Consider the following 72,089-nt stretch of genomic DNA (forward strand, 5'->3'; position numbering starts at 1 on the left):
GTTTAAAAAAAAAAGAACATTTAACTTTTTTCACAAAAAAGTTTATTCAGCTCCAATTTGTTTTATTTTACCAAGGGTAACAGGAGAAAATGGACCCCAAAAATTGTTGTACAATTTGTCCTGAGTATGCCGATACCCCATTTGTGGGGGTAAACCACTGTTTAGGTGCATGGCAGAGCTTAGAAGGGAAGGAGCGCCATTTGACTTTTCAATGCAAAATTGACTGAAATTAAGATGGGACGCCATATTGCGTTTGGAGAGCCCCTGCTGTGCCTAAACATTGAAACCCCCACAATTGACACCACATTAGAAAGTAGACCCCCTAAGGAGCTTATCTAGATGTGTGGTGAGCACTTTGACCCAACAAGTCACTGTGGGGCAGCACGGTGGTGCAGTGGTTAGCACAGCAGCCTTGCAGCGCTGCTGTGCTGGGTTCAAACCCCACCAAGGACAACATCTGCAAAGAGTTTGTATGTTCTCTCCATGTTTGCGTGGGTTTCCACTGGGTACTCCAGTTTCCTCCCACATTCCAAAGACATACTGTTAGGGAATTTAGATTGTGAGCCCCATCAGGGACAGTGATGTTAATGTGTGCAAACTGTAAAGCGCTGCGGAATATGTTAGCGCTATATAAAAATAAAGATTATTATTATTAAAGATTATAACAAGCGCTTCACAAAGGTCTATAATGTAGAGCCGTAAAAATAAAAAATATTTTTTTACAAAAATGAAATTTTCGCCCCCAATTTTTTATTTTCCCAAGGGTACCAGAAGAAATTATACCCCAAAAGTTGTTGTGCAATTTGTCCTGAGTACGCTGATACCCCATATGTGGGGGTAAACCACTATTTGGGCGCATGGTAGAGCTCTGAAGGGACACTACACTACAGTTTATAACGCAGAGCCGTGAAAATAAAAATTCTTTTTTTTCCACAAAAATTATTTTTTAGCCCCCAGTTTTGTATTTTCCCAAGGGTAACAGGAGAAATTGGACCCCAAAAGTTGTTGTCCAATTTGTCCTGAGTATGCTGATACCCTATATGTGGGGGCAACCACCGTTTGGGTGCATGGCAGAGCTCGAAAGGGAAGGAGCGCCATTTGGAATGCAGACTTAGATGGATTGGTCTGCAGGCGTCACATTGCATTTGCAGAGCCACTGATGTACCTAAACAGTAGAAACCCCCACAATTGACCCCATAATGGAAACTAGACCCCCCAAGGAACCTATCTACATGTGTTGTGAGAACTTTGAACCCCCAAGTGTTTCACTACAGTTTAAAACGCAGAGCCGTGAAAATAAAAAAAAAATTTTTTCACAAAAATTATATTTAGCCCCCAGCTTTGTATTTTTCCAAGGGTAACAGGAGAAATTGGACCCCAAAAGTTGTTGTCCAATTTGTCCTGAGTGCACCAATACTCCATATGTGGGGGGAACAACCGTTTGGGCACATGGCAGAGCTCGAAAGGGAAGAAGTGCCATTTGGAATGCAGACTTTGATGGATTGGTCTGCAGGCGTCAGGTTGCATTTGCAGAGCCCCTGATGTACGTAAACAGTAGAAACCCCCACAAGTGACCCCGTATTGGAAACTAGATCCCCAAGGAACTTATCTAGATGTTTTGTGAGAACTTTGAACCCCCAAGTCTTTCACTACAGTTTATAATGCAGAGCTGTGGAAATAAAAAATAATTTTTTCCCACAAAATTTTTTTTTTAGCCCCCCAAATTTTTATTTTCCCAAGGGTAACAAGAGAAATTGGACCCCCAAGTTGTTGTCCAAATTGTCCTGAGTACGCTAATACCCGATATGTTGGGGTAAACCCCTGTTTGGGCGCACGAGAGAGCTCGGAAGGGAAGGAGCACTGTTTTACTTTTTCAGCATAGAATGGGTTGGAATTGAGATCGGACGCCATGTTGCATTTGGAGAGCCTTGATTTGCCTAAACAGTGGAAACCCCCAATTGTAACTGAAACCCTAACCCAAACACACCCCTAACCCTAATCCCAAGCACACCCCTAACACCAACCACACCCCGAACCCTAATCCCAACCCTAACCACATCCCTAACTCCAACACACCCCTAACCCTAATCCCAAACATAACCCTAACTACACCCCTAACCTTGACACACCCCTAACCCTAATCCCAACTGTAAATGTAATCCAAACCTTAACCCTAACTTTAGCCCCAACCGTAACTGTAGCCCTAACCCTAACTTTAGCCCCAACCCTATTTTTAGCCCCAACCCTAACCCTAACTTTAGCCCCAACCCTAACCCTAACTTTAGCCCCAACCCTAACCCTAGCTTTAGCCCCAGCCCTAACTGTAGCCCTAACCCTAACTTTAGCCCCAATCCTAACCCTAACTTTAGCCCCAACCCTAACCCTAACTTTAGCCCCAGCCCTAACCCTAACTTTAGCCCCAACTCTAACTGTAGCCCTAACCCTAGCCCTAACCCTAACCCTAGCCCCAACCCTAACCCAAACCTAACCCTAGCCCTAACCCTTGCCCTAACCCTAACCCTAGCCCTAACCTTTGCCCTAATCCTAGCCCTAACCCTAACCCTAGCCCTAACCTTAACCCTAACCCTAGCCCTACCCCTAATGGGAAAATGGAAATAAATACATTTTTTTATTTTATTATTTTTCCCTAACTAAGGAGGTCATGAAGGGGGGTTTGATTTACTTTTATAGCATTTTGTTTATCGGATTTTTATGATTGGCAGCCATCACACACTAAAAGATGCTTTTTATTGCAAAAAATAGTTTTTGCATCTCCACATTTTGAGAGCAATAATTTTTCCATATTTTGGTCCACAAAGTCATGTGTGGTCTTGTTTCTTGCGTGACAAGTTGACGTTTTTATTGGTAACATTATCGGGCATGTGACATTGTTTGATCGCTTTTCATTCCGATTTTTGTGAGGCAGAATGACCAAAAACCAACTATTCATGAATTTCTTTTGTGGGGGCGGTTATACTGTTCCATGCTTGGTAAAATTAATAAAGCAGTTTTATTCTTCAGGTCAGTACGATTACAGCAATACCTAATTTATATCATTATTTTATGTTTTGGCGCTTTTATATGATAAAAACTATTTTATAGAAAAAATAATTATTTTTGCATCGCTTTATTCTGAGGACTATAACTTTTTTTATTTTTTTGCTGATTATGCTGTATGGTGCCTCCTTTTTTTTGCGGGACAAGATGATGTTTTCAGCGGTACCATGGTTATTTATATCCATCTTTTTAATCATGTGTTATTTCACTTTTTGTTTGGCGGTATAATAATAAAGCGTTGTTTTTTTGCCTCTTTTTTAAATTTAAATTTTTTTAACGGTGTTCACTGAAGGGGTTAACTAGTGGGACAGTTTTATAGGTCGGGTCGTTACGGATGCGGCAATACTAAACATGTGTACTTTTATTGTTTTTTTTTTTATTTAGATAAAGAAATGTATTTATGGGAACAATATATATTTTTTCTTTATTTAGAAATTATTATTATTATTTTTTTTTTACACATCTAAATATTTTTTTTTTACATTATCACATTGTCCCGGGGGAGGGACATAGTTGTACAGTGTCAGATCGTTGATCTGACACTTTTCAGAGCACTGTGTCAGATCAGTGATCTGACACTGTACAACCATGTCCTTTCCCCGGGACAATGTGATAATGGCCCCAGGCCATTTTGGATCCGGGGCGTGCAGGGAGGAGACGCTTGGTACAAGGTGAGCACATCGCCTTGTACCGAGGGTCTCAGGGAAGACGGCAGGGAGCCCCCTACCTGCACGATGCTTCCCTATGCCCCCGTAACGCTGAGATCATGTTTGATCACAGTGCTCCAGGGGTTAATGTGCAAAGAGCGGTCCATGACCGCTCCTGGCACATAGTGCCGGATATCAGCTGCGATAGTCAGCTGACACCCGGCCGCGCTCCCCCATGAGCATGGCTGATTGCATATGATGTACTATCCTGTCACTGGGAATTAAGTCCCAGGTCACCTCGACGGGATAGTACGTCATATGGGATTAAGGGGCTAAGGTCAGTGTTCATGACTCCACCATAAGAAAGAGACTGGGTAAAAATGGCCTGCATGACCGGGTTACAAGGTGAAAACCACTGATGTGAAATAAGAACATAAAGGCTTGTTTCAGTTTTTGCCAGAAAACATCTTGATGATCCTTAAGACTCCGTGGACTGACCAGAAAAAAGTTGAACTTTTTGGAAGGTGCATGTCCCATTGCATCTGGCGTAAAAGTAACACACCATTTCAGAAAAGGAATACAATACCTACAGTAAAATATGGTGGTGGCAGAGTGATGGTCTGGGGCTGTTTAGCTGCTTCAGGATCTGGAACACTTGCTGTGGCTAATGAAACCATGAATTCTGATGTATACCAAAATGTCCTGCAGGAGAATATCCAGCCATCTGTTTTTATCCTCAAGCTGAAGCACACCTGGGTTAGGCAGCTGAACAATGATCCAAAACATATCAGCAAGTCTACCTCTGAATGGCTTAAGAAAAATAAAATTAAGATTTTGGAGTGGCGTAGTCATTGTCCTAACCTTAATTCGGTTGAGATGCTGTGGCATAACCTTAAAAAGGCTGGTTCATGCTCAGAAAACCTCCAATGTGGCTGAATTACAATAATTCTGCAAAGATGAGTGGGCTAAAATTCCTCCAGAGCTTTGTAAAAGACTATGTGCCAGGTATCGCAAACACTTAATTGCAGTTGTTGCTGCTAAGGGTGGACCAACCAGTTTTAGATTCAGGGGCTATCAATTTTTTTAATTTTAGGCTGCACCCTGGAGGTGTTAAAAAGTGGTTGTTAACTTCTTTAACATAGCCACACACATTGAATGTAGGGTGACCATCTGATATTTGCAACATGCACACTGAACCATTCCAAGTGAGCATGTGACAGTACGGGGGAGAGTTACTCCTTCAATAAGATCTTGGCAGTCCAACACCTTAAGTCCTTATAGAATTTTTATGAAATTCAGTCAAACATACCGATTTTGTCAAGACCAGCCACAAATCTGTCATTTATTGGCTTACTAACCAAGTTATCGCATTTCCAATTCACAAAGCAGCTTTATGCATGGTCTTGATTGCTGTACAAATTGTGCAAACAAGTCAGTGTGGTTTCTGTACACAACTTTCTTATGGATTTTATGGATATTTAATGGCTGATTGAGGAGGATTTTAATCTGGAGCACTAAATACTTCTTTGTCATTATTCATTTTTGGATTAGTGGCAGCTCTGGTCCTGATATAACTTAAATGTTGTTTTTTCCTTCTGGCCCAGCAAGGGTTAATGTCAGCATCCTTGCTGGCAGTTGCTTGTTGACTTGTCAGCTGATGTGGGTGATGACCACTCCCACCATTCTTTAAATTGTTACATGATGCATCAGCTGAAAGCTGGTAATAGAGTACTTCTTTGCAGACAAGCCTGGAGTTAGGAACTCTCTGGTGTCAGTGGTGTAACGGCTGCTGCTGTGGAGTTTTGGATTCTTGGTGTCGTATCCTCTGCTGCCTGGAGCTTGGCAGCAGAGCAACTCACTGAGCATTATCTCCCTTTTCTTTGTCTGTCTCGTGTTTGTCACTTCCCCTGTGTTGTTACCATTTGGAGTGATGAGACTAGAGTCCTTGCTGGCCAGTACACTAGACAGAGTATATTGAGGTGATAGTCAGGGACCAGGCACTTGACAGTGGACAGTGGAGGGGGAAGGACCCGCATAGGGCTTTAGGGAAGACTAGGGACAGGCACAGGTTGGAGTCAGGAGGTGCCCCATCCCTCGTGCCCTACTATTAGGGCCTTCCTCTCCCTATTCCATCCCATTGTTATGCTGTCTGCCGGACTTACTTCCACCTGAGCATGACATTCTCCTTTCAGTTGAACAATAGCTTACCCAGTCAGACAACCACATCAACAGCAGAGAGTCCTTGTGGAAGAATAGTACATGGGCAACTTAAATTATAACTACTAATTTATAGGGGTTGTCCAGCCTTAGAGCATAATCTGCAGTCGCTCTATGTGACTGCAGACTTGTGGATCTTCACATGGCCTGCAGTGTGCACTGAGAGGATTCACCGGTGTAGGCGGCGTTCACGTGACCAAAGTATGCAATTTGCATGCATGCAGTCACATGCCAACTAGACGTGCACAGCCTCGCTCAATGCATGTGAACTGAGTGAGGCCGACACGTTTAGTTGGAATGTGTTGCTGGAATTATACATATCGCATACTTGAGGTTACATGATCGGCCCACTCCTGGCACTGGCACTGGCAAATCCTCACAGCCCGCAGTGTGCATGCTGTGAGGATTCACAAGTCTGCAATCACATAGAGTGAATGCAGAATTGTACCCCAGGGTCGGGTAACCCCTTTAATATCAGTGGGGTGCAAGCCATAAACTACTTAATTTGCTGTTCTCCAGATTAGCTAATATTTGGGGAGATTTGGATCTTCTTATACAGATTCTTTACATGTCTAATAGACAGTAGAAAACACTAATTTTTATGTTTGCAAGGGGCTCTCTAACCTGCCTATTCAATGTACAACTGCGGAGGTTACACAAATGACGTGTCTACCATTGGAGAACCCAGTATAAGATATTGTAAAAGAAGCTATATACCATCACTTTCAGGGTGGCAAAATCCTTTTAACACAAATGTACTTATAATCAATATATGACATTTTTTGAAGGTATCATACTGTTATTTTAGTATGAAAGAAACCTAATGTTACGTTTCACTAATAATGAGTGACATACAGTACATCATTATATATTACTATCTTTTTTTGAACTCGGTCAGTTTTTCAATTTGTTTTTTTCTACAGTGACTGATAATTATTTAATTTTATGCATTCTTCCTATTCTTTGATGTTTGCTTCTCTCAACTTGTCAAGCACTTAACATTTTTTGGTTTTGGAGAAACAGTAAGAAAGTTATTTAGGAGTCCATGCTTTCAGGTTTCATCAAGTTTGTTAGGCATGTCTAAGCGTATGTAACAATGAGGATAATTTATGAATGAGAAACATATGTGACAACATTTGATTGTCTTCTCACATCTTTCATATATTTCTGTTATTGGTTTAAGAGATCCAAATAGGAGGAAGGCCCTAAACCAAGGGTAGAACATTTAGTACTCCTGCACATAAACACAGCTATATTCTATGCCAGAGGCGTACAGGTCATAGTGACAGACCACACGGCCGTCGAGTGGCACCATTCCCTCCATCTCTCCCTGTCTATTATCACAATTTCAACAGTATCAACATCCATGGGATGCAGATACCATTGACTAGAATGGTGCAGGAGGGAGCAGTCAGCTCACTGCAGGACCACTTTGGCTCTGTGTCTAAGTGACATAGCACAGCACACACGATTACATTACATAGCGCCTTTTGTGAGCATAGATCCTTAGATGGCACAGTGCGCTGACAGGAGCAAACATTGGAGAAACAGCAGTAGGTAAGCAGTCTTTTTTTATTTTAAGCACACGTGAGGAACATGATTCCTTATGGGTGTGTGTGGATGTGTTTTTTTGGGTGGAGGTGCTATCAAACAGTTTGTTGGGGTCCCAATACTGTGTTAGGTGATGTAGGGGCCCCTATACTGAATGGAGTGCTGCGGGGGCAATCCTATTGTGTGCTAGGGCCCTTAAACTATATTGGGGTCCTCAAACTGTATGTTGGCACTGTAGGGGACATAATATTGTGCGTTGGTTGGTGGTGGTCATCGTATGTGGGGAGGCTATAGGTGACATCATAGTGTGTGTGGGAGCCCACCCACTGCCCATGGGATCTGTGTTTAGGGACATTTATGCTATAGATAGGGTTGTGGGGCTGTCATTCAGCATTTTGGGGCTGTAGGGAGACATATTGTGTGTGTGGACCTTCATACTTTGGGTGACATTATAGCAACAATGAGATCTGGGGACATCGTATTGTGTTTGGGGCCTTCATACTGTGTGTGGGGCTATGGACCCATGGTACTGTGTATAGGGGGCGATTATGACTTGCCATGGTGCCTCGTGATTTCTTTGTATGTCACTTTCTATGTAGCTGGTGTTTAATATGAGATTGAACAATGAGTGCAGGCACTGAGTGTTAAAGTCATTAGGAACAATGACATCTCCTGACTTCTTCATCTTGTAACTTCTATGGTAAGGCAAATCACCAGTGATGATCATACACTAAAATGGTCAAGTGCTCAGTACTCGAATCGAGCAGGTCGTACACTCGGACGGGCTCGACTCAAGTACTAAGTATAATGAAAGTCATCGGGAAGCTCAAGCTTTTTTCTGGAAGACCTTAATAGGAGGGATAGGGAGGCAGGAACATCTCTGAAATGGGTGGAAACTACGCTCTTATGGAATAGCAACATCATGGAGAAGACACCTGGATGCATCTCTGACTCCCAGATCGCTGCTGGGAACAAGGTTGTCAGAGTATTACTCCACTTTTACTGACTGACAATAACGCATTTAAAACTGAACATGAAATGGATTTACAGGAAAAATGTTAGGAATCATTCTTTCTTGAATAATGATTTGCAGATGAGGCAAAATTAAAAAGAGAAAAAAATGCCTCTTCCACTTGTTAAGCCGGGCCATCTCTCACCATATTTCCCCATTGCCTATGAATACAGTTGATAACAAGAACCAAACAAACAACGCAAATTCATTTAAGCTGTTGCTGAGCCCCCGGTCAGATTAGCCCCTGATAAACTCAACTCTGATTAATACACCGCCTGGTCTGTGACATCATGCAACCACAAGCTTATGCTATCATTTGGATGTGTGTATGGCAACAAATGGAGCCCACATCAAACTGCGCTGAATTGGTATGAAACTGGGAGAGTTTTTCTTTTATTTGGAGCAGATTTCACATTTCTATCGTTTTTTGTTGCTTTCCAGTGACTGGTAAAAAGTGCACCATGACTTTACGAACACACTTTATAATATATGCCTGAAAACTTTTTAGCATTAATAGGGAAAGTTGCAGCAGCAGTATACCTATATAAGGACTGTAAGGAAATAACCCTGTCTATATGCCTCTAATCCAAAACTATCCCTCCTCCACCAGCTATCCCTACACTCAATGCATGTAACAGCAATTTTACTTGAGAAAGGACTGTATTTAGCCCTGAAAAGAATTTTGCTCTAATGGTACAGCAGCGATATACAAGTACTGCAATAGAAAATAAACACTGTCTATATGTCTGCTCTAATTTAAGCTCTCCCTCCAAGATCAACTCTCCCTGAACTGTTTCCAGAGGAGAGTGCCGAGCATCACGTCACTTTGTTTGATATAAGACCCAATGATGCGATATAGCTGGCCAATAACAGTAATGCCAGTAGCCAATATGGCTATGGCATTAATGTGTATGGCAGGCAATCCCTGGATGCTCATTGGCTCTCTAACAGCTGGGCGGGGACTCGAGAATGTCGCTCGAGCTCCCGCGATGCATGATCGAGTAACAAGTAAGGGAAAATTTTGTTTTAGAGCAGAAAAAAATTCTATACTGTATAGTCAAAAACAATTTTTGTTTTTGAATTTCCTTTCTTATTGAATAATTAAAGAAGTTATCTGGGACTTTATTCTTTTTCTTTTACCTATGGGCCTAAAATCTTTCCGGTAGGTAGTTTCTAACTACTTGACTGTTCTGATCTGTGATGATCTCTCTTGGCTCAGGTGACAATTCTCCTCCTTCCTTTTACCACAAGTCAACAGAGCAGTTCTTTCTCTTCCGGTCTGCTCTGTGGACAGGGCATCACTGTTGAGGTCATATTGATTGACAGTAGGCTCCCTGAAGTTAGGCAGTGACGTTTGGAAGACAGAGCCTAGTGAAGAGAACAAGCTACTCTGTTGATGTGACTTCACAGGAAGAACTAAGTTCTTATCTCCATAGGAAAGAAATTCCCAATAATACCATTATTTCTCTGCTCTGTATAGAAACAGGAGGTCTCTTTTCTCTGCATTTATCATCCCCCCTTCAATGCCTGAGCCAGCTGTTCCCTTCTCCTCTCACCAGGCACTTTTGCAGTGACACATGACTCTTACAGGGAAAATGTAATTCCTGTTTCCACGTAGCGATTAGAAGGATTCAGCTAGTCAGTTTTCAATCATGTGAATCATAGACTTAATGGAAAAGAGAAGAATTAGCTGGGTAGAAAGGCAAAATGAGCAATTGCAAGTACACAGTGCTATAATATGATGATTGCAATATATTAAGAGGATAAACATTTTGGTGGGACCGCTTCTTTAAGCAATTTTTTAATTAGCTTTGAAATTACTTGTGAAGTATATTTAATAGCAGGTTGTCCTGCTTCTGATATAGATCCTGGCTGACATATAGTAGATCTGACGTAAGGAAAGATAATGGTATGGGAAGGAATAATTATTAATGATGTTATACAGTGAGGAAAATAAGTATATGATACACTGCCGATTAGGGTTGAGCGACCTTTACTTTTATAGGATCGGGTCGGGTTTCACGAAACCCGACTTTTTCAAAAGTCGGGTCGAGTGAAATCGGCCGATCCTATAAAAAAGTCGGGGTCGGGGTCGGCCGAAACTCGAAACCCAATGCAGTGCATTGGGTTTCCAATGGTTCCCAGGGTCTGAAGGAGCGGAAACTCTCCTTCAGGCCTTGGGATCCATAATTAAGTGTAAAATAAAGAATTAAAATAAAAAATATCGCCATACTTACCCTCTGACGTGCCCTGGTACTAACCGGGAACCTTCCTTCCTTAGAATCAGCCTTCCAGGACCTTGCGGTGACGTCGCGGTGACGTCGCGGCTTGTGATTGGTCGCGCGGCCACCCATGTGACCGCTCGCGCGACCAATCACAAGCCGCGACGTCACCGCCACGTCACCGAAGGTCCGGGAAGGGCTGATTCTTAGGAAGGAAGGCTGCCGGAAAGAAGCAGGGCGCGTCCGAGGGTGAGTATATTCCTATTAGGTATATACTCACCCTCGGACGCGCCCTGCTTCTTTCCGGCAGCCTTCCTTCCTAAGAATCAGCCCTTCCCGGACCTTCGGTGACGTCGCGGTGACGTCGTGGCTTGTGATTGGTCGCGCGAGTGGTCACATGGGCGGCCGCGCGACCAATCACAAGCTGCGACGTCACCGCAAGGTCTTGGAAGGCTGATTCTAAGGAAGGAAGTTTCCCGGTTAGTACCAGGGCGCGTCAGAGGGTAAGTATGGCGATATTTTTTATTTTAATTCTTTATTTTACACTTAAATCTGAATTCCGATACCAATTCCCGATATCTTAAACATATCGGGAATCGGTATCGGAATTCCGATTCCAGATTCAGAAGATCGCAGACTTCATGGCCGACCCCACACAGGGGTCGGGTCGGGTTTCATGAAACCCGACTTTGCCAAAAGTTGGCGACTTCTGAAAATTTTCGACCCGTTTCGCTCAACCCTACTGCCGATTTTGCAAGTTTTCCCACCTACAAAAGAATGGAGAGGTGTGTAATTTTTATCGTAGGTACACTTCAACTGTGAGAGACTGAATCTAAAAATAAAAAACAGAAAACAACATTGTATGATTTTTACATAATTAAATTGCATTTCATTGCATAAAATAAGTATTTGATCACCTACCAGCCAGCAAAAATTCTGGCTCTCACAGAACTGTTGTTTTTTCCTACTCTGCACTCATTATCTGTATTAATTGCACCTGCTTGAACTCATTACCTGTATAAAGGACACCTGTCCACACACTTAATCAATCACACTCAAACCTTTCCACCATGGCCAAGACCTAAGAACAGTCTAAAGACACAATGGATAAAATTCTAGATCTGCACAAGTGTCACCTAACGCCCTATACAGGTCCTTCCCTTCGCCGCCGTCTTGTGTCTAGCTGTCACCTCACTAAACCCTGGCTAATGCACTGGCTGGCAAGGATGCAAGCCTCATGGTGTAAACACAGGGGGTAGTGATAAGCACGAGACAGTCAAAGAAAGAGAAGAACGAAAACTTAGCTTGCAAAGCTCCACAGCAGAGGACACAGAGCCAGGACCTCCAACTCCACTTAAGCAGCTAATACCCTGCTGGCACCATAGAGCTCCCAACTCCTAAGCTGGCATTCAGAGACAAATTCTATAACCAACAGTCAGCTGATGCGTTATGTGACTATTTAAGGGATGTTGGGAGTGGTCATCACCCACATCAGCTGACCTAGAAACACAGCAGCTTTCAGCAAGAAAACTGACATTAACCTTTGCTGGCACGAAAGCAAAAATGACTTTTAAATTAAAGCAGAGCCAGAGCTGTCACAAATCTAAAAATGAATCATGACAACAATGCTGGGATGGTCTACAGGACAATAGGTAGGCAGCATGATGAGAAGGCAACAACTGTTTGCACAGTTATTAGAAAATGGAAGAAACACACGAAGCCTGTCAATCTTTCTCAGTCTGGTGCTGCATTCAAGGTTCTGCCTCATGGGTTAAGGATGAATCTGAGGAAGGTCAGGAATCAGTCCAGAACAAAATGGGAGGACTGTTGTGAATTCTGTTGTCGGGCACCCTCCTGTGGTCATGAATGGTACTTCGGCTGGTTCTGTCCATGGACTTCCTCTGGTGGGTGTTTCTGAGTTTCCTTCCACAGGTGACGAGGTTAATTCGTTAGCTGGCTGCTCTATTTAACTCCACTTAGATCTTTGCTCCATGCCACCTGTCAATGTTCCAGTATTGGTCTAGTTCACTCCTGGATCGTTCTTGTGACCTGTCTTCCCATCAGAAGCTAAGTTCCAGCTTGTATTTCTTTGGTTTTCTATTTTTCTGTCCAGCTTGCTATTTAATTTGTTGTCTTGCTTGCTGGAAGCTCTGGGACGCAGAGGGAGCGCCTCCGCACCGTGAGTCGGTGCGGAGGGTCTTTTTGCGCCCTCTGCGTGGTCTTTTTGTAGGTTTTTGTGCTGACTGCAAAGTAACCTTTCCTATCCTCGGTCTGTTCAGTAAGTCGGGCCTCACTTTGCTAAATCTATTTCATCTCTGTGTTTGTATTTTCATCTTTACTCACAGTCATTATATGTGGGGGGCTGCCTTTTCCCTTTGGGGAATTTCTCTGAGGCAAGGTAGGCTTTATTTTTCTATCTTCAGGGCTAGCTAGTTTCTTAGGCTGTGCCGAGTTGCATAGGGAGCGTTTGGCACAATCCACGGCTATTTCTAGTGTGTTTGACAGGCTTAGGGATTGCGGTCAGCAGAGTTCCCACGTCCCAGAGCTCGTCCTTATTATCAGTAACTATCAGGTCATTCCATGTGCTCTTAACCACCAGGTCCATTATTGTCCTGACCACCAGGTCATAACAATACAGGTGGCCCAAAGTACTAATGCATCTCAATAGAGAGATAAGAGAAGTTCTGAGACCATTTTTTTTTCTTTGCAGTGTGTTTTGTCTCTATTTTCCCCTTTACCTCTGGGTGGTTCAGGACACTGGTGTAAACATGGACATTCAAGGTCTGTCCTCTTGGATGGATAATCTCACTACAAGGATACAAAACATTCAAGATTTTGTGGTTCAGAATCTGATATCAGAGCCTAGGATTCCAATTCCTGATTTGTTTTTTGGTGATAGATCTAAGTTCTTGAATTTCAAAAACAATTGTAAATTGTTTCTTGCCTTGAAACCTCGCTCCTCAGGTGACCCTGTTCAACAAGTAAAGATCATTATTTCTTTGTTACGTGGTGACCCTCAAGACTGGGCATTTTCCCTTGCGCCAGGAGATCCAGCATTGCGTGATGTTGATGCGTTTTTCCTGGCGCTTGGATTGCTTTATGACGAACCTAATTCAGTGGATCAGGCAGAGAAAATCTTGCTTGCTCTGTGTCAGGGTCAGGATGAAGCGGAGATATATTGTCAGAAGTTTAGAAAGTGGTCTGTGCTCACTCAGTGGAATGAATGTGCCCTGGCAGCAATCTTCAGAAAGGGTCTCTCTGAAGCCCTTAAGGATGTCATGGTGGGGTTTCCCATGCCTGCTGGTCTGAATGAGTCTATGTCCTTGGCCATTCAGATCGATCGACGCTTGCGTGAGCGTAAAGCTGTGCACCATTTGGCGGTACTATCTGAGCATGGGCCTGAGCCTATGCAATGTGATAGGACTTTGACCAGAGCTGAACGGCAAGAACACAGACGTCGGAATGGGCTATGTTTTTACTGTGGTGATTCCACTCATGCTATCTCCGATTGTCCTAAGCGCACTAAGCGGTTCGCTAGGTCTGCCACCATTGGTACGGTACAGTCTAAATTTCTATTGTCTGTTACTCTGATTTGCTCTTTGTCATCCTATTCTGTTATGGCATTTGTGGATTCAGGCGCTGCCCTGAATTTGATGGACTTGGAGTATGCTAGGCGCTGTGGTTTTCCCTTGGAGCCCTTGCAGTATCCTATTCCATTGAGAGGAATTGATGCTACGCCTTTGGCCAAGAATAAGCCTCAGTATTGGACCCAATTGACCATGTGCATGGCTCCTGCACATCAGGAGGATATCCGCTTTCTGGTGTTGCATAATCTGCATGATGTGGTCGTTTTGGGGTTGCCATGGCTACAGGTTCATAATCCAGTATTGGACTGGAAATCTATGTCTGTGTCTAGCTGGGGTTGCCAGGGGGTACATGGTGATGTTCCATTTTTGTCTATTTCGTCTTCCACTCCTTCAGAAGTTCCAGAGTTTTTGTCGGATTATCGGGATGTATTTGATGAGCCCAAAGCCAGTGCCCTACCTCCTCATAGGGATTGCGATTGTGCAATTAATTTGATTCCTGGTAGTAAGTTTCCTAAGGGCCGATTGTTCAATTTATCTGTGCCAGAACACGCCGCTATGCGGAGTTATATAAAGGAATCCTTGGAGAAAGGCCATATTCGCCCGTCGTCATCACCGTTAGGAGAAGGGTTCTTTTTTGTGGCCAAGAAGGATGGTTCTTTGAGACCTTGTATTGATTACCGCCTTCTTAATAAAATTACAGTCAAATTTCAGTATCCTTTGCCGCTGCTGTCTGATTTGTTTGCTCGGATTAAGGGGGCTAGTTGGTTCACCAAGATAGATCTTCGAGAGGCGTATAATCTTGTGCGTATTAAACAAGGCGATGAATGGAAAACTGCATTTAATACGCCCGAGGGCCATTTTGAGTACCTGGTTATGCCATTCGGGCTTTCCAATGCTCCATCAGTATTTCAGTCCTTTATGCATGACATCTTCCGAGAGTACCTGGATAAATTCCTGATTGTGTATTTGGATGATATTTTGGTCTTTTCGGATGATTGGGAGTCTCATGTGAAGCAGGTCAGAATGGTGTTCCAGGTCCTTCGTGCGAATTCCTTGTTTGTGAAGGGGTCAAAGTGTCTCTTTGGAGTTCAGAAGGTTTCATTTTTGGGGTTCATTTTTTCCCCTTCTACTATCGAGATGGACCCTGTTAAAGTCCAGGCCATTTACGATTGGACTCAGCCGACATCTGTGAAGAGCCTGCAAAAGTTCCTGGGCTTTGCTAATTTTTATCGGCGCTTCATCTCTAATTTTTCTACTGTTGCTAAACCGTTGACTGATTTGACCAAGAAGGGTGCTGATGTGGTCAATTGGTCTTCTGCGGCTGTAGAGGCTTTTCAGGAGTTGAGGCGTCGTTTTTCTTCTGCCCCTGTGTTGTGCCAGCCAGATGTTTCGCTTCCGTTTCAGGTTGAGGTTGATGCTTCTGAGATTGGAGCAGGGGCTGTTTTGTTGCAAAGAAGTTCTGATGGCTCGGTGATGAAGCCATGTGCTTTCTTTTCTAGAAAGTTTTCGCCTGCTGAGCGTAACTATGATGTTGGTAATCGTGAATTGTTGGCCATGAAGTGGGCATTCGAGGAGTGGCGTCATTGGCTGGAAGGAGCCAAGCATCGCGTGGTGGTCTTGACAGATCACAAGAATTTTATTTATCTTGAGTCTGCCAAACGGTTGAATCCGAGACAGGCTCGATGGTTGTTATTTTTCTCCCGTTTTGATTTTGTGGTTTCGTACCTTCCGGGCTCTAAGAATGTGAAGGCTGATGCCCTGTCAAGGAGTTTTGTGCCTGACTCTCCGGGTGTTCCTGAGCCGGCGGGTATTCTCAAAGAGGGGGTAATTTTGTCTGCCATCTCCCCTGATTTGCGGCGGGTGCTGCAAAAATTTCAGGCTGATAGACCTGACCGTTGCCCAGCGGAGAAACTGTTTGTCCCTGATAGATTGACTAGTAGAGTTATCTCTGAGATTCATTGTTCAGTGTTGGCTGGTCATCCTGGAATCTTTGGTACCAGAGATTTGGTGGCTAGATCCTTCTGGTGGCCGTCTTTGTCGCGGGATGTGCGTTGTTTTGTGCAGTCCTGTGGGACTTGTGCTCGGGCTAATCCCTGCTGTTCTCGTGCCAGTGGGTTGCTTTTGCCCTTGCTGGTCCCGAAGAGGCCCTGGACGCATATTTCTATGGATTTTATTTCGGATCTCCCCGTCTCTCAAAAGATGTCGGTCATTTGGGTGGTTTGTGATCGCTTTTCTAAGATGGTTCATTTGGTACCTTTGTCTAAATTGCCTTCCTCCTCTGATTTGGTGCCATTATTTTTCCAGCATGTGGTTCGTTTACATGGTATCCCGGAGAACATCGTTTCTCACAGAGGTTCCCAGTTTGTTTCAAGGTTTTGGCGATCCTTTTGTGCTAAGATGGGCATTGATTTGTCTTTTTCCTCGGCTTTCCATCCTCAGACAAATGGCCAAACCGAACGAACTAATCAAACTTTGGAAACATATCTGAGATGCTTTGTTTCTGCTGATCAGGATGATTGGGTGTCCTTTTTGCCGTTGGCTGAGTTCGCCCTTAATAATCGGGCCAGCTCGGCTACTTTGGTTTCGCCGTTTTTCTGCAATTCTGGTTTCGATCCTCGTTTCTCTTCAGGGCAGGTTGAGTCTTCAGACTGTCCTGGTGTAGATACTGTGGTGGATAGGTTGCAGCAGATTTGGACTCATGTGGTGAACAATTTGACATTGTCCCAGGAGAAGGCTCAACGTTTCGCTAACCGCCGGCGCTGTGTGGGTCCCCGACTTCGTGTTGGGGATTTGGTTTGGTTGTCGTCTCGTTATGTTCCTATGAAGGTTTCCTCTCCTAAGTTTAAGCTTCGTTTCTTTGGTCCGTATAAGATTTCTGAGGTTATCAATCCTGTGTCATTTCGTTTGGCCCTTCCTGCTTCTTTTGCCATCCATAATGTGTTCCATAGGTCGTTATTGCGGAGATACGTAGCGCCTGTGGTTCCATCCGTTGATCCTCCTGCCCCGGTGTTAGTTGAAGGGGAGTTGGAGTATGTGGTGGAGAAGATTTTGGATTCTCGTGTTTCGAGACGGAAACTCCAGCACCTGGTCAAGTGGAAGGGTTATGGTCAGGAAGATAATTCCTGGGTTTTTGCCTCTGATGTTCATGCTGCCGATCTGGTTCGTGCCTTTCATTTGGCTCATCCTGGTCGGCCTGGGGGCTCTGGTGAGGGTTCGGTGACCCCTTCTCAAGGGGGGGTACTGTTGTGAATTCTGTTGTCGGGCTCCCTCCTGTGGTCATGAATGGTACTTCGGCTGGTTCTGTCCATGGACTTCCTCTGGTGGGTGTTTCTGAGTTTCCCAGGTGACTAGGTTATTCGTTAGCTGCTGCTCTATTTAACTCCACTTAGATCTTTGCTCTATGCCACCTGTCAATGTTCCAGTATTGGTCTAGTTCACTCCTGGATCGTTCTTGTGACCTGTCTTCCCATCAGAAGCTAAGTTCCAGCTTGTATTTCTTTGGTTTTCTATTTTTCTGTCCAGCTTGCTATTTAATTTGTTGTCTTGCTTGCTGGAAGCTCTGGGACGCAGAGGGAGCGCCTCCGCACCGTGAGTCGGTGCGGAGGGTCATTTTGCGCCCTCTGCGTGGTCTTTTTGTAGGTTTTTGTGCTGACCGCAAAGTAACCTTTCCTATCCTCGGTCTGTTCAGTAAGTCGGGCCTCACTTTGCTACATCTATGTCATCTCTGTGTTTGTATTTTCATCTTTACTCACAGTCATTATATGTGGGGGGCTGCCTTTTCCTTTGGGGAATTTCTCTGAGGCAAGGTAGGCTTTATTTTTCTATCTTCAGGGCTAGCTAGTTTCTTAGGCTGTGCCGAGTTGCATAGGGAGCGTTAGGCGCAATCCACGGCTATTTCTAGTGTGCTTGATAGGTTTAGGGATTGCGGTCAGCAGAGTTCCCACGTCCCAGAGCTCGTCCTTATGATCAGTAACTATCAGGCCATTCCGTGTGCTCTTAACCACCAGGTCCATTATTGTCCTGACCACCAGGTCATAACAGAGGACCTGGTCAATGACCTGAAGAGAGCTGGGACCACAGTCTCAAACATTACCATAAGTAACACAGTACGCCTTCATGGATTTAAATCCTGCAGGGCACCCAAGGTTCCCTTGCTCTTGGTAGCACATGTCAAGGCCCTTTTGAAGTTCACCACTGACAATCTGGATGATCCAGAGGAAACATTGGAGATGGTCCTGTGGTTAGAAAAGACTAAAATAAAACTTTTTGGTATCAACTCCACTTACAGTGTTTGGACGAAGAAGGAGTGCAACCACAAGAACACTATCCCAAACATGTGGGAGAAACATCATACTTTAGAGGTGCTTTTCTGCAAAGAGGACAGGACGACTGCACTATATTAAAGGGAGGATGGATGGGGTAATATAATACAAGATTTTGTCCAACAACCTTTTTCCCTCAGTAAGATCAATAAATACAGGTCATCATGGATGGGTCTTCCAGCATGACAATGACCCAAAAACACAGCCAGGGCTACTAAGGAGAAGCACTGCAAGGTCTCTGGAGTGGTAGCCAGTCTCTAGGCCTAAACCCAATGGAAATCTTTTGAGGGAGCTAAAATTCAATGTTGCCCAGCAACAGCCCCAAAACCTGAGAGATCTGGAGAAAATCAGTATGGAGGAGTGGGCCAAAATGCCTGCTGCAGTGTGTGCAAACTTGGTCAAGAATTAAAAGAAACATCTAACTTCTGTAATTGCAAAAAACAAAGGTTCCTATATCAAATATTTAGTTCTGTTTTTCTATTGTATCAAATACTTATTTCATGCAAAAAAATGCAAATTAATTATATAAACATCATATAATATTATTTTCTGCTTTTTGTTTTTAGATTCTATGTCTCACAGTTGAAGTGTACCTATGATAAAAAATTCCAGACCCCTCCATTCATTGTAAGTGGGAAAACTTGCCTAATCGGCAGTGTATCAAATACTTATCTTCCCCACTGTTTATATACAGTTGTGGCCAAAAGTATTGACACCCCTGCAATTCTGTCAGATAATACTCAGTTTCTTCCTAAAAATGATTGCAAACACAAATTATTTGTTATTATTATCTTCATTTAACCCCTTCACCCCAAAGCCTGTTTTCACCTAAGTGACAGGGCCAATTTTTACAATTCTGACCACTGTCACTTTATGAGGTCATAACTCTGAAACGCTGCAACGGATCCTGGTGATTCTGACATTGTTTTCTCATGACATATTGTACTTCATGATAGTGGTAAAACTTCTTCGATATGACTTGCATTTATTTGTGAAAAAAACAAAAATTTGTCGGAAATTATGAAAATTTAGCAATTTTCAAACTTTTAGTTTTTATGCCCTTAAATTAGAGATTTATATCACATAATATAGTTAATAAACAACATTTCCCACATGTCTGCTTTAAATAAGCACAATTTTGGAAACATAATTTTTTTTTTGTTATGGAGTTATAAGGGTTAAAAGTTGACCAGCGATTTCTCATTTTTGCAAAACCATTTTTTTTACGGACCACCTCACACTTGAAGTGACTTTGAGGGGTCAATATGACAGAAAATGCCCAAAAGTGACACCATTCTAAAAACTGCACCCCTCAAGGTACTCAAAACCACATTCAAAAAGTTTATTAACCCTTCAGGTGCTTCACAGGAATTTTTTGAATGTTTAAAAAAAATTGAACATTTAACTTTTTTTTCACAAAATGTTTACTTCAGGTCCAATTTGTTTCATTTTACCAAGGGTTACAGGAGAAATTGGACCACAAAAGTTGTTGTACAATTTGTCCTGAGTATGCTGATACCCCATATGTGGGGGTAAACCACTGTTTGGGCACATGGTAGAGCTCGGAAGGGAAGGAGCACCATTTGACTTTTCAATGCAAGATTTGCTGGAATTGAGATCGGAGCCCATGTCACGATTGGAGAGCCCCTGATGTGCCTAAACAGTGGAAACCCCCACAAGTGACACCATTTTGGAAAGTAGACCCTCTAAGGAACTAATCTAGATGTGTGGTGAGCACTTTGAACCTCCAAGTGCTTCACAGAAGTTTATAATGTAGAGCCGTAAAAAAATTTCATATTAATTTTCACAAAAAATGATCTTTTTGCCCCCAATTTTTCCCAAGGGTAACAGGATAAATTTGACCCCAAAAGTTGTTGTGCAATTTGTCCTGAGTATGCTCATACTTCATATATGGGGATAAACCACTGTTTAAGCGCATGGCAGAGCTCGGAAGGGAAGGAGCGCCATTTGACTTTTCAATGCAAAATTGGCAGGAATTGAGATCGGAACCCATGTCGCATTTGGAGAGCCCCTGACGTGCGTTAACAGTGGAAACCCCCCACAAGTGACCCCATTTTGGAAAGAAGACCCCATAAGGAACTTATCTAGATGTGTGGTGAGCACTTTTAACCCCCAATTGTTTCACTAAAGTTTAGAATGTAGCGGTGTGAAAATTAAAAAATCATTTTTTCTTTCCACAAAATGATGTTTTAGCCCGCAATTTTTTTCCCCCAAGGGTAACAGGAGAAATTGGACCACAAAAGTTATTGTCCAATTTGTCCTGAGTACGCTGATACCCCATATGTGGGGGGAACCACCGTTTGAGTGCATGGCAGAGTTCGGAAGGGAAGGAGCGCCGTTTGAAATGCAGACTTAGATGGATTGGTCTGCAGGTGTCATGTTGCATTTGCAGAGCCCCTGATGTACCTAAACAGTAGAAACCCCTCACAAGTGACCCCATATTGGAAACTAGACCCCCCAAGGAACTTATCTAGATGTGTTGTGAGAGCTTTGAACCAACAAGTGTTTCACTACAGTTTATAACGCAGAGCCGTGAAAATAAAAAATATTTTTTTTCGACGAAAATGATATTTTGGCCCCCACTTTTTTATTTTCCCAAGGGTAACCGGACAAATTGGACCCCAAAAGTTGTTGTCCAACTTGTCCTGAGAACGCTGATACCCCATATGTTGGGGGGAACAACTGTTTGGGCGCACAGGAGAACTCGGAAGTAGGGTTGAGCGAAACGGGTCGAAATTTTTCAAAAGTCGCCGACTTCTGGCAAAGTCGGGTTTCATGAAACCCGACCCGACCCCAGTGTGGGGTCGGCCATGAAGTCGGCGATCTTTTGAATCTGGAATCAGAATTCCGATACCGATTCCCGATATGTTTAAGATATCGGGAATTGGTATCGGAATTCAGATTTTAGTGTAAAATAAAGAATTAAAATAAAAAATATTGCAATACTTACCCTCTGACGCGCCCTGGTACTAACCGGCAGCCTTTCTTCCTTAGAATCAGCCTTCCAAGACCTTCGGTGACGTCGCGGTGACGTCGCGGCTTGTGATTGGTCGCGCGGCGGTCACATGGTCACCGAAGGTTTTGGAAGGCTGATTCTAAGGAAGAAAGGCTGCCGGTTAGTACCAGGGCGCGTCAGAGGGTAAGTATTGCGATATTTTTTATTTTAATTCTTTATTTTACACTAAAATATGGATCGCAGGGCCTGAAGGAGAGTTTCCGCTCCTTCAGACCCTGGGAACCATGGAAACCCAATGCACTGCATTGGGTTTCGCGTTTCGGCCGACCCCGACCCCGACTTTTTTATAGGATCGGCCGATTTCACTCGACCCGACTTTTGAAAAAGTCGGGTTTCGTGAAACCCGACCCGATCCTATAAAAGCAAAGGTCGCTCAACCCTACTCGGAAGGGAAGGAGCACTGTTTTAGTTTTTCAAAGCAGAATTGGCTGGAATTGAGATCGGACGCCATGTCGCATTTGGAGAGCCCCTGATGTGCCGAAACAGTGTAAGCTCCCCAATTCTAACTGAAACCCTAATCCAAACACACCCCTAACCCTAATTCCAAGGGTAACCCTAACCCCAACCCTAACCCTAGCCCCAACCCCAACCCTAACCCTAGCCCTAACCCTAGTCCTAACCCTAGCCCTAACCCTAATGGGAAAATGGAAATAAATACTTTTTTTACATTTTATTATTTTTCCCTAACTAAGGGGGTTTGATCTACTTTTATAGCTTTTTTGGAGGATTTTTAGGGTTGGCAACTGTCACACACTAAAAGACGCTTTTTATTGCAAAAAATAGTTTTTGCATCACCACATTTTGAGAGCTATAATTTATCCATATTTTGGCCCACAGAGTCATGTGAGATCTTGTTTTTTGCAGGACGAGTTGACGTTTTTATTGGTACCATTTTTGGGCAGATTACATTTTTTGATCGCTTTTTATTCCGATTTTTGTGAGGCGGAATGAACAAAAACCAGCAATTCCGGAAATTCTTTTAGGGGGGGCGTTTATACCGTTCCACGTGTGGTAAAATTGATAAAGCAGCTTTATTCTTCAGGTCAGTACGATTACAGCGATACCTCATTTATGTAATTTTTTTAATGTTTTGGCACTTTTACACAATAAAAACTATTTTATATAAAAAAAATAATTGTTTTTGCATCGCTTTATTCTGAGAGCTATAACTTTTTTATTTTTCTGCTGATGATGCTGTATGGTGGATTTTTTTTTGCGAGACAAGATGACGTTTTCAGCGGTACCATGGTTATTTATATCCGTCGTTTTGATCGCGTGTTATTCCACTTTTTGTTCGCCTGTATGATAACAAAGCAATGTTTTTTGCCTTGTTTTTTTTTTTTTGCGGTGTTCACTGAAGGGGTTAACTAGTGGGATAGTTTTATAGAGCGGGTCATTACGGATGCGGCAATACCAAATATGTGTACTTTTATTGTTTTTTTTAATTTACATAAATAAATGGATTTACTGGGAAATGTTTTTTTTTTCTTTATTTCGGGATTTTTTTTATTTTTTTTTATATATTCCATTTTTTTTTTAACTTTCTACCATTGTCCCAGGGTGGGACATCACTGTATTAGATCAGATCGTTGATCTGACAGTGTGCATAGCACACTGTCAGATCAACGATCTGACAGACAAGTTCAGGAGGCTTTCCGGCGCCTGATCTCAGCAACTCTCAGCAGGCGCCGGCTAGCCAAGTCATTTCATGACCCGGAAGGAGTCCCGCGGCCATCTTGGATCCGGGGACTCCTTCCGGGTCACCGGAGCAACGCGATCTCATCGCGTTTCTCCGGTGGGAGAGCGCAGGGAGCCCCCGTCCCTGCGCGATCCCCCTCTATGTCGCTGTCACTGCTGACAGCGGCATCAGAGGGGTTAAATGCTCGTGATCGGCGCTACCGCCGATCGTGGGCATTGCTGCGGGGTGTCAGCTGTCATATACAGCTCACACCCGCACCCGATCACCGCGGCGCTCAGCGCGAGAACGCGGTGATCGGTGCGCCGTACTAGTACTGCTGCTGGCACAAATGCAGTGCCGGCAGCGCAGTACTAGTATGGCGCATGTCGCGAAGGGGTTAATTTGTCTTAAATGAAAAAAAAAACACAAAAAGAATTGTCCTAAAGCCAAATTGGATATAATTCCACACCAAGCATAAAAAAGGGTGGACAAAATTATTCGCACTGTTCGAAAACTCATGTGATGGTTCTCTAATTTGTGTAATTAACAGCACCTGTAACTTACCTGTGGCACCTAACAGGTGTTGGCAATAACTAAATCACACTTGCAGCCAGTTGACATGGATTAAAGTTGACTCAACCTCTGTCCTGTGTCCTTGTGTGTACCACATTGAGCATGGAGAAAAGAAAGAAGACCAAAGAACTGTCTGAGGACTTGAGAAACCAAATTGTGAGGAAGCATGAGCAATCTCAAGGCTACAAGTCCATCTCCAAAGACCTGAATGTTCCTGTGTCTACCGTGTGCAGTGTCATCAAGAAGTTTAAAGCCCATGGCACTGTGGCTAACCTGCCTAGATGTGGACGGAAAAGAAAAATTGCCAAGAGATTTCAATGCAAGATTGTGCGGATGTTGGATAAAGAAGCTCGACTAACATCCAAACAAGTTCAAGCTGCCCTACAGTCCGAGGGTACAACAGTGTCAACCCGTACTATCTGCCGGCGTCTGAATGAAAAGGGACTGTATGGTAGGAGACCCAGGAAGACCCCACTTCTTACCCCGAGACATAAAAAGCCAGGCTGGAGTTTGCCAAAACTTACCTGAAAAAGCCTAAAACATTTTGAAAGAATGTTCTCTGGTCAGATGAGACAAAAGTAGAGATTTTTGGGCAAAGGCATCAATATAGAGTTTACAGGAGAAAAAAAGAGGCATTCAAAGAATAGAACACGGTCCCTACAGTCAAACATGGCGGAGGTTCCCTGATGTTTTGGGGTTGCTTTGCTGCCTCTGGCACTGGACTGCTTGACCGTGTGCATGGCATTATGAAGTCTGAAGACTACCAACAAATTTTGCAGCATAATGTAGAGCCCAGTGTGAGAAAGCTGGGTCTCCCTCAGAGGTCATGGGTCTTCCAGCAGGACAATGACCCAAAACACACTTCAAAAAGCACTAGAAAATGGTTTGAGAGAAAGCACTGGAGACTTCTAAGGTGGCCAGCAATGAGTCCAGACCTGAATCCCATAGAACACCTGTGGAGAGATCTAAAAATGGCAGTTTGGAGAAGGCACCCTTCAAATATCAGGGACCTGGAGCAGATTGCCAAAGAAGAATGGTCTAAAATTCCAGCAGAGCATTGTAAGAAACTCATTGATGGTTACCGGAAGCGGTTGGTCGCAGTTATTTTGGCTAAAGGTTGTGCAACCAATTATTAGGCTGAGGGTGCCAATACTTTTGTCTGGCCCATTTTTGGAGTTTTGTGTGAAATGATCAATGTTTTGCTTTTTGATTCATTCTCTTTTGTGTTTTTCATTTAAGACAAATTAAATGAAGAAAATACCAAAGAATTTGTGATTACAATCATTTTCAGGAAGAAACTGAGTATTATCTGACAGAATTGCAGGGGTGTCAATACTTTTGGCCACAACTGTAGCATGCTCCATCATGAATAAAAAAGTAACAGTTTGAGAAGTCCAGCTCCCATGCTTATATTACTGTGAATATGTTTTAATGCAATAAAGAGGACACTTTGCAATTTTAAAGAAGTGCTGAAGTGCGTCGTGGATCATGTCCTGGAGTATTACCGTACTGTAAGATAGTTTTAATGAATGAGACCAAGTAAGTATTATCCTGTACAAATCACACAAGGGAAATGTAGCAATTTTGTGCTTTTTGGCAGACAACCCTGAAAAGGTAGCTAGAAATTTACAGCAATGACTCATTGCCAAATTTTAGCACTAAAATAATACAAATGAAATTAAAAAAATGTATATTTTTGAAAATGATAATAATAATTATAAATATTAATATTATGTAAAAGCATTTTACAAAGAAATAGGAAACACACTGAGCTGTCCGGACCTTAGGCTGTTATAACATGACTCTGTGAGCAATAGTTTTGCCAGAGAATGTTATAACCTGGGGACATATCTGTTCAGACTACAGCTAAGGTTCTGATTAGAGAAAGTTGTAAATATCACTATTTGCACCAAAAATGCATCACAGAAGGACAGAAAATCCTTGTCAAAAACTATGACACTAAGGCTATAATTGTTAGAAATAAGATAAGTGATGGATTACTGGGAGAATCTGTCAACAGGATGTCATCCCTCCTCCCAAACTATTTACATGGGCATGTAGTTCTATCATAGACAAGTCCAGGAATACCTTTTCTCGTACAGTATGTTCCTCCATTACTGAGATCAGCATTTGAAAGGATACACAAATGAGCCTTTTGGTGTGGGGAAGCTCTTTCCAAGCCTCTGTTACTTCAACTCTAATCTCTGCCCATTTTCAAGCCAATGAGCTTTTAGGTCAAGCAGATGGAGCAGCATTAAGAGAGGAATAGAGCTGGAGTGACAGAGACTTGGGAAGAACTTGCACATACCAAAAGCACTTAAGGCCGATTTGTATATTGAAATGCTAATTTCTCAGTAATGGAGAAAAAGACTGGCCCTATGAAGGTTTTGCTTTATTTGACTTTGTAAGAACTACATGCACATAGAAATAGTTTTGGGGCATGAAATCCAGCTAACACGTTCCCTTTAAAGCTCTGTAAGAGAGAAAAAAATATAGTCTCTCAGTTATGTTATTAAGCTTATTGGATTGAAGGGTTGACAATGTGTAATTCCAAAATGATTTCCCACCTCAACCTTATTAATCCTTTTGGGACTGTTGAGGCATATGTTAGATTCTAGTGACCTTGCTCATGCTATGGCTCATTGAGAAAATGTTGTGTCTAGGGTATCCAGCAGCTGAATTGGGCTGATGCTCATGTAATTTTCACGTTAGTGCCTGAATCTTGCAGTCTTGCACATGTTGTATGTTACAGGTAAGTTGAAGGATGTAGTTAGTATAACCAGATCCTCAGTTGAGAAAGGTGGTGATTTTAAAACATTAGTGGTAAGTAGTGATCCTTTGGGTACAAAATTGTCACAACACAGACAGCATGATTTTCCACACCTTGAGGTCTCAACCAATGAAGGCCAAACCAACAGATCTGCAGTAACAGTAAGTGACTAGAGATACTTTTTGCCAAATTTTTTGTACTGCTTTTCAATCAGAATTTTGTCAAGATGGCCAATAACTTCTGGATCGTGTCACCTCTCAGAACCACACATGTATTAATTAGTTTTCCTTAATGGATTATGAAGTATATTTATGAATCAGGGTCACATTTAAGGGATTTCAGATAGGTCATTAGTATTCGACCAGTAAGGGGCCTCATTCTCCGCAAACTCATTGAATTGTTCAGCAGTTTAAAGTTCTCGAGAGGCTCCTGCAAATGCCCTTAATCATTTACTGGGTACAATGAATTGTAGTACCAGACCCAGTGGCTATTGAAAATACTGAGGTTTGCCTGGTAAATAATATTGAGACCCCTTCAACAACTAATCTGTAGTTATGATAAAGTTAGACCCCCATCAACTTAACGTTGATAATGTATCTTATGAATAGGCCATCAATTTTAATTCCTGGATAACCCATTTGATTATCATCCATATGTTTTCTTTTTGTGTCTCCATTTACCATTATTATTTTCAAATTAATAGCACATTTTTGTTTTTTTATTGTTCCAAAAGGAAGATTTCTGGCACATTTTCAGTTAGTCTTGTGAACAGGTTATTACTTATAGACTATGATTCATTGATGGGTGATGATGATGGGTGAAGCCTCATATTGCTGATCACTACATTATTCCATGTGAATTTCATGAAAGATCTTTTTGTTCTAGATGCTGATTGGCTAAATCTGTATTTTAAACTGCACCCATGCAATTTAGGAAACTTTAAAATGCTGGTACAATTAGCACATTTTGTCCTGCACTTTATTAGCAAAATAAAATTTATGTTACATGGAACTTGTTTTTCTTTAAAACTTTAAATCTGCTTAGTAGGTCTAGGCGGACTGATTAAATCCTTTATGACTGGGCTATTTTCCTTTTTTTTTCAATTTCATTTTTTTCTTCCCTTGATCTAAGAGCCATGACTTTTTTATTTTTACATCCACATATCTGTGTGAGGGTTTGGTTTTTGTGGGACTAGTCGTATTTTTGAGAAACACAATTACTTTTACTATGCGAGTATGCAATGCACTGGAAAGCGGGAAAAATATTCCAAGTGCTTTTAAATTGCAAAATAAGTACAATCCTACAATTGTTTTTCAAGTTTACCTTGTTCAAAATATAATAAAACTGACCTAGAGCTATGATTCTCCTGGACAGTACGATTATGCAGATACCACACATGCATAGTCATGACAAACATGAAGGTATTAAGTAGACCCCCGACAACCCATCGGCACCCCATGATCGCTTTACCGATGCAACGATGGGCACGTGGAATAACGTGACCTCTTGCCGGCATGCGTTAAATTCTGCTGTCAGAGATAGAGAGAAGAATTTAATAGGTTAACAAGCAGGCTGTTGAAGGCAGATGATAGCTGAATAATTCAGTCATCATCTGCCGGAAAAAAAAATGGCTGAGCTTGTGAGCCCACATCAATGTCAGGGACCTGACATATGATGCAACTGTAAATGTATGTCGAGAAAGGGTTAAAGGGAATCTCTCATGTAATTCGTGCTACCCAGTATGAATCAGAGCCTGGCTGCACAATTACAGCCAGGTATATTGCTTACTGAAGTGCTCCAGAGTTTCAGATATAATATTTGAAGATTTAGTCAGGTCTCTCCTTCGAGTCTACAAATGAAGAGAGTGGGGGAGATTAACTCTGCACGTGGTTTGAGCAGCATGAATTGCCTGATAGATTGCCTTTATGATCTCTGAATGAAATATATGTCAGACACACAGCACACACCGACTAAAATCACTTTCCCCAATTTTGAGCTATTTACAGTCACAATACATTTTTAAAGTTTAGAGCAAAAATATTATTTTGGATTTAGTGATATGATTTAGGCAGCAGGTGAGTTGCATGATACATACTTAGATTACATTGCATTTCACATTATTTTTATGTATCTTCAATGTGGTTTAGTTCATGCACTAGTTTAGATTATACCTTTCCATAATGACAACTATAGCATATAAAGGAGATCACACAAGGACCTTTTGTTTTTCAGTGTAATTTCCATATTAATGACTTGGCACGAAGTCTAAGATGTGATGAGATGAAGAGGTGGAGCACAGCTTTAAATTTGCTGGTTTTGCACATTGATTACATAAAAAAAGTAGCCTGGAGATCTCTTCTGGGATATGTTTACTAATTTATACATAAAAGGATTTCATAACCCCAAAGCTAAGTGAAGTAATATCTCATCGCATTCTTTTTTTTCCTATTCATGTAAAGGTGTGTCCCAATTTATCAACCCAATATGCAGCTAAACTAAAAGATGAGCTGCCAGGCATGCCAAACCTGCCAAGCCCATGATTAAAGTAAATTGATTTTCTGATTCCCTAGGCAGCCAAACCCACTTATCAGATAGTATAAAAGGTAGCACAACGACCTCTCTGCACAGAGGGGCTCAGACTCCTTCCCTCTGACTTCTGCTTTTGTGGATCAGCTTATTCATTTCTTCCATTTTTCTTTATCGCCAAAATTTACCAAAATGAATAGGGGCCAGTCATTTGGTAGTATGTCTATGTCAGGTGGCAGGAATTTCACAGCTGCTTCTCTTGGAGGTGGCGGTGGTGGTGGAGGTGGAGGTGGTGGAGTAAGAACTAGCTTTAGCTCAGCTTCTGTGTCAAAAGGAATGGGAGGTGGAGGTGGAGGTGGTGGTGGTGGTGGCCGTTCTGGTGGCTTTGGATCTAGAAGTTGTTATTCTCTTGGGGGAAACAAGAGAATATCTATTAGTGCTAGTTCTCGTGCTGGTGGTGGTGGTGGTGGCTATGGATCTGGTGGTGGAGCAGGTGGAGGAGCTGGAGGATTTGGTGGTGGAATGGGAGGTGGAGGAGGATTTGGTGGTGGAATGGGAGGTGGAGGAGGTTTTGGTGGTGGAATGGGAGGTGGAGGATTTGGAGGACCTGGAGGAGGCTTCCCAGATGGAGGTTTTGGTGGCCCAAATTTTCCTGTCTGCCCACCTGGTGGAATTCAACAAGTAACTATTAACCAGAGCTTATTAGCTCCTCTGAATTTGGAAATTGACCCTACTATTCAAAAAGTGAGAACAGAAGAAAGGGAACAGATAAAGACCCTCAACAATAAATTTGCCTCCTTTATTGACAAGGTAACGTAATCTAATTTGTTGACTAACTGATTTTGGCTTTGTATTCATACTATTTGGAAGTTTTACAGTTACATTATATTTTTGCTATATTGTTGTATATTATAGGTTAGGTTTTTGGAGCAACAAAATCAGGTTCTAAAGACAAAGTGGAGCTTCTTACAGGAACAAGGGCAAAAAGGGGGAACAAAGAGGAACAACATTGACCCTCTTTTTGAGGCTTACATCAGCAACCTGAGGCGTCAACTAGACTCATTACTTAATGATAAAACTCGTCTTGATTCAGAACTGAGGAACATGCAAGACTTAGTAGAAGATTACAAAAACAAGTATGAATCATGTGCTTACATATATAGTCTGTTAATAATGCAAATATATCCTACTCTGTTATATTTGTACGGCAAATATTACTTAATAATGGTTTGTTAATAGAAATGTGACAATAATGTTCTAGGCCTAGTAGGGTAAGTGCTAATATTTGTATCACTGATACTTCCTGAACATTCAAAAGGTTATTTCCAATATAGTAAGTTATCCCCTATCTGTCGGATAAGGGCTAACTTACTTATCTCTTAGGGTTTGACCATTGTGCCCCACCCCCCCAGAATCCTGAGAATAGGGCACTTGAACCCAGGAACTGGTCTGTGCAGAGCCTCATCTTGGATGAAGATGTCCAAGAACATAGCTGTCTAAGTATAAAACAATGTATTTTTCTTTTATAAGGACCAGTTTGTGCTCTGGAAATATGCGATTGTTTATATAGTGTTAACATATAGAGCTTACAATATTATTATCATTATTATGTTTTGTAAGATATCGAAGTGAAGGTACTTAGACATGCATTGGTACTATTGGCAATCTAAGATGTAGACTGGAGGGCGTCATTATCACCTGTCCATTAGAATGATCACCTCTGTGCTATATAGTGTCTAAATATATTTGATCACATAGATTGCATGCATTATTAAAATAGCCAAAATCTGCAATAGACCCTAAGCATAGTATTGGAACAATATATATATTGCTGTACTTCATGCTTGCAATTGTCAAAGGTGTGTATCACTTTTCGTTCTTAGTATTGAGTGATACATTGATTGGGTTTATATTAAGTTTCTTTAATAAAGTATTGCCTTTTAAGTAAAAAAAAAGTCTAGTCCAATAGTATCTGTAGCTTTTGCCAGCAGTTCAAAGACAATGAATGGAGCACAGGTCAAGCATGCGCACTCGCGCTCGAATCAAACTCTACAGATACCATTTCAGCAACAGGTTGAACTCTATGGACTAATGTCTACTATCATCCTTAAAACTATAAAACTATGAAACTTGGGATCTGTGGGGATCTTAAGAGTCAGACCCCAGCTTTCAGTAAGTTATCTCCTATCAACAGGGAATAACTAGAGTTATTGGGAATAAGTCTTTAAGCAAATTTCTCCAAGTGAATAGGATTGTGTAACTAATAACAATGTATGTTTTTCTGTGGTGCCTTTAATTTAATTTATCTGATGAATGTCATATATCTAGAATGCAGAGCTATTACTTTTTTATTAGTATGTTAAATTATTAGTAAATAATTTTATACTAGTTGATTGCTATCTACTAGTGATGAGCGAGTGTGCTTACTACTCGAGTTTTTCAAGCATGCTCAGGTGTTCTGCGAGTATCTTGGGCGGGCTCGTGTATTATGTTTGAGTCCCTGCAGCTGCATGATTTGCGGCTGCTAGACAGCCTGAATACATGTGGGAAATCCCTAACAAACAGGCAATCTCTGCATGTGTTCAGGCTGTCCAGCTGCCGCAAACCATGCAGCTGCGTGGACTCAAACATAATCTAAGAGCTCTAAGAGCTCTCCCAAGATACTCGGAGAACACCCGAGCATGCTCGGAAATCTCGAGTAACGAGCACACTCGTTCATCACTATTATCCACTCTGCTACTCATACGTATAGGAAAGCAATGCCATCTAATGATTAACATTGCAATAAAGTCCTGTAGACACAACAGATGCAATACATATTACATTTCTGTTTTGCTTTCTGCAAGATATGAAGATGAGATCAACAAGCGCACAACTGCCGAAAATGAATTTGTGGTCCTCAAGAAGGTAACTATTGACAAAACTGCAATAAATGAAAGGAGTCAAATATGCTTTTTTTAATTTATCTATCTATCTATCTATCTATCTATCTATCTATCTATCTATCTATCTATCTATCTATCTATCTATCTATGGAAATGAATATCATTATGTAATTTTGAACCATCATGGCTGCATTTCTCCTATTGATGTCTCATTAGGTCTGCTCATTGTGTACTGACTCATTCTGTTAAACTATTTTTTAGGATGTGGATGCTGCATACATGAACAAGGTGGAGATGGAGAGCAAAGTAGATCTTTTGACTGATGAGATCAACTTCCTAAGAACACTCTATGAAACGGTAAAAGTCTTACTTGTAGTTATAACTGAGTCAATGCAAAAAATCCAAAAAATAAGCTGATCGAAGAGTATCACACTCCAACGATCATAAAATGATTAAAATTAGGAAAAAAGGCACCGTTAAAAAATGATAACTTTCCGGTTACATCCTGTTATTATTAACATTTATTTTACAAAACTATGGTCCTTTGAATGTTCCAATAAATAGGGTAGAAGGAAGGAATCTGCATCATTCTGGGGCCATGTTGTTTCCTGTTTTAATAGCAAAGTTTCCCAATGAAAAATAAATACATTTCAACTGGATGCTAGAACATCATGAGAAAATTGAATTATTGCATGGGAGCAAGACTAGAAGCAATCATTTTCTCTGCAGCGCCTCCACAGGTCAAAGGAAGCATTGCACCGTTCTTACTTTAATAACAGGGCTGTCTGTAGTGCATGAACATGTTGGGTCCTCCAGAGTGAAAGGCGCTGTTAGGAGCTAGACTTTACCCAAACTAGATGAGGGTCCTGAATAGGGAATCGCAATCTATACATTTTGTAATCCTCAATTCAACAATGAATTTTCTAAACTGCACAGCTCCTTAAAGATTATATAAGTTTTGATCACAACACAAATTAATTTAAACCTGAGCATTTTGTACAAATGTAATTCGGAAGGAATTGACCAAGCTTGTCAACTGCATATTCATTATTTGTTACCTAGCTAGGTTTACTAAAGATATTGAATTTTTTCTTCGATGACGGCTAAGCTGCTGTATTTAAATTGCAGGAAATGAGTGATCTTCAAGGCCAGATTTCTGATACTTCAGTCATTCTTTCCATGGACAACAACAGAGCTCTAGACCTTGATGGCCTCATTGCCGAGGTTAAGGCTCAGTATGAAGATATCGCACAGAAGAGCAGAGCAGAAGCCGAAAATGCATATGCTATGAAGGTAATAGTGTCATGTTTGTAATGGAAGATATTTTAACCAGAAATGGAATTTTCTATAGGGCTTCACTGTCAAAATGATAAATCCTGCTGTAATTAGGGAGTAGGGAGTGCCAATATTAACCAGGTATTAGATATTGAAGATACTAGTGCAGAATTCAGTGGATCAACCATTGTAACGTGAATTCTTTTTACTGAGTACCACTATGGCTAATTGACCAAATGTGATACCTGGTCATAAATGGGCTATTTTATATCAGCAGCCTTTCTATGAGTTATGAATATGGCTTTTAAAAATCCAAGTGATGTTGTAAAAGCTTGTAATGATGTTTCCTACTACCTATTGATGCTGTACAACGTGTTGAACACATGGTAATATGACCACCATTGTAAAGGAATTCATGCAATGTCTCTATGTTCCACTATAGTTCCAACAGCTACAAGAGACAGCAGGTCAACATGGTAACAGTCTGAAAAACAGCAAGAGCGAAATATCTGATCTGAACCGTATGATTCAAAGATTGAAGGCTGAAATCGAAAGCGTGAAGAAACAGGTACACTCATCCAAAAAATTCCATTTTGCGCTAAATTTACAGTCCTCAATATGGAATATAGAGGAACTTCATTTTCAATATACTAGGCTACTACCTTTTTCATGGGCACACTTGCAAATCACATGCTACTAGTTTAATTAATTCTCATCTTTTGTTTTTCGACAACCTCACTAGACTAAAACAAGGTATTAAATTGTCTTTGGGGCTTGCTTAATGGGGCAAACTGTAAGTGATTGATACCTACATCATATTTTCATTTAGTTTTTCACTAAAACACACAAGATTTTACTAATACTAATTTTAATTAACTTATATTATAGGTCATTCACCCCTACACAAGAGGTTTCAACTATATAATTAAGAATATATGTTTCCTCATATATTTTTGTATGTATATCCATAAATCCAAGGTCAACTCTTCAAGTTCATACTACAGTTCATACTACAGACACTTCTCTGACACTCGGCCGAGACACAAGTCACATAGCTATTGGCTTTGCAGGCCCAATGGTACTTTGTTTTCCAAACGCTTATATTTTCAGATCTTTTGTGCCACATACCATAATTATTAACAATATTAAAAAGTATTTGAAGAGCATTAGATAAGAAACCATGAGCCTGATATATTGTAATTATGTGATAAGTAGAGATCCTACTGCTAAGACTCCCACTCAGTTCCAGACTGGCCCACCTAGTGAATGCCCTAGTGGGCCTCTATGCAGAAGAAACAAGAAAAGGGTGAAACTCGGTCAAAGGAGCGCTGAAAGGAAACTCTGACACCAGAACGGGGTTAAGCCACAACGAGTTTCAACAGAAGTACCGTCTTCATCAGGTGGACATTTCAAAATGTCCACCTGCTGAAGACGGTACTTCTGTTGAAACACGTTGTTTCTTAACCCCATTCTGGAGTCAGAGATTCCTTTCGGCGCTCCTTTGACCGAGTTTCACCCTTTTCCTGTTTCTGTCCTCCTTTGGAGGTGTTCGGCTGGAGCTGCGGGGGGACTGTGCACTTTCCCCTCACTAGGGCTACCTATCCAGCGCTCCTAAAGAATCCCCCTTTTACTGACTTTGTCTATGCAGAAGAAAGGCAGTTAACGCCAATCACAAATTGCTTTTGGACCAATACATTGATTCACTATGCAGAGACATACGCAGCATTTTTTCATTCATTCAACAAACTACCTAGTTTAATATTGTAAAAAAGCAGAGGTAATTTTATGAAAGAAGGTAATGTAATATTTTGCATGAAGCTAAACAAGGAAACCCCAAGATTCAATATTTCTGGTGGACCCTTGCCACCCTAATCCAACACTGTTCCCACCTATCAGGAACATTGAGAGTATATGACATAGATGACCATTTTAATCTAACAAGGATGCCAGTGTTGGGCTCCTTTGGAAATGGTTGAGTGGAGAAATGGCTTTGCATGTGAGCACCACTGAAGAATATCGGACTTGTGAAAATAACCGGTGGCTATGCCACTAATCTTGCAGAACTTTTCTATAAGATGGCTAAATATAATGGAAATCATTAAACCTATTTCCTATCTAACTATATACCATGACCATTATCTAGTTAATTACATAGGCTTCTGTAGAAATATATCGTAATATAACTATTTTTCTTGTTTTCAGTGTGCTAATCTGCAAGCAGCAATCGCAGAAGCTGAAGAACGCGGTGAGCTTGCCATTAAAGATGCCCAGAAAAAGCTTGATGAACTTCAAGCAGCTCTTAAAAAGGCAAAGGAAGATTTAGCTAAGCAGCTGCGTGAGTACCAGGAGCTGATGAATGTGAAGCTGGCCCTGGATATTGAGATTGCTACCTACAGAGCATTGCTGGAAGGAGAGGAATGCAGGTATGTCATGGACTTCTATTTTCTTACTCAGCACAAACTTATCGCAATTCTACAAATATGAGATGTTGGAGTCTTGCTATAGATTATAATAACAGTTTACCCAGAGGGTAAATGGACCTAACTTAAGGGATAAAACTTGACTTTTATTGTAATTAACTAAATGGTGGCCCGATTCTAATGCATCGGGTATTCTAGAATATGTATTTATGTATGTATATAGCAGCCACATAGTATATAGCACAGGCCACGTAGTATATAGGAGCCATGTAGTATATAGCAGACAAATACTATGTGGCCTGTGCTATATACTATGTGGCTGCTATATACATACATATTGTAGAATACCCGATGCGTTAATACAGGCCATGCAATGTATAACAGTGGCCACGCAGTATATAACACAGCCACAGTACTATATAACACAGCCCACGCAGTATATAGCAGCCAAGCAGTATATAACACAGGCGACCTAGTATATAACACAGGCCACGCAGTTTATAACTGGCCACGTAATATATAGCACAGCCCACTCTGTATATAGCAGCCACGTAGTATATAACATGCCCACACAGTATATAGCAGCCACGTAGTATATAACACAGCCCACGCAGTATATAGCAGCCACATAGTATATAACACTGCCCACACAGTATATAGCAGCCACATAGTATATAACACAGCCCACGCAGTATATAGCAGCCACGTAGTATATAACACAGGCGACATAATATATAGCACAGCCCACGCAGTATATAGCAGCCACGTAGTATATAACACTGCCCACACAGTACATAGCAGCCACGTATTATATAACACAGCCCACGCAGTATATAGCAGCCACGTAGTATATAACACTGCCCACCCAGTATATAGCAGCCACGTAGTATATAACACAACCCACGCAGTATATAGCAGCCACATAGTATATAACACAGCCCATGCAGTATATAGCAGCCATGTAGTATATAACACTGCCCACGCAGTATATAGCAGCCACATAGTAAATAACACTGCCCACGCAGTATATAGCAGCCATGTAGTATGTAACACTGCCCATGCAGTATATAGCAGCCACATAGTATATAACACAGCCCATGCAGTATATAGCAGCCATGTAGTATATAACACTGCCCACGCAGTATATAGCAGCCACGCAGTAAATAACACTGCCCACGCAGTATATTGCAGCCACGTAGTATGTAACACTGCCCATGCAGTATATAGCAGCCACGTAGTATATAACACTGCCCACGCAGTATATAGCAGCCACGTAGTATGTAACACTGCCCACGCAGTATATAGCAGCCACATAGTATATAACACAGCCCAGGCAGTATATAGCAGCCACGTAGTATATAACACAGCATACGCAGTATATAGCAGCCACGTAGTATATAACACTGCCCATGCAGTATATAGCAGCCACTCAGTATATAACACAGGCAACGTAATATATAGCACAACCCACACAGTATATAGCAGCCACGTAGTATATAACACTGCCCACACAGTATATAACAGCCAAGTAGTATATAACACAGCCCACGCAGTATGTAGCAGCCACGTAGTATATAACACTGCCCACGCAGTATATAGCAGCTATGTAATATATAACACAGCCCACACAGTATATAGCAGCCACATAGTATATAACACAGCCCACGCAGTATATAGCAGCCACATAGTATATAACACTGCCCACACAGTATATAGCAGCCACATAGTATATAACACTGCCCACGCAGTATATAGCAGCCATGTAGTATATAACACAGCTCACGCTGTATATAGCAGCGACATAGTATATAACACTGCCCATGCAGTATATAGCAGCCACGTAGTATATAACCCTACCCACGCAGTATATAGCAGCCACGTAGTATATAACACAGCCCACGCTGTATATAGCAGCCACGTAGTATATAACACAGCCCACGCAGTATATAGCAGCCACGTAGTATATGACACTGCCCACGCAGTATATAGCAGCCACGTAGTATATGACACTGCCCACACAGTATATAGCAACCACATAGTATATAACACTGCCCATGCAGTATATAGCAGCCACGCAGTATATAGTACAGCCCACACAGTATAGAACACAGCCCACAGAGTATATAACACTGCCTATGTAGTATATAGCAGCCACTCGGTATCTAACACAGCCCACATAGTATACAGCAGTGTAGGCACCATATCCCTGTTAAAAAAAATAATTAAAATAAAAAATAGTTTTATACTCACCCCTGGGATCCAGCGAAGCTCCGGCAGTACGCGCACGGCTGCCGCCATCTTCCGTTCCCAGGATGCATTGCGAAATTACCCAGAAGACTTAGCGGTCTCGCGAGACCGCTAAGTCTTCTGGGTAATTTCGCAATGCATCGTCGGGAACGGAAGATGGCGGCCGGCGCGAGCGGCTTGGCGGACAACGGAGGGTGAGTATAGCAGGTTTTTTGTTTTTTATTATTTTTAACATTACATTTTTTTACTATTGATGCCGCATAGGCAGCATCAATAGTAAAAAGTTGGGGACACACTGGGTTAATAGCAGCGGTAATGTTACCTGCGGCATAACGCGGTCCATTACCGCCGGCATTAACCCTGTGTGAGTGGTGACCGGAGGGGAGTATGCGGGCGCCGGGCACTGACTTAGGGAAGTAAGAAACGGACATTTTCTTCCGGACTGTGCCCATCGCTGATTGGTCGTGGCTGTTTTGCCGCGACCTATCAGCGACTTGGATTTCCATGAAAGACAGTGGCCGCGACCAATGAATATCCGTGACAGAAAGACAGACAGACAGAAAGACAGACAGACGAAAGTGACCCTTAGACAATTATATAGTAGATTAATATGGTCTAACAGAGAAAAATTAAAATAAGGTGTTATTGCTGTGTAGCATTTATTTGGAACTCCTCAACGGGGTATCACTCTTCTAAAGCTAATATATGTCCTACCTAGATAAATGGCTGCAGTCCACTAGCTAGGATAGCGTTTCTCAGAACAATTATAGATGTCAGTTGCAAAACCACTAAGGCTGATTAAAACTCACTCATAGTCAAATCAAGTTTTAATCACATTATCCCTTAAAGGGAACCTGTCACCTGAATTTGGCGGGACAGGTTTGTGGTCATATGGGTGGGGTTTTCGGGTGTTTGATTCACCCTTTCCTAACCCGCTGGCTGCATGCTGGCCGCAATATTGGGTTGAAGTTCATGCTGTGTCCTCCGTAGTACACGCCTGCACAAGGCAAGATCAAACACCCAAAAACCCCGCCCATATGACCACAAACCTGTCCTGCCAAATTCAGGTGACAGGTTCCCTTTAAGTTGGGTTCACTTAATAGTATGATTTCTCATCCCCAAAGAGTTCGGGTAGACACCTGGTTTTCTATTGCTATATATTATCACACACTCAAATGCTCTATTTGTTACATTGTGACACTTTGGGTCATGTCTGAGATGACTCCACTTAGCTCCAAATACTGATGAATTGCCAAAATACATTGGATTGTCCTAGTGATAAATGAGTGCTTGAGTGATCACCATCTAAGTAACTAACCTCTGCACTAATCCGTACCTCCCACTCCCGACTCCAAGACTTCTCCCGTGCTGCGCCAATCCTCTGGAATGCTCTACCCCAAGATATTAGGACCATCCATAATTTGCATAGTTTTAGGCGCTCGCTCAAAACACATTTGTTCAGAGCGGCCTATCACGTTCACTAATCAAAGTTATGTTATGTTTGTGTGTAGCCCATTCACTATCCCCATCTATTCCCCAACCCCTGAAGATGGCTGGACCATGATTGTAAATACATCATTGTAAATACACACCTGTACTTTGTATCTCCCCCACCTCATTGTAGATTGTAAGCTCTCACGAGCAGGGTCGTCTTATTTTGCTTTAATTATTGTATTGTTAATGTTGTTACTTATGACTTTTGTGTTTGAAACTGTTAAACTGTAAAGCGCTGCGGAATATGTTGGCGCTATATAAATAAAGATTATTATTATTATTAAGTATCTCCTAAACTAGACCCACTGTAGACTCTGACTGAAATATGTCAGTAAATTGTCTACAGGGAAGGAAATGCCAAATTTTGTAGAGTATCTAATTTGTTATTCATTTAATTTAATTACAGGATGTCGGGAGAAATTACGAATCCTGTGAATATATGTAAGTAAACCAGAATCTTTTTCTTCATGCTTTTGGTACAATTTATAGCCATTCACTTCTAATATGAGCATTTCTTACAGCTGTGGTCAGCGGCTCTACTTCATACAGCATGGGAGGAGGCGGATCAGGAGCAGGAGGTGGATTTGGAGCCGGCGGCGGTGGATTTGGAGCCGGTGGTGGTGGTGGTGGATATGGAGGAGGTGGATTTGGAGCTGGAGGAGGAGGATATGGAGCAGGAGGTGGTGGATATGGAGGAGGAGCTGGAGGATACGGAGGAGGGGGAATGGATTTTGGAGCTGGGGGAGGTAGTGGATTCGGAGGAGGATATTCTATGGGTGGTGGAGGTGGCGGAGGAGATTATGGTTTTGGAGGGGGTGCCTCTAGCTCTTCAAGCAGGCAGGGTATGACAATTATCTCCAAAACGTCCTCTTCCTCATCAACCAGAAAAATAAAGTAAGCCTACCATTACCCCATCAAGTTTCTTTTCTATCTGCTAGGGTATGTCCTTCTCTCCTACATGCCTCAACTCATTCAAACAGCAATGTCATGAATTCAATGAAATGGCAAACCAAGTAAATTATGACTATGACAATTCATCGTATTCTATAAGAAGCTGGTGCAGATCTCTCTATGTCCAGCGGTGAATGTCACCTCTTCAGTTCTAGACTAACCAATGATAATTTTTAGAACTCCCCACTTTATTAAGCACAAGCTGATCCACAATTGTAATATTACCATATAACCAGGTGGCATATATATATATATATATATATATATATATATATATATATACCGTATATATATATATATATATATATATATATATATATATGCAATGGATGTATTAACTGTCAAGAAGTCAAGAAACCAAGAAACCTAAAAATCCTGTTATGAGATTACATAGCATCAGTGAAGTACTTTTCTCTCCCATGTCACAATTTCGAGGTCTAAGAAAGTGTATTTTTCAAAACCACCATTCTGAATATTGATGGGCATAAATCTCCAGTGACCACCTGTTCTCTAGTTTGAGGTTGGTTTCATATGTCCGACATTTGCAGTCCAAGTACAGACCACAATGTCCGGATCGGCATACGGTCTCCTGACTTATACTCAAGAGTCTCATATATGCCTATGAAACTATTGCGTTTTGGTCAGGAAACCCCTGAATATCGAATGTGTGAAACAGGCAGTTCTTCATATCTAAACTTCTTAAAGCTCTTTGAAAGTGACATGAGGAAGGAGGAGCGCATTGGAATTAACTGTAGTCACATGTAAATTCTCAGATTTTTAGTGTTGTCGAGCTATACGTCCAGAAAAAAATAGTCAGGCTGAATATTAATTAAAAAAGGTATTGTCTAAGGTCATGTGGGCAAAGTAGGTTTGATAAATACGTATGTTCCGTGAAATTCTATGCGCATGTTATATTTTGTATATGGCACATTATGCTTGTATCACTGTACTATTTTTACTTATGATGCCTGCTCCAGATGCAACGCCAATTCAATGTAGTTGATTGTTAACCTCCTATCAAGCTATATTGTTTGTCTAATAAATTGCATTCATGATAACACACGATAAGTGTTTGAATTTGAATTTATTTTCCAATTATAAGTAATAACACAAGATGACAGTGATTATCTAATTGCTGATTACTTAAAGGGCTATACCACCCAGAAGTGTAATTCACACTGCACCACAGGATAAATCACACAATCATGCCCGGATGTACCCTGTGTTTTCTTTTTTCCTTATGGCAACCATGCCCTATTTGCAAAGGCAGTGGTAGGCTTTTCCAAGCAAATGATTCAATTTCCTGGCTTACACCTGTCCTAAGTCGTTTGAATAAGGCAGAGCCGCACATACTCCCACCAGTTGAATACCTTTCTGCCACTCCACTCTCCATTTAGATAGTACGATTGAAGGCCAATGGTCTGGTTGTAATCTTGTGACATACAGAGACATATGATGGAAACATTTCCTAAATTGCCTCTACATATACAATACTTATACTAAATGGCTGATTGCATCATTGTATACAATAGTAGAAAGGGATTGCGTCAGTGTGCCATTACTTTTCCCTGGAGGCTTTAATTTTTCATTACCAACCTAAGTCTTCCAAATGGTATACGTTACAGATTCTGGTTCATACAATTAGTGCCAGGGGTGGATATATCATTGGTACATCCTGTGCAACCGCACAGGGACCAAAGGGATAAGGGACCCATATCCTTCTTCAAAACAGGTGGAATTGTGCAGTATGATGAACTATTGGACTGCAAAAAGGCCCATATACTGTACTTCTGTTGCACAGGGATACCCTTTTGGCTGTGTCTGCCAGCAGTTAGCACAAATCTACTGGACATTAATAAAGTAATGTCCTACTTAGAAAATATACACAACAATAAAAAGATATCTTAGCACTTTCTGCACAAATCTTCCTAAGCCTGAGAAGCCTGAGAAATCTATGCACCCTAGTGTCCCCTCTACTCTTCTATATCTGGCTATAAGACAAATTACTGCAGCAGGAGCCGCCCCCTTTGCCTTGTCTTCAGGGGGATAAACTGATAAAAGGTCCTTTCTCCTTAACTAAGTCCATGCAATTTTGAAAAGAAGTTTAACCCCTGATCGCTGCAGAATTTCTACAAAACTGTTTAATGAACATATTAAAAAAAATTGTGCAGAGTGAGAAATAATGGGAAGTGACACAACTAAAAAGGGCATCACCTGCCCGGATCACAGAAATAATGCACTAATCAGGATGCAGTAAAGCCATGTAATGAAGATGCAAGTATATAGTGCTGGGCAGCCCACCTAGTCTAGCAGTACGGACGTAACTAATAGGCCGTAAGCCAGACATTGTGCACTATCTGTGTAGGACCAGCACCCCATACAGGTATTTTTGTGCAATTTCAATATGAAGCAATCACCCTCTCCATGATCTGGTAGATTGTGAGAGGTTGTATCATCAGTATTCTGCACCTGTGTTGCCGCCATCTTTATTATATGGGTGTACTGCATTCTTAAGGTAACTACATTTGCCCTTCTGCTGTGTAAATTCTTGAATGTTTGGGTTCATTTTAATTCCTCTTTCTGTGGCCTTGCTTTTAACCCCTTACCGACCTTGGACGGCTGACACTTACCGACCTTAGATATACTGAGTACATGCAGGCTACTTTGCGCACACGGAGGCTGTTCAGGCTAATTCTGACAGCTGAAACCCCGCCACTCAGTGCAGGAGTGGTGCTTGCGATTGCAGCCTTTAGCAGGTGTGCAGAGGGAGGGAGCCACCTCTGCACTCTGATCGACACCCCCGCAACAACATAGCTTGGGCCCGATCATTGCCATGGTCAACCGATGTCGTCGATGTACAAGAAACTGGTCACTAAAATGGCAGCTTGCAATTCACTCAGTAACATCCACTACCGCTTGTTTATGGAAAAAACCCATGGACTCAAAATTGTCACTACACCTGTAGATAAATTCCAAAAAGGGTGTAATTTTCAAAATAAGGTCACTAGAGGGGGGATTCTGCTCTTCTAGCACTTAGGGGCTCTGTATATGGAGTCTGCAAACTATTCTAGGAAAATCTGCGCCCCAGGAGGCAAATAGCGCTTTGTCCCACCTGAGTCTCTCAGTATGGCTAAGCAGTACTGTGCTTCCACATATTTCTACATTCAGCAGAAATTGTGGAACAAATTTTGGTGCCACTTCTCTCCTTGTGAAAATGTAAAATCTGGGACTAAAGCATTTTTTTCTGGCATATACTGTATGTAATTTTTGTTTCTTCTCAGCCCAATGGTATAAAATTCTGTGACACACCAGTGGTGTTAATATGATCACTGCACCCTTAGATTAATTTACTGAGAGGTGTAGTTTGTAAAATGGGGTCACTTATGAGGAGTTCTGCTGTTCTGGCATCTCAGGGGATCTTCCAGTTGTTCATTGTACCCCCAAACTATAACAGTAAAATCTATAATATGGCGCTCCTTCCATTCTGAGCTTTGCACTGTGCCTGAAAAATATTTCCCTTTTATATATAGGGTATAGACGCACTGAGGAGAAATGTTTACAACAAACTAAGGTTCATTTTTTCGAAAAATTAAAAACTTGAGGCCAAAACATCAGCTTAGTGGAAAAAATTTAATTATTCTTTATTCACTGCCCATTAGTATACAAATCTGTGAGGCACATGTGGTGTCAATGCAGCGCCCCAGAGACCTGGTCGTTGCAGTAGTATCACTCTGCCACTAAGGGTAGTGATGGTACGTCTGATGGCACTGAAGGAGTTCATCTGACCAGGTATCACAAGCACACACTACACTTCACACTCCGGCCACTAGGGGGAGCAAAAGGTTTTATTTATTAGGCCACTCCTCACACTGGTAAAACTAGGGGTTGGATAGGAAGTTAGAGAGAAGCTGACTGGGTTTTGTCCAGGCAACATCCCGTGGCAGGGGGTGTTGCGGGGGAAGATTCAGCGGGGTCCCTGTCAGGCGTGGGAACCTGGCAGGCACCTAACGACAAGGATCGAACGTTACGGAGCCGCGCCTGTGCTACCCTGCGGCGGCATCCAAAGAAAGGACACGAAGCAAAGGATATTGTGGACAGTGAGAAACGAGATCAAAGCCCAAAGAAGAGCCAGTAGGAGTCGTGCCCGGAGAACAGCAACATCCTACTGAGGTGCGTAGCCGGTGTCCGGAACACCGAGGAAGTAACTGACTTTATGCCTTACTTCAAATACCACAGGACAGTTAATTATAGGTTGGATGTCTACCTTACTTCACCTAAGCAGACATAGGGGGCAACGCATGGAGAGGGGCATCTCTAGGGTCCCGGAAGAGCTCCGAGCCTTCCCGTCAAATGGGTGTGTCCTAGCCATAACAAACCTGGGGGACGGAGAATAGAAAGAACTAGAAAGAATGAGAACAGAAGTTGTGAGGACTATCCCGAATGCTCAGCAGGGAAGCACTACAACACACAGGCGCTAGTGGTAGGTCATGATTTCCACCTGCAAAGGGAACTCTGGATGTGCCTTCGGACCGGCCGGTCTCAGACAGCCCTGTTAACCGTGCTCTGGATTGAGGATCCTGAAGCCTTCAGTAAAGACGTAAAGAGACTGCAACCTTGTGTCCTCATTATTGACTGCACCTCACACTATCGCCACCTACACTACTGGGAAGCCCTGGGGATACACTTCACCTGTGGGAAGGTACACCATCTAGCTGCCATTCCATCTCCCCAGCGGACCCCGAAGCAGCGTTGGTCGCCCTGACTGAACACCACAGGTGGCGTCACGAACCCTTGACAAACTACTATCAACCTTTTTATTGGATGCTCCTTAGCAGGGTCACGGACCGGGTCCCCGCCACCGTGACAACCCCAGAACTGAGACAGAGAGGACCGGTACCGAGTAACCTGTGGCCCTGTGTCCGAGGGCGCTCCATCAATATGATCACTGCAAGTCTAGATGAATTCACTGAAGAGTGTAGTTTGTAAAATGAGGTCATATATGGGGTGTTTCTTCTGTTCTGGCACCTCAAGGGCTCTGCCAATGTGACATGGCACCTTCAAACCATTCCAGCAAAATCTGAATTCCAGTATGGCGCTTCTTCCCTTCTGAGCTTTGCACTGTGTCTCAAAAGTATTTTTCGACCACATATCGGGTATCTGTTTACTCATGAAAAATTGCTCAAGACATTTTGGGGTCCATTTTCTTCTGCTGACCTTGTGAAAATAAACGATTTGGGGCTAAAACAACAGTTTAGTGGGATTTTTTTTCCATTTTTACAGATCAACGTTGTAAAATTCTGTGAAGCACCTGGGGGTTCAGGGTGTTCACTACACATATAGATAAATTCCTTAAGGGGTATAGTTTCCAAAACGAATTTCTTTATTGAAGACACATTTAAAATTACAAAAGCGGCTCAATCCTCATACTGTGACGGTGTGCTAAGGGAGGCATTTTGGATATACAACCTAGGGATGTGATATCCCGAGGGGTTAAATAAAAGAAATGAAATAATGTTTTATTACTAAAATATGTAAATATGTATGGAATTATGTGTTTGTATATATATATATATATATATATATATATATATATATGTATAAGTTTTAAGATGTGCGGTGGTAAATCATATATTAAAGCAGAAGGACCTAGAGATAGATAATCATGTAATGTAAATGTGTAGTATGATTGGTTCATAGCAAGTATAAGACCTATGCACCTGTCTAATTATATCAGCTGTGATAAAGATCGTGAGAGAGCGAAACGCGTAGCTGGACTATTGGTATGCTTAGCACACTGTCACAGTATGAGGATTGAGCCGCTTTTGTAATTTTAAAAGTGTCTTCAATAAAGAAATTCGTTTAAGGAGCTGGGACAACACCATTTTTTTTCTTCAGTGAGAACAAGCAGTTTAAATTGAATCCTATAATGTATTGGCAGCCAGTGCAATGACTGGCATAGAGCGGGGGCATCCAAGTACTGATTAGCCAGATAAATGACCCTGGCTGCTGCATTAAGGATGGACTGGAGAAGGGAAAGTTGGGTGAGGGGGGGCCTCTAACACTTCCTCTAGTGCTTCTGCCCCCTCCATCTCCTCTAGGGCTTCCACCTGCACCCTCAACCCCTGCCTTAATGAGACACACTTGCCAACACTGCCAATAGAATACCCATCTGGTGGCTGTAGGGGCAGGCAGGGAAGGAAGTGTGAAATATAGAGGGGTGTTAGTCACCGGCCGGGACTACACTCCTGAAGAAACATCTCTTCCTTCGGTACCTCACACTTCTCCCGGACAACGGCTGCAATTATACCGCTATCGTGGAGACTTACTTCACTACTTTTTCAGGTACTTTTAAGCGTTTTTACATATGGTACTTTAGACATGCCATAGGGCATATGGGACATATAGAGTGTATTGAAATGCTAGTGGAGATTGTTTTTGTTCAGCGCAAAACAAACCTATAGGTTTTTTTTTCATACATAGTATTTATTTTGGACAACACTGGTGGTTGGTGTTCTGTTTTTGCAGCGGCAATAATATCTCTAATATTTTCTATTTTGCGCCAACCATATTATATATATTTTGTTTTTAAATATAGAGATTTGTCCTGCAAGCCTTGGGGATTCCAAAACTTGGGTAGCGGCCACAATTGAATAGTCTGTAGGAGGAGGTGGTGGTCCCGGGGGAAGAGGGGGAAGCAGAAAGGTTAACAATATCTCTATGTTCCGGTCTGTCATCTCAGAGGCGGTTGCCATGGGAGGAACAAATGGAGAAGGACGAGGAGAAGGACGATGAGAAGGATGAGGAAGAGGTGATGGATGCACAACAGTTAGGAGATGCAGGGGATAATGATTCCCTCTCTGTTGTCTGTGGTTGCAAGGAGGGATGGAGGAAGCATGTTTGAGTGTTATCCCACCACCAACAAACTATGGACTAGGACCTCATGAAAGATACTAACCCATGAGTGCCTTCTTGCAGCACTATCTTCAGCATGATTGTTGCCCGTATTGTTAGGATTTGAAAAAGTGTTGACTACTACTGTTTGATTCACGATACAAAATTTTGCCAGTTGCTTCTCCCCTGGAAAGGGACACACCCTTGCTGCAGTATCAAAACATGCTGGAAGGCAATCTTGACAGTGGTTTTCCCCAAGACAGCAATGAGGCACACAGTGTGCATTGCAGTGATAGACTTCCAACCCTGGGAGTCATCAATGCAAAGACATTAGTAGCCTTGCAACGCTGGAGTCCTCCTCGGTTCCAACCCCAATAAGGACAGCATCTGCAAGGTCTTTGTATGTTTTCCCCGTGTTCGCGAGGGTTTCCTCCGAGTACTCATTTTTCTTACCACAGTCCAAAAATATAGTGAGACCCAATGGGGACAGTGCCACTAATGTCTGAAAATGTCTGTCTTGCGCTGTGGAATTATTAGCGCTATATAAATGAGTAATAAAATAAATATATATTAATGACACTTTTTAGTGGTATCTGCCCTTAATTTTTGGAAATATTTAGTTTCCAAGTTGGGTCTCCTTCATTTGTGTCACCTGAATTTGACTAAGCTCTCTGAGCATCAAGCCTACACCTGCCACTCATCCACCAGTTACTGATCAAACTTTTAGCAAGAAATATTGCTCTAAGTCCTGTCATGCTAAAATGTGGCATGGTTTAAGGCCCACGCTATTAGCACAAATAATTTATATTGAGACATGTGGATTCCTGGCTGGGGCACAATACCAGCCCAAAATAATGAAAAGATAAAATATGGCCTGCTTTTTTCAGTGCAGTAGTAACAGGAAAAATATTTTTTTTTTACTGTGGACGAGCCTTGGATACAGCATAATCTGAGCACAAAAGAATTACAACATCAGATGTGGCCAAATTTCTGGAGCACGGTAGTAACAGAACAAATTGATATTTTATCATGTGTACCCCTGTATGGAGAACAATATCTGCACCAAAGAATGAAAGGATGAAATGTAGCCTGCTTTGGGTAGCACGATAGTAAGAAATCCAATTTTGATTTTATCATGTGTAGGAGAACAATATCAGCAAAATTTCAAACTGACATCTAACGTTAAAAACAGAAGAAAGTATTTTTTACTGTGGATGAGGCCTGGATACAATAGAATATATGCTCAAAATAATTTCAATTTCATATCTAGCTTGCTGTATCACGTTTGTAACAGAATTTTTTAATTTTTTTTACGCTGCACACAGTTGAATTTTACCACCACTAAATGACACGTTTAGCTAGAGAAAAAAATTGTTTTGTTTTTATACTGTGCAATAGCTGTGCAAAAAGATTAATGTCACTGCCAATAAATGACAAGGTGAGATATGGCGTGCTGAATCACGTTAGCAACTGCAAAAAATATTTTTTTTACTGTGCAACAGCTCTGCACACAGAACAATTTCACCGCGACTAAATGACAAGGTGGGATATGGCATGCTGTATCACATTTAGCAAATTAAAAAAAGGCTGTTTTTTTCTACTTTGCAACAGCTGTGCAGAAAGATGAATTTCACAGCCACTAAATGACAAGGTGAGATATGGTGTGCTAAATCACGGTTGCAACTGCAATTTTTATTTGTACAACAGCTTTGCACACAAAACAATTTCACCACCACTAAATGACAAGGTTGGATATGGCATGCTGTATCACATTTAGCAAATTAAAAAAGGCTGTTTTTTTACTTTGCAACAGCTGTGCAGAAAGATGAATTTCACCACCACTAAATGACAAGGTGAGATATGGCATGCTGAATCACTTTTGCAACTGCAAAAAATATTTTTTTTTACCGTGCAACAGCTCTGCACACAGAACACTTTCACTGCCACTAAACGTCAAGGTTGGATATGGTGTGATGTTTCATGTTTAGCAACTGAAAAAATTAGATATTGAAAGCTGTACTCGTGAATGGAGCAGAAAAGAAGCAGTGCACAGCACACTTCTTTGAAATGTGCCCTGCTGTCTTTGTCTGGGGACCTCACTAATGGCACAAATAAAATCTGCTGTAAGGTCGACTTCACAGCCAAACAGGACACTAGCAATCTAAATTATCTGATTTAGAAACAACCACCTATCTAACTAGTTAAAATCTATTAGCACCCAGGCTCAGCATCAGGAGCAACCTCTCTGAGCTGCTATAGTGGCGTTAAAACAAAATGTCTGCTCTTTATATTAAGAGGGACATGTGATTTCAGCAGCCAATGACACAAGCCATTGTGTCTGGACATTGTAGGTGTTTCCTGCACTCTGATTGGCTAGACGCAATGGGCACACATAAAAGAAATTTTTTTTTGCAAGCACACTGCTTCTCTGAGCTCTCTCCACCCCCACCCTCATCAACCACGTGCCCCACGCTCTTACGCTCTTCATACACCACCACTATCCTAGCAAAAGTGCTCCAAATATTATCCCGCACTTTTTACCGAATGTTACCGATTTTTCACAAATTTATGAAAATGTACTCTTGTTTCTGATCACAAATTCGAATACACCATAATCATGCCAAATTTATGTTTGGTGATTGTTTTTCTAACATTCGCTCATCTCTACCTTTGATGTCCCTTCGAACTCTAACATTCTATGATTCTATAATAGCAAATCAGTGGGGGTCTGACACTCAGCAACTCCACCGATTCATCGTCCTTAGCGCCGGCGGTAGCCAGGTATACTGTATAGAGTTGAGCAGCATAACAGTACAGCTCCATCAACTGTGTAGTGTCTGCTCCTGGGTACTGCAGATCAGCTCCTATTCATTTAATTTTCAATGCATCAGAACATCTAATCTGTATGAGAAGTTTAAGTAGTAGCTGAACTGTCAACCTCAAGATGGCATTCCATGGTTTACTATCACACCATATCATTTAGAGTTACACCTCTGCTGCTGGCAATCAAAAAAAAAGTTAATTACCCTGAAAGAAGTGCGTGCACATTCCACACAGTGTGTAAATACTTCTACTATCTTGAATATCTGCTTTATAAAGAATGACAAATGCATTCATTTTTTTGCATCTTCGAATTGTTGCAATAGTTGGGAGGGATGAACCTTCAGAGAGAAATAGTTTTCCAATCAACTTGATATAATGTTGATATTAATTGACACTTTATCGCGGCTCCCAACAGTACATAGAGCATACCTGTAAATATAATACTGCAAAAACATGATTCTTTATTACAATCTTCTATCAGACCAACAGGTACAACGCTGATTAGCTGCATTCAAAGAATAAACAACAATTAAATTCAGTGATTCACAGTATTCTTTCCTTAGGCCGGGGTCACACTTGCATATGGCATCTGATGAGAGAGCAATAGATGGATATGCTAATGACTCTTGGCTCCTGCTCTGCTACGAGCAGGAGCCGAGTGTCATGCGTCTGTGCTCCGAGCCTCTCACACAGATAGAATCAGAGCACATCTGCAGAGGAGGCAGAGAAACTAATTTCTCCATCTTCTCCATTGCCGGCGTCGTCGTATATATCGCACTGCACTCGGATGATATCCGCGGGATGTGCGATGTGTCACTAGCACTCATAGGCTTATATGGCTGCGAGTGAGTCGAGACTCGGCCAAGTGTCAGTTACAATCGTAGCATGCTGCAATTTCACCCGCACGTACAATACGGCCGAGGAAAAAACGGTGATGGGAGCTGCCCCATAGATGAATGCTGATCCGAGTGCTATGCGATGTTTTATCGCATAGTACTCGTCTGTATTCCTCTCACGTGTGACCTCGGCCTTAGTCTTTCACTTTCCCTGTACTGCCTAACTGGCTCAGACTAGCAGCAATGTTTCTGCTGGCTAAGACATTACACTCAGATTTATCTAAACCACCATTTAAAGGTAATCTGTCAGCAGCTTTTTGCCACCTAATCTGAAATCAGCATAATGTAGAGACAGAGTCAGTGATTTCGGCCTCCCTTGTAATGTTCTTGCACCCCTCCAATCTATTCTAAGCTCTGCTGCCCAACTAATCCACTTATCCCCCCACTATTCCCTGGCCTCTCCCCTCTGCCAATCTCTCCTACAGAAATAACACCAATCCACCAAACAGCTGCACAACCAGCTCTCCCCTCACATACTCTGTCCTCACCCATCGCGTGTAGATTGTGAGCCCTCGCGGGCAGGGTCCTCTCTCCTCCTGTACCAGTCAGTGACATATTGTTTAAGATTACTGTACTCATTTTTATTATGTATACCCCTCCTCACATGTAAAGCGCCACGGAATAAATGGCGTTATAGCAATAAATAATAATATCGGCACTAGTGATGAGCGCGTGTACTCGTTCCTCGGGCTTTCCCGAGCATGCTCGGGTGATCTCCGAGTATTTGTTAGTCTTCGGAGATTAAGTTTTCATCGCCTCAGTTGAATGATTTACAGCTATTAGCCAGGTTGAGTACATGTGGGGGTCGCCTGGTTGCTAGGGAATCCTCACATGTACTCAGCCTGGCTAATAGCTGGAAATCATTCGGCTGTGGCGATAAAAACTTAATCTCCGAACACTAACAAATACTCAGAGATCACCCGAACGTGCTCGAGAAAACCCGAGCAGCGAGTACACTCCCTCATCATCACTAATCAGCACGTGAAATACTATTGTGAAACTGCTTCTACCAGAGCTATTGCACATTCACACATGAGGAACATACAATTGGCATCTACCCTCGTCCTCCTCTCTCATCTATTGCTTGGAGATATCTACATTTCTCCAATCCCTTTCTTTTTTTTATCTCATTCTAGAAAAACATGGCAGCTGTCCTCCAAAAAACAGCCATACATCTATTGTCCCAAAGAGCAAGTGGTCTGAATTGAGAGTGGAGTAAGTTGTATCTCATGTGAGCTCATGTCCACCCAACATCACAGAATCTATAGACATGCCACCAATACCTGTGCACAGCACTGTCCTTCTGCAATCTTTTAGAGTGCCCTTGGGCTTCCTGAGGTGTGACTGCAACCTTTCCTGTAGCTATCTCACCATGGAAGCTCATACTTATACTACCAGCTCAACCACTTTAGTAACGATTTTCTGCATAGAAAACATATTACCATTTTTTGCAAACATTTTCTTTTTGCATTTCAACATAAGTATAGTTATTATGTCATATACCAGTAATCGCTTAAAATTACAGAAAAAAATCCCACATCTGTATGATTAATTTCCATTCCATGGCCTTGAATCTCATATTTATAATCATCTTTTTCACTTTAAAAGTTCATTTAAATGAGTATTTCACATAGACTGCATAATTATGTAGCAAAACCACAGATCATTCGGCCTCATTGTTCTGTATGAATGCAGTGCAGACTGTTAAATTATGTTGTATTGGTGAGACTGAATATTAGGGCTCTCTCACACCACCGTATTATTGGTCTGAGTGCAATCCGACAAAACACTTGGACCAATGTTATTCTAGGGGGCAACAAAACCGGACCCATCCAAGGAAAAAAATCTCAGCATGCGCGAGTTTGAGCTCATATTTGTACTCAGATAATCGTCCCGATTCTCTCGCATGTCGTGTGACTCTAGCCTTGAGACTTATATTGTGGTTAGTGTGTCATAATTCATTATTCAGACTCTTTATTTGCATTTTTATATGAAATCTCTAAGAATGGACCTTGATATCGTGTTTGCTGGTGGGCTATATTCTCTGCTACCTTAGTATGACCTTGGTATTTCTATAACTGGCCAAGGGAGCAAATTAAATGTTTGCTGCAGGCAAAGAAATGCCTCACTATGACTATACTGTATGTTCGCACATTTCTGACAAATTTTCCATAGGCAACAATGCTCTTAAAACATGTCTGGTATGAAGCCTGCAATTGGTCCGTCTAATAGTCCATTGTCTTCTGCACAACCTTGAAACAGGTAGAGCTACAATGAATGTCACTTGTCACAATTAGCAATTATTTTTATGCTTTTTCAGGAACTCTAAATTATGTAAGTTTGCAGCAGCAATTTTTCAGAAGCCTTCAAGCTAAACAACATACTTGCTTTTAAGTAAGTTTAACAGGTCGAGAACAACATATTTCTCCAAGGCCGAAATGTAAATTGATCTTCCTCAAAAAAGTGACCAAGCCCAGATTTTGGCAAATATAAGCAAAAGAGAAGCCAAGTCAGTGCCCTTGTTCATTTGCAGAACTTGTCGTCACCAACCTCTCTTCTCTTTCGTCCTCGAGTGCCATCTTCTACAATGAGTCGGAGTCAACGCGTTTCAAGCTCATTTGGAGCATCTTCCAAAGGCTTTAGCTCAGCCTCTGTAGGGGGTGGTGGCAACAGGATCGGCTTCAACTCTTCTGCTCAACGTGTTGGATCAAGTTTTCGTGCTGCATCTAGCGGAGGGTTTGGTGGTGCATCTAGCGGAGGGTTTGGTGCTGCATCTAGTGGAGGGTTTGGTGGTGCTGCATCAGGTGGAGGGTTTGGTAGCCGAAGTCTTCTTAACTTTGGTGCTGGCAACAGTAAGATATCCGGTGCTGGTGCTGGTTTTGGATTTGGCAGCTCAGGAGCAGGCGGAGGAGGCAGAGGATTCGGTGGTTCTGGAGCTGCCTTACCATCTCCAGGCATTGTAAATGTGACCGTCAACCAAAGTCTCTTAGCACCACTCTCTTTAGAAATTGATCCAAACATTTCAGTAGTCAAACAAGAAGAAAGAGAACAGATTAAGACCCTGAATAACAAGTTCGCATCCTTTATTGACAAGGTATAATATTTATCACATTTCTACTCTACATGAATAATGTCATAGATAATATTTTAGCAACTTCCAGAGATAGTAGATTACAGAGTATAATAATGCTATTGATTTCTTATATGTGCGAAACATAACATGAATATCACTGTGGGCATGCTTTGATGTTGAAGTTGTTATGGTGGTGATCTACTGGTACAGTGTAATACAATGCATTTGACTTACTGCATTACTGTAGACAAGCCACATGCACTATGTTATGTGTCTTGTCATCTTTTCATAGGTTCGATTCCTTGAGCAGCAGAATAAAGTTCTTGAGACCAAATGGAACCTGCTGCAGCAACAACAAGGCGGTCCAAGCGGTTTGAGTGGTCAAAAAAGTAACATTGATGCTCTTTTTAATGCTTACATTAATTCATTGAAGAGTCAATTGGATGGCTTACAGAGTAACAAAGGTCGTCTTGAGTCAGAGCTGCGCAATGAACAAGATCGGGTTGAAGAGTTTAAACGCAGGTATGTTAATAAGACTCCTACAAGGAGCTTTAGGCTGATAAAGCTTTATCTAGGAGGTACGGGTCCATCTTCAGGCTTTGTATATCATTTCTGTTAAATACATTGCACGGATAGATTAATGAAATCTGACGTTCGTATCTCTCATGTCTCACTCAAATGTCTAAGTAGCGACAGTCCTCACACTAAGAACCGGTGGTCATTGGGCTTGCAGATTTAAACGGGTTTACTTCAAAAGTTATTTTCATGGCATGCCAAAGCATTTTTATGGTTTTGAGGTCTGACCGCCGGAAATACTACTAATTCCTGACATGTCCTTAAAGTAACTCTCATTCATTTCAATGGAGAGCCCAACCCTTTTTGAGATTGGACTCCCGCAAATCAAATGTTTCTGATCTGTCTGATCTTGTTCCTCATGACTGTAAAACCAAGGGAAAGGAAAAATTGAGGCTCATCACTTTCTCACCTCCTGTTATTGGTTATTTTTCAACATAAAGTCTGCAATTTAGTCTGTTATTGACCTAATTAGTAGTAGTAACTTTGAGAACAAATTTATAGTTATAATTTTATTTAATTAATTAATTTATTTCAGTAGTAAACGGTTTTAGCAATTTGGAGTTTCTTTGCATATTAAAACTATTTTAGTATTCCCCATGTGGTTGTGGGTCAATACCTTAAGATTATAATAATTGATCGAATTATAATTTGTTGCATGTCGCTAGGATAAATGTATATATGTATATATTTCTTTATACCAAAATCTAGAAATTAATTTTTTTCATTAGGTACGAGGATGAAATTAACCTCAGAGCTGCAGCAGAGAATGAATTTGTGGTACTTAAAAAGGTGAGAACGTCATGCCAAGTCACCCAAAAAATGCTAATGTGCATTACAAACACATGCCGTATAATTTATAGAAGACATCTTTATGCAGATAATGTCTTTTTTGTGGAGTGTTAGCATGAATATATAATGAATTTGTCCAAAGGACTACTAGATTCTTTTTCACAGGAATGCATTGATGCTTGGGCTGGGTTTCTTCACCCCCAATATTACTGGGGCCTGTAGGGAGGGGGAAGGTTACTTATCAAGAGTCAATCTGATCTATTGGTTCTCTATCTCTAGTGGTCTCGCTGCCATCCCAGGGAGCACCAAATCATATTATCCGTATATTTCAGTTATATATTGCAAAATGAATGTAAATTTAATATAATGGAGGATACATATTAATTACTTACCATTTTGTCGACTGATTTACCGTAATTACATTTTTAATACAGAATCATTATAATTTCTCTGTCTTCTTAATTTGTAGGATGTTGATGCAGCCTATCTAGGCAAGGTAGAGCTGGAAGCTAGAGTCAATGCACTGAATGATGAGATCGCCTTCCTAAGAGCTCTGTATGAACAGGTATCTAAGAGCCTTAGTGGTAAAGCTGTAACTCAAATGCTAAATTATACAAAAAATAATTAATGTACAACAATAGGCAGCAAGACTATGACAAAGAAATTGTTTTACTATTGTTCTCATCATTTTCACCTTTCCCTTTTAATTTGCAGGAACTTGGTGACATTAAGCAGGCAGTGTCCGACACCTCTGTCATTCTATCAATGGACAACAATAGGTCCCTGAACCTTGATGATATCATCGCTGAAGTGAAGGCTCAATATGATGATCTAGCAAACAGGAGCAAAGCTGAAGCAGAAGATGCCTACAAGAACAAGGTTAGAACTGTGCATTACAGAAAATAAGAGAGAAACAAAAAATGCTCGTGCCATTTGTTTCACATTTCCTGTATATTTGATATTATGTTCAGCTCGGGTTACTTGATTGTAATCAGTGGTGTAACTTCAATCTCATGAACCCTAATGCAAAATCTCTAAAAAGGCCCCCAGCTATCATGGGACTTTAATTGTATTGGTCGTCTGCTTTAGACCAAAGGGAGTTTTGGGGCCCACCTAGTCTCCAGGTTGCTATTGTATCCCCTGTACCTATTATAATTATACTGCTGATTGTAATACAGTGAATGTCAATGGCCTCCAGCTATCATTCAGCCCACAGCTATCTTCCATGACTTCCCCATAACATGATCACTTGGAGCAGCTGAGCTCTCCAGAATTTTTTATGAGACATCTGCTGCCAGTATTGATGGTCAGTGGTGATCTGGTTTGTTAGGGTCCGCTCACCAAAAATAGCTGGCTTTGGACCTCAAATATATACCTATTAAATAGTAGATAAATACATAATTCAGTTAAAAGCAATGCGGTCTAATGCAATGGAAACCCCCGCTATCTACAACCTACAGATGACTAGTCAGTTTTCAGGCATTGTGAGAGGGATTTTTCGGCCACATCGGTGGCCAAATCCCGCAATTTATCCTGAGCGAAAATGCAGGTGGCTCACAATGGTGACTCCCATTGTTCACAGAAGGGAGCCAACTCTTTCATGCCAGACTACTTTTCCAGTGGCTCATCTCCTGGACAACAAAAGGATGGGTTAATTATTTTCAACAGGGTGAATTCTTCTTTCCTCGAAAACCATCTGTTGGGAAACAGTCAGAAGGCCCTCTTACATGTTAGACTGTCACGGATCCCACCTACATGGGGGGTTTGGAAAATTTTAATTTAATGTCTATGGGAATCTTTAGACATTACTGTTCATCAACTCTCATTTGGCTTCCCTATAGTTATGTAGTCAATAGGGGGCTATCATTGACTTTATTAGGGGGCCCTTTAAATTCTTAAGTTTTATATGTGGGAACTGCAAAAATCAGGAATTGCAGTCATTTCTCTTTTTCTCATTTTTATCGCTTTACTGCTTTTTCAACAGTTCCAACAATTGCAAAGTGCAGCCGGCCAGCAGGGTGATGAAGTAAAGAACACCAAGAATGAAATTTCACAACTTAACAGACAAATCCAGAGACTTAAAGCAGAAATTGAAAATGTGAAGAAACAGGTAATTTTCTCTTTTTAGTTAGCAAGAGCGCAATAAATGCTTACTTTCCTTGCCAGTTTTCTTACCTTGACCATAGTGCAAAACTGGCTCCATCTAACTATCTGTCAATTGATTGTACTTTTCTAGATTGCCAGCCTTGAATTAGCCGTTGCCGAGGCAGAGGAAAGAGGAGAGAGGGCTCTCAGTGATGCCAGGGGTAAGCTGGCAGAACTGGAGGCAGCATTGCAAAGATTGAAACAAGAGATGGCCCTTCAACTCCGTCAATACCAGGAACTGATGAATGTCAAGCTGTCTTTGGATGTTGAAATTGCCACCTACAGGGCCCTGCTGGAGGGAGAGGAGAGCAGGCAAGTAATATTCCAACAATTAAATCCTTATTTATATGGCATTGCCCAATCCAAAATTATGAAGGGCAACCCTAAATGTAATCCTAACAGGATGATAATCATAATTTTCATCAATAGAAAATAAATGTTTTCTTTTTTTTTACAGGATCTCTGGAGAAATTGTTAATCCAGTCAGTGTCTGTAAGTATCTTGGTACCAAACTAAATATTGATAGACTAAAAGTATGATTTGCACATAATTAAAGAGCTATTCCCAAGATAGTAAGTTATGACAGAGGACAACTATATTTTTATTCCGCCTTAAACAAAGCGGTCAATCAGTTAGTTGTAGCTATCCACTAGTTTCAAGGATTTCAGTGCAACCTGCAGGATATCAAAGCAAAGTCTACTTTCTTTTGTAGTAAACTGATGTATATTGGTCAGATAGAAGCCAAAAAGAAATTATTGATTTATTTTTGCCTCCATTTGGCCCTATAGAGATGGATGAACTGGTATATGTTGGGAACTTTCCTGGCGTATACACTATGCATAGGAAAAAAATGCAGTATGAATCTATCAAAGACAACTTTAAGGGTTGACATTTTAGATACCGTAAATGTTGCCCAATTTTATGTTGATACTACGATGGACAGTAGAAATAAATCTATAAACAAGACATATAACCTTTATTATACAAAGTTAAAATAGAAAAATCCAACAATATCTTCTAATTCTTTCCGCAGCGGTTGTGAACTCCGCATCTGGTGGTGGTGGGGGAAGTGGCTTCTCCTCTGGATATGGAGGAGGTGTTTCAATGTCCGGAGGTGGAAGTGGCTTCTCCTCTGGATATGGAGGAAGTATTTCAGGTTCCGGAGGTGGAAGTGGCTTCTCCTCAGGATATGGAGGAAGTGTTTCAAGTTCCGGAAGACAAGATTCCAAGCGTGCAGCAGTGAAGATCGTCTCCACAACCGAAAGCCTGAGAGCTTACCACGCATCTGATTTCTGAATATGGAGTATTGGCCACATGAATGAGTGATTAATGTGCAGCATTCACTCTGTAATCAATATAATCCTATTTCCTGAGAATGTGTGCTGACGTGTATTCTATGAATGAGGAGTAGGTACAAAACAGTTGCAACTGTCCTTACAAATTATGTAAAATACAAATCATATTAAAGGGATTGTCCACAATCAGAAAATCATGGCGTCAGTTTTTTTAAAAAATAGGACCACACCTGTCTAGAAGTTGCATGCAGTATGTATTGTATCTCAGCCCTATTCATTGGAGCTGAGCTACAATACCAGTCACAATCTGTGCTTTTTGATTAATCCTGGACCTTGGTTACATTACAATGATATGCAGTGGTTGCCATGATTCCTAAGGAATAGCAACATTTGCTTTATAGAATTATCTCAATATATATATATATTAAAAAAAAAATCAAATACACTGCCATTACAAACCACTGAAAACATTTCAAGTCTTTTTCAGCCTCCTTCTCTTTTATAGAATAAGTACCTACAAGTTGGTTTTTGTCTGGTTGTGGGTTTTTACTGTATTTTGCAGTTTAAAGTACTCGCAAAAAGATTTCAGATCAGATGTCAAATGTCATCAAATGCTTATTTTTTTATGTAAGAATGGAAATAAAGCACATCCCTTAAATAATTGCCTTGTCTGTAAGTATTTTAATAAATACAAAATCTAGAAGTAAATGATAAAAGTGGTGGTATTAAGGCTGGTATCATACTATATCTCTGTTCCTGACGTCAGCGGCTTCTGTTTGCATCCCAAAAGTGGGATTCAAATTTTATGCAAAAGAACCACTGACTTCCAATTAGGCAAACAAAGTCCAAAAAAAAATTAACTTTAGAATTCGTTTAACCTCCTTGATGTCTTTTTAGCCATCTTTGGTTATTTTGGTAAGTTTTCTAGAAAAAAATCAATGTAGTGCAAATATTACAGGGAGGACTATTGATCACTTCCTTCTAATCGTATCCATTTTTAGATGGCAGGCACTTGAGAGGTGGCTTTTAGCCAAGAATGGGATTTAACGTTTATTGTCTCCTATGAGGAGCTGATCAGTGAAGGAAGCCAGTAGCAACTAATTGTTAAGCCAAAAGTCAAGCAGAGATTTGTAAGATGGTGGAGCTGACCTGTAGCTAGACATTGTTACTCATCTGTCCTGGCTCCGGTGCCAGGCTCGGTTCCTTTCTTTCCTTGTGGCTGGATCTCTTTGAGCTTGTTCACACTGCATTACTGTGATAAAGTAGCATCCTTCTATGATGTTATCATCCATGGCCTTTTAATGCCCGCTCGGGTACCTGCTCGTTGTCTGAGTATTGAGGTTGTACAGTTCTCTGCTACCACATGTTTGTCAGGAGCTCAGCTTCACCTTCCACTAGGCTTAGGTATCTAATTGTATCCTTATCTACTCCTGACGTCTATACGGGTACCATCATTTGCTACTAAGCTCAGTCCAGCTCAGGTTCCAGATAACCAATTTCTCTCAACTATTCTAGATGTTTTTCAAACCTTCATAAGCCTCTGCTATTGCGGTGTGAACTGCACTTCGAATATCAAGATGCTAGTTTATCTAAACATCTCTGCTATGCTCCTGAGAACCATACTCTTGCTGCAAGATGCTAGCTGGCCTATACATCTCTAATGTTTGGATACAATCTGCATATCTATCTCTGCTGCATCTAGTGCCTCCAGCTGCATTTGCCCATCTGCGGTTCTGCATGTCCTGCTGTACTGGTCTACACTGATCCATGTGGTACCTGGAAAGTCAAACTCTGCTGCATCATCGCCTTTGGTCCTTGCTTCTCACCCTGGCCTACCGTTTAGAGCATCTACCTCATCCGGTAAGCACTTGACACTTCCCTCTTCTGAACAACCTAAGTTCACACAAACCTCCACCTAACTCATCCTTGTTGAATTTCTATACATTTTTGTGCAGTTAGTTTTGATTCACATTGATACAAATAGTGTAGGTGTATTACACAGACAAATACTGCATTCTAATACATAAATAGTGCTGATATATAATGTACGTAAATAGTGCAGCTATACAATACAGCTTTGGACAAAAGTTTTTAGATTGACACAGATTTTGTTTTTCCACAAAAGTATGCTGCTTTAATGTTTTTACATCTTTTAGTCAGATGTTTCTATGGTTACTGGTAGTAACAATGATAAGAATTTCATATGTTTTTGTACTTTTGCTAATACATCAAGTCTACGCAAAGACTCAATATATACAGTGTTGACCTTTATTTTTAAAGACTTCAGCACTTCGCCCTGGCGTGTGAGATATCAGCTTCTGGCCAAATCCTGACTTTTGACATCTCATTCTTCCCTAATCAGTTCTTGGAGTTTATCAAAATCTCTATGTTTTGTTTGTCCATCCACTTTTTAGGTATTGGCCACAAGTTTTCAATGAGATTGAAATCTGGGGAGTTTCCTGACGATGTAGCCAAAATTACAAGGTTTTGTTCACTGAGCCACTTAGTTATCACTTCTGCCTTGAGACTGGGTGATCCAGGATGGTGGAAAAAGCTTTTTTCATCACCATATTTCTCCTGGGTTGTCGGGAGACATTTCTCTTGGAGGATGGTTAACGATTTTTTTTAAATAGCAGTGTGCTTAGCCAAAATTGTGAGGGACACCGTCAAAACATTAATCTAGCACATACCATGTATCCAGGCTGGGAACATAACCATTTTAAAGGAGGTATCTGGGTCTTTTCAGAAAGCAAAAAATGTGTCTAATCACTAACAGGCAGGTAATTGCAACTTAGCTGCCTGTTGTGAACGGGGTTGTTCGATACAGAGCAGTCATGGATCGCTTCTGACAGGGATTCAGTTCCCTTTGCTGATGAGATGGGCTGGAACTTCCAAAGTCAGTCTGATTGACAGCCGGATACCCCAGTTAGGCAGCAGGGATCTGGCTGTCAATCAGAATGACCTCGGAAGTCCTGACATGTCTGCAGAGCGGACCGGAAAAGAAGTCTCCACTCTGTAGACGTGATGTCAGCACAGGCATCTCAATCCCCGGCATGAGCATCTTTGACTGCTCTGTATCAGGGAAGAACGGCGCCAGACCAACAGGCAGGTAACCTGCAATTAGCTGCCTGTTAGTGCTTAGGTACATTTTTTGTTTTTTTGAAAAGTCCCAGATGCCCACTTTAAGTGTTCAACCTTAATAATTTAAAAGAGTAAAGAGGTGAAGTACTCAAAACTGTCAAAGCGTATAAACCCACCAATGTTGGAGTAGACACAAACCACCAAAGAGAATACAAGAGTTTTTACTGAAATAGGATTAAAATAACCTTACATGCAAAATATCGTGGTCCAATAAGGAGGAAGAAAAAAATGGAACGGTAATATTCAATCCCAAACACAGGAGAAGAAGGATTACATCAATCTCAGATTACAAAAGTGCAAAGAGCAAGGGCCACAAGTCTAGTGAAATCATGTGATGCATATCATTTTTATTCCTAAAGCCCATGTGCATGCCTGTTCCAAAGATATATACATAAGTTAATGCCAGTTGCTCAGCTTACTCATGATGTAAAAGGATAGATGTGCTCTCCAGGTTGCCCTGACGTGTGTTTTGCATACATGCTTTCTCATGGGGATGTGCCCGCATGAGAATAGCCTGGATCCACATGGGTAACAGTAGATGAATATGACTTAGTTTATTATTTTAAAAGTATCTGAGTTGAAATGTCCTTTGCGTTCACAATGGAATATTTGGCAGCACAGTGTCATGAAAGTGCAAGATTTGCAGAATATTTTACCTATCCCCAGAATTACTCTGATAAAAAAGGTCAGATGCGGGACAAATAGGATTTTTGCCTCTAGCTGGATGAACATAGCAGCTTGCAGGACAATAGCTGTAGGCCTCTCATTCTCTGAAAAGCTCATCTGATTCTGTCAATATAGTCAATTTCTAATATGCTCATTCAGCAAAAAATATTAAAAATGTTTTAAAGTTATCAAAAATATTGTAACTGATCGAATTAAAGCTTGCACAGTTGGTCAGAGGTGAAGCTATAGGGAGGGCAGCAGTAGCAGTAGGCCCGGCCTCTGGTGCTCACCTGTCCCTTTCTCACATAGGAAGACATCAGAATTTTTAATGACACATTACAGATGGTGGCTCGGTTACAGATTTGCAATGGATGAATAGCACTAGTACGTGAAAAACTGATGCGTGAATGAACCCTGGTTCCACTGAAAACTATTGCACCAAATTTACGAAGAAGCATTGGCAGATCTTGGACTGTCTGTATGCCAGAAATAGAAACTATAGTAGATTATACTGTGATTTTTGCCAATTTCTTTCTCAAGTAAGATCTTATTCACAAGTCAAGTGTTTTCAGAGTTTCATCAGAGTTTGGCTTGTGTTTCGTCCGAGCGTGACCAGTTGTTCTTGTATGTAAAATAAAAAGTTTCTCCACCTACTTTTATCTATCTATACGAGTGGAGTCCGATTTTTTCACGGCCCATAGACTTGCACTGTCGATTTTGATCCAACATGCTGATCAATATTGGACATGTCTCTGCGATTTTGCATGAACTGGCCATATGAACAGCCCCATAGTCTGAATGAACCTTTATACTAAATCTATAAGGTAGTCGGAGGCGGTGATCCTTCCCGCCATGCCCTTTCACAAAAATGCAAAAAGTTTCAATATTTTTCAATATTTTTCTGTAAATATGAGAACATTTACAAAAAAAATTATCTCTTTGTGGGGAGTTTACTAAGACAAGAATTAATTTCCGACTTTTAAACAGAAGCCCATTGGAGTAAAACAGGCCAAATTTATGCCTCACAATATATTTTGTGCTATGTATTTGCAATAAACTGAAAATTGGTATTATTATTATTATTTATTATTATAGCGCCATTTATTCCATGGCGCTTTACATGTCAGGAGGGGTATACATAATAAAACAAGTACAATAATCTTGAACAATACAAGTCACAACTGGTACAGGAGGAGAGAGGACCCTGCCCGCGAGGGCTCACAATCTACAAGGGATGGGTGAGGATACAGTGGGTTAGGGTAGAGCTGGTCATGCAGCGGTTTGGTCGATCGGTGGTTACTGCAGGTTGTAGGCTTGTCGGAAGAGGTTCGTCTTCAGGTTCTTTTTGAAGGTTTCGATGGTAGGTGAGAGTCTGATATGTTGTGGTAGAGAGTTCCAGAGTAGGGGGGATGCACGAGAGAAATCTTGTATGTGATTGTGGGAAGAGGAGATAAGAGGGGAGTAGAGAAGGAGATCTTGTGAGGATTGGAGGTTGCGTGCAGGAAAATACCGGGAGACGAGGTCACAGATGTATGGAGTAGACAGGTTGTGGATGGCTTTGTATGTCATGGCTAGGTTTTTGTACTGGAGTCTCCGGGTGATGGGGAGCCAGTGCAAGGATTGACAGAGGGGAGAGGCCGGGGAATAGCGGGGGGACAGGTGGATTAGTCTGGCAGCAGAGTTTAGAATAGATTGGAGGGGTGCAAGAGTGTTAGAGGGGAGGCCACAGAGCAGAAGGTTACAGTAGTCGAGGCGGGAGATGATGAGGGCATGGACTAGGGTTTTTGCAGATTCTTGGTTTAGGAATGTGCGGATCCGTGAAATATTTTTGAGTTGCAGGCGGCAGGAAGTGGAAAGGGTTTGGATATGTGGTTTGAAGGAGAGATCAGTGTCAAGGATTACCCCAAGACAGCGGGCTTGTGGGACTGGGGAGAGTGGGCAGCCGTTTACTGTAATGGATAGGTTCGTTGGGGAGGTCATGTGAGATGGGGGGAAAGATGATGAATTCTGTTTTGTCCATGTTAAGTTTTAGAAATCTAGTGGAGAAGAAGTATGAAATAGCAGACAGACATTGAGGGATTCTGGTTAGTAGGGAGGTGATATCTGGTCCAGAGATGTAGATCTGTGTGTCGTCAGCATAGAGATGATACTGAAAGCCGTGAGATTCTATGAGTTGTTCCAGGCCAAAGGTGTAAATGGAGAAGAGCAGGGGTTCTAGAACTGAACCTTGAGGGACTCCGACAGATAAGGGGCGAGGTGAGGAGGTGGTGTGTGAGTGGGAGACGCTGAATGTCCGGTCAGTTAGGTATGATGAGATCCAGGATAGGGCCAAGTCTGTGATGCCAAGGGATGAGAGGGTCTGTAGCAGCAGGGAATGGTCCTCTGTGTCAAAGGCAGAGGACAGGTCCAGGAGGAGGAGGATAGAGTCATGGATGGGTCAAGGGAGGGCTTTTTGAGGATAGGTGTGATGGAGGCATGTTTAAAGCTTGAGGGGAAAACACCAGTTGTTAGTGATAGGTTGAAGAGATGGGTTAGGGTTGGGATGAAGACTGTGGTGAGGTTTGGGATGAAGTGGGATGGGAGTGGGTCAAGTGCACAGGTGGTGAGATGCAATCTTGAGAGTAGAGTGGAGAGTCCGTCTTCTGTAATCGTGGAGAAGTTGGTTTTGGAGGTGGGGGGCCGGGTAGTTGGGAGGAAGGGTTCTGGGGGTTGTTTACTAAAACTGTCTCTGATGTTCTCAATCTTCTGCTTGAAAAATGAGGCAAAGTCTTCAGCTGAGATGAGTGGGGAAGGAGGAGGTGCTGGGGGGCAGAGGAGAGAATTGAAGGTGTTGAATAACTGTTTGGGGTTGTGAGACAGGGAGGATAGGAGAGATGAGAAGTAGGTTTGTTTTGCCATGGCGAGTGTGGTTTTGAAAGTGGTGAGGGACTGTTTGAATGCGATGAAGTGCTCATTGGAGTGGGATCTTTTCCATCTGCGCTCAGCAGCCCTGGAAGCTCGCCTCAGTTCTTTGGTCAGGCTGGTGTGTCAGGGCTGTCTGTTGATTTTGCGAGCTTTGGTATGTGTGAGAGGGGCAAGAGATTCCAAAGCTCTTGTGGTGTTATATAGAGCGGCAGCATCATCCGCATTGTGTAGGGAGCTTATGTCTGCGAGAGGGAGGAGGGATTCCGAGAGTGAGTGAAGATCAAGGTGTTTGAGATTTCTGCGAGGGTGTGAGAGTTTGTGGGGTGGGGGTTGCAGACAAGGAGTGGAGAGGGAAGAGAATGTGAGTAGGTTGTGGTCGGAAAGAGGAAGAGGTGAGTTCGAGAGGTTAGATAGGGAGCAGAGGCGGGTCCAGTGTGTGACCATCTTTGTGGGTGGCTGTAGAAGACCATTGAGCAAGGCCAAAGGAGGAAGTGAGGGATAGAAGTTTAGTGGCAGCTGAGAGGGAAGTGTCAATGGGGATGTTGAAGTCGCCCATGATGATAGTGGGGATGTCAGCGGTGAGGAAATGGAGTAGCCAGGTGGTGAAGTGGTCAAACAAGGTGGTGGCTGGCCCTGGGGGACGGTAGATGACAGCCAGTTGGAGGTTGGAGGGGGAGTAGATGCGCACGGAATGCACCTCAAAGGAAGGGAGGGTAACAGAGGGCGGAAGTGGGATTAGGGTGAAGGAGCAGTTATCTGACAGGAGAAAACCAACTCCTCCGCCATGCTTGCCGCTGGTGCGAGGGGTGTGAGAGAGGTGGAATCCACCATAGGAAAGCGCGGCTGGAGAGGCCGAGGGGGTGAGCCAGGTTTCAGTGATGCCGAGGAAGGAGAGTTTGTTATTGATAAAGAGGTAATGTAGAAATGACAGTTTATTGCAGACAGAGCGTGCGTTCCATAGTGCTCCAGATAGGGAAATTGGGGGAGTGGGGGCTGGATGAATGGGTATAATAATAATAATAATCTTTATTTTTATATAGCGCTAACATATTCCGCAGCGCTTTACATTTTGCACACATTATCATCACTGTCCCCGATGGGGCTCACAATCTAAATTCCCTATCAGTATGTCTTTGGTATGAGGTTACTGTGGTTGCGAGGACGTGTAGAGGATCGTGGCAGGGGATTAGAAATGAGTGTGGGGATGTGATGAGGAGGGCCAGGATTTGGGGATATGTCGCCAGCAATGAGGAGCAGCAGACTGAGCGTTAGAAGGTGTGAGCTGGATAGGTCATGATGTGGCCGTGTGTGCCTGGAGAGAAAGGATTGTATGTGGAGGAATAGTTCTGTGGAGGAGGTGAGGTGGCTGGGGAGTATTGAGGAAGAAATGACTAGTTCCTTACTTGGTGGAGGGATTACAGGAGATAGGAAGAAATAAAGTAGTATGGGGGTGAGTGTTAAAAGAAACCGAAACATTATAGTGGTTTTCTATTCCTTTACCTTCCAGTCAATTCCAGTCCAATTCTAGTCTAATTTATAGCAATTAAAAAACTGCAATTTAAAAATGCAATTTCTAAGATGGTCAGACACGTCTGGTCAGACTCATGGCTATGAATTTATGTGCACCTAAGGGCTCACAGCTGAGAGGGAGGATGTGGGCGTGTGTGTCCAGACCACATGTTCACAGTTAAGCCAGGTCATAAAGAGGGGGTGGGGTAGAATGGCCACTCAGGTATGCAAGGAAGACCCAGTAGGAGTGAAATACATGGATAGAAAATAATGGGTAAGCAAAGAATGCCATGTGGCAATTATATGCACTTCATATCAATCAATTCGTATCAATTGCCGCTATAATTTACAGTAATTACTTATGTGAATGAGAGGGACTCAGCCAGTCAAAACTGAATGAAAAAATTGCAAATCTTTTTGTGCCCAAAAGCTGATGTATAAGTCTAAGTAAATTCTCTACTGTCTGTTTAATTCTCTTTAAGAGTAACCCACACGGCTTCTTGGAAAGCAAATAAACTGTATTCAGGCTTGAGCATGTCTGTGCTGTAGCTATAGGTGGTGAAGTTGCACCTGGACCCTCTGCCAGATAAGACATCATAAGTGCTGTCAATGCAGATGGCTGTTGAGGGGTAGAATCTTTTTTTTCTTGCCCAGGAGCTTCAATGTGTACTTCCGAGCCCAGGACCCTCAGTGCTGCAAGGCCGCAGTTCTATGCACTCAGTGACTAATGTCTTTGAGATATTAAATGGGATGATAGACTGTAATGTCTTTACCTTCAGGTGAGATGGTGTCTTTTTCTTTTTTGAACATGGTGATGATACAATCTTTTATTACTGTGTCAATGTGGGAAATATTGGTTTGAAAGCGGCCGCTCGCATTCACAAGCCTTTTTAGTCCATAAGTAGATAACATTTCACTACACGCAGCAGATTCAGGCTCACACTCCCACCTGTGACCTTCTTCATATGCTCATGTCATTGTAAGATTGCTGAAAGTTTGCTGCAGGGGGATTCTGCTTTTACAGAGTAAAAGTCACCAACTTCTCAATTCTTGCCTAACGGCAAAACAAAAAACAGACAATCAAGCTTATAAATTCAAAAGTTCAATTAGGTTTCTTTTACAAGTCATTTTTTGCAGCGTTTTGTTTCTTTCTTTGCTTTTACTTTTTTTTTAATGTCTTTTATATAAGTATTTTCTTTAGTTTTTTATTTAAACTTTTTTTTGGCATATTTTAAATCTTATAGAGGAGCCTTCAGGAAAAGTTCTGAAAAATGTTATAAAGTACAAAGCTTCAGGAAAAAAAAAATCACCAAATGTTTACAGAAATACATTACTGTAATTATTTCACAAATGGCATAAAAAAATGTTGGAAAAATTCTGGCAAAAACCAAAGTGTTTTTTCCTAAAAATGTTATGTGAGAAACCATTCTTAATATTCTACAAATTGGTTGTGCTGTTTCATAGCATTGTCGTGCAATGACTTAAACCTTTGTCACCAATTTACTAAGCCTAGCATTTTGCTTGCCAATCTTGATGAAGAGTGTGCTGGACTAAGATGCAAGTTACTTTACGCACCTTTCTATGCTGCAAGAAATGTACTCAGATAGAAGACAGAGGCAATATTCCATTCACCTGTTTTAGCATGTTAGACTGGCCGCATCAAGGAAATGTGGCTTCAGTGCTAAAGAAAACTTTATTTTTTAATTTCTCATCTTCGTTGTGGAAACATTTGGTTGAAAAGGGGGCATTAGCAGAAGTTTGAGTCTGGGGGCATTGACTTTTATCCCATCATGCCTGAGAAATGACAGAACATGCTCCCAGAAAGCTTTATAAGTGGCTTTCGGTTTGTGAGACGTGTACACACAGCTCTTCTCTTCTCACTGATCTTATTGATGGCATCTACTGAGACTACAAGCAGGGAGAGGGGGTAAAACAGAGCTGTGTGTCATTACATACACCTCTGTACTTGCAGCTCTCATTCCACGGCACTGTCCCATGGGATTAGAGCTGCAGATGCAGAAGGATACACTTACACACAGTTCTGCTATAGTCCCATCAGCAGTTTGTAATTACATTAGATGCTGGCAGTGAGGTCATTATGGAGAGCAGGGCTGTGTGTTTTTTCATATGTCATACAGAGATATGTCATTCTCTGGGGGCATGTTCTTTTTTTCCCCACCTACATGTCATCTCCTGCTTCTGGTTGGGCAATGTCATTGCAGTGAAAAAAGTCAATGCCCCCCAGAAACAAATCTCTGCTAAAGCCCTCTTCATCAAAGGGAAAATTAGAATCTAAACTTTACAAGCTAATATCTCTGCAATGGAAATGTGAAGTTAAAAATGAATAGCTACATTTTATTCAGCTCTGCAGTCACTCATCCATGATGTGGCTAGTTTAGCATGTTACAACTGTTGAAAGGTTCTCTTAAATCTACTTTTCACCAACCTCTCCATTGTAATGAATGTAATTTATGACACCATTTTGTAACTTCCATTATTTTCAATATAGAAGTGCTCTGCATGAAAAACAATGGAAAACTGGACAATTAAATTAATTATATTCAGTATGGCTAAACCATATATTTTTTATCTATTCCATCTGATGCTATTATTAAATATTTGCTCTCATAAATGATTTATGATGTGAAACAAAATGTAATATTAGAGATTATGCTGAATGTTAACATTAGATTAAAGGGATCGTCAACTTTGGACATTTAATTTCCATAAGCATAGTAAGGTACAGTAGGAATCCTCAAAAGTGACGTATTGAAATAGCCCAAGTGGAACTCATTGGACATTTATGTATTGTTACTTTGTTGAAACAAAAATTGCAAATTCTGGAAATTATTAATTGCATTTTATTTCTAATATTTAGTTGCAAATAAATCCTCAATTTATTCCTTAAAATATGGCCTTTTTGTCAGTAGATTTGAGCAGATGTTTGTCCACGTGCTGCACATGGTAACATAAAATGTAGAAATTAACCCAGGGGGCACAAAGTGTAATTTAAAATAATAATAGCTGTAGTTTTTAAAATCACAGTGGTATCTGCCTCAAGCTTATTAACTTCTCCTTGCCATAATTTTAGATGATACTATGATTTGCTATATTATTGTAGCGCCCCCAAGGGCTAGGGGTACTCGGTACCGGGTCCTTCGGTTCTCAAGGGGGATGTCACGGTGACTGACCCGGTCCGTGGCCCTCAGGAGGTCCGTTGAAATAAGGGGAAAGGTCTTTAAAGGGATATGTTCGTGACGCCACCTGTGGTATTCGGTCAGGGTGACCAACGCTGCTTAGGGGTCCGCTGGGGTGATGTTATGGCAGCTAGATGGTATACCTTCCCACAGGTGAAGTACAGTATGTCCCCAGGGCTTCCCAGTGTGTAGATGGTGGATGGTGTGAGGCGCAGTGAAGAACGAGGACACAAGGTTGCAGTCTCTTTACCTTTACTGAAGGCTTCAGCATCCACAGTCCAAAGCACCAGATCACAGGGCAGGCAGAGTCCGGCTGGTCTGAAGGCAAATGCAGAATCCCCTTATCCAGGTGGAAATCAGTAGCTTTCCTCTAGCGCCTGGGTGTTGTAGTACCTTACTGCTGAGCCTCTCATAAGGTCCTCACAACTGTTGTAGATGTTCTAGATGTTATGTCTCTCTTTGTCCCCCAGATGGATAGGAACAAACCTGTATGACTGATGGCCTGAGGCTTTTTACAGGGACTCTAGCACACCCCGGCCCCCACAAGTTGCCACCGTGCCTCCTGGGTGTAGGGCGGATCAGTAACTTGAAATTAGCTGTCCTGCCGGTCTCTGGAGCAAGGCATAAAGCACTGTTGCTCCCTTGGTGTTCCGGCTACCAGATTCTGCGCCTCAGAAGGAGGCAGCCTTTGCAGGGCAGAACTCCTTCTGGTTTCCTCTCCTTTTGCTACAACTTCGTTTCTCACCCTCTACAATACAGTTCTCCTTCAGTGTCTCTTTCTTAGGATGCTGCCACTTGTGGGGCAGGCGAGGCTCCGTGGCCTTCTGTCTAGGCCTCTGACAGGATCCCACCCCTGTCAGGGACCAACTCTGTCAGCAACTCTACTCAATGTTCCTCCTTGCTCTCTGTCTGCCTCACAGGAACTGAATAACTTCCTATCCAGACCACCAGTTTTACCTAATTGTGAAGAGAGCCCTAATAAATAGGAGCGTAGCTCCCCCTGGTGGACTGGAGTGTGAAATGTGTTGCATGGTTTGTGATACCTGGCAAAGAGATCTCCTTTACTGCCTTCAAACGTAACATCACTCCCCCTGTTATGATACGGTGGTTTAGGAGCAACATAGAGCGAGCTCTGAAGGAAGTGGTAACTGTACTGACCGCAGTCCCTAAGCTCAACACAACACTAGAAGTAGCCGTGGGATGCTCCTAACTCTCCCTAGGCACCTCGTCACCGCCTAAGAGCTAACTACCCCTAAAGATAGAAGCAGGAAAACTATCTTGCCTCAGAGAAAATCCCCAAAGGATAGATTAGCCCCCCACAAATAATGACTGTGAGTAGAGAGGGAAAAGACATACACAGAATGAAACCAGGATGAGCACAGGAGGCCAGTCTAGCTTGATAGATAGAACAGGATGGAATACTGTGCGGTCAGTATAAAACACTACAAAAATCCACGCAGAGTTTACTAAAAATCTCCACATCTGTCTAAAGGTGTGGAGGGTAAATCTGCTTCCCAGAGCTTCCAGCAAGACAGAATTAATTCATACTGATAACGCTGGACAAACATAGAAAGCACAGAACGGATAAGTCCACAATCTGTGAACAGAAAAGAGCAAGCAAGAACTTAGCTTTGCTGAACTGGTCAGGATAACAGGGAAATCCAAAGAGATATGAATCCAACCAGGAACCATTTACAAGTGGCACTGGCTGAG

The 72,089-nt window shown here is 41.8% G+C and overlaps 2 protein-coding genes across 2 annotated transcripts; both read left to right on the forward strand.

Annotated features, from left to right (window-relative positions):
• The first annotated feature begins 29,296 nt into the window (after positions 1-29,296).
• On the forward strand, positions 29,297-41,533 carry LOC138670972 (keratin, type II cytoskeletal 5-like). Its single transcript, XM_069758800.1, has 9 exons — positions 29,297-30,009; positions 30,115-30,335; positions 32,046-32,106; positions 32,346-32,441; positions 33,213-33,377; positions 33,802-33,927; positions 35,562-35,782; positions 39,927-39,961; positions 40,042-41,533. The coding sequence occupies exons 1-9, from the start codon at positions 29,392-29,394 to the stop codon at positions 40,416-40,418; spliced, it is 1,920 nt and encodes a 639-aa protein (XP_069614901.1). The 5' UTR covers positions 29,297-29,391; the 3' UTR covers positions 40,419-41,533.
• Positions 41,534-53,564: 12,031 nt separating this feature from the next.
• Positions 53,565-59,620, forward strand: LOC138670973 (keratin, type II cytoskeletal 7-like). Its single transcript, XM_069758801.1, has 9 exons — positions 53,565-54,175; positions 54,447-54,676; positions 55,459-55,519; positions 55,989-56,084; positions 56,234-56,398; positions 57,504-57,629; positions 57,756-57,976; positions 58,122-58,156; positions 58,698-59,620. Exons 1-9 carry the CDS (start codon positions 53,669-53,671, stop codon positions 58,958-58,960), a joined length of 1,704 nt encoding a protein of 567 aa, XP_069614902.1. The 5' UTR covers positions 53,565-53,668; the 3' UTR covers positions 58,961-59,620.
• Positions 59,621-72,089: the final 12,469 nt, after the last annotated feature.

Source organism: Ranitomeya imitator, chromosome 3, assembly GCF_032444005.1.
Source record: "Ranitomeya imitator isolate aRanImi1 chromosome 3, aRanImi1.pri, whole genome shotgun sequence".
Classification (NCBI taxonomy): Eukaryota; Metazoa; Chordata; class Amphibia; order Anura; family Dendrobatidae; genus Ranitomeya; species Ranitomeya imitator.

Excerpts from the sequence above, each read along its gene's own strand:
- LOC138670972 (XM_069758800.1), top strand. The coding sequence starts at position 29,392 with ATGAATAGGGGCCAGTCATTTGGTAGTATGTCTATGTCAGGTGGCAGG. Across the intron at positions 30,010-30,114 it reads TTGCCTCCTTTATTGACAAG|GTTAGGTTTTTGGAGCAACA; the intron begins GTAACGTAATCT and ends TGTATATTATAG. Across the intron at positions 33,928-35,561 it reads TCGAAAGCGTGAAGAAACAG|TGTGCTAATCTGCAAGCAGC; the intron begins GTACACTCATCC and ends TCTTGTTTTCAG.
- LOC138670973 (XM_069758801.1), top strand. The coding sequence starts at position 53,669 with ATGAGTCGGAGTCAACGCGTTTCAAGCTCATTTGGAGCATCTTCCAAA. Across the intron at positions 55,520-55,988 it reads AATTTGTGGTACTTAAAAAG|GATGTTGATGCAGCCTATCT; the intron begins GTGAGAACGTCA and ends CTTAATTTGTAG. Across the intron at positions 57,630-57,755 it reads TTGAAAATGTGAAGAAACAG|ATTGCCAGCCTTGAATTAGC; the intron begins GTAATTTTCTCT and ends GTACTTTTCTAG.